The sequence below is a fragment of the Lactuca sativa genome, chromosome 8, assembly GCF_002870075.4.
Source record: "Lactuca sativa cultivar Salinas chromosome 8, Lsat_Salinas_v11, whole genome shotgun sequence".
Taxonomy (NCBI): Eukaryota; Viridiplantae; Streptophyta; class Magnoliopsida; order Asterales; family Asteraceae; genus Lactuca; species Lactuca sativa.
This window is the reverse complement of record NC_056630.2, coordinates 154,724,559-154,796,647: the sequence shown is the minus strand read 5'-3', so window position 1 is coordinate 154,796,647 and position 72,089 is coordinate 154,724,559. Positions and strand designations below refer to the sequence as shown.

The window sequence follows — 72,089 nt, the reverse complement described above, 5'->3', positions numbered from 1 at the left end:
TCCTCAAGAAAAGCATCAAAAGCATCGAGATTTGGAAAATACATAATACGATAATAAAAAATTAAAACAGAAAACGAGTAACTTTATATGAGATTAATATCACACAAAGGATCGATAACACTAGCAAATAAAATTAACTATTTGAACCGTTCCTCGGCAACGGCGCCAAAAACTTGATGTGTGTAAAACGAACTAGTTTTAATCCTAACAAACTCAAATTTAAACAAACACACGCAGGCAGTGTACCTATCGATAGTAGTTTAGTTCAAGCAAGTAGGGTATCGAACACAGGGAATGGTAACAACTAAAATTAATACTAATATTATCTAAATAAAACAATTAATAAAAGAGGGGGGGTTCTCTAGTTATTCAAGACTAGAAACTTAATCAAGCACTTTAAAACTCAAACAAAGACAATTAACAACTAAGAAGAATAAGAAAGGAGAACTAGATTCAATGATAAAAGAGACTTCTGTTTAGATTCGATTCACTTATTCCTATGGTTGATTTCGTGGCAAGTGCAATGAATTAATACATCAATGGTTACCGATTCCTAATATGATTGGGTTCATGTTCATTATTACCAATCCTTTAGTAGACAAGTTGATTCAAACAGTGATCAAGTGATTAAATTAACAAGTTTCCTAGTGTTCAGTTCGTATCAAGCGGGACTTATAATAATAGTTAATCAAATTTGTTCAATTCAATCAACTCATGTATAGATGTTCATCACACATGCTCACACATTGATTTACATATTTTATAGTTAACCCTAGTTTCATATTCACTATTCCTAGGCATACAATCTTATATTCATAAAACTATATGAATCAAGTAATCAAGAATATATTCATGCAACTCAATCACTTATTTGTTAACTAAAAATATTTATCATTGATATGTGCATATTTAGTTATAAAATTCATGCATTATCTTAATACTTTATGTTGATTTTATCTCATTTAATGAACAAAATGTGCTTAATTAGTTTATAATTTCATTTTTCAGCAACAAAGACATGCTCGAAAGGAAAATGAAGCGGAACTAGCGATTGGAAGCTTGGATCTTGGATTTTGAAGAAAGAAGGATGTTGCTGGACAGCTTGACCCCTCGTCAATGTTTTGGCCATATCTCATGAACCATAACTCCGATTGACGAGATTCAAAATGTTCTAAAATGTAGACACAATTTTGGACGACTTTCGTGTTTTGAGAAAATGCTGATTCGAAACGTACTCGGCGAGTAGGGTCGATTACTCGGCGAGTTGTATCGAACTTTCGCGATTATGGACGCGCTGACTTGCCGTACACGGGTTTTAAGTGATGTACTCGGCGAGTAGGTCACTAGACTCGCCAAGTAGCCTCTGTTTTGTGAAAATCTATATAAAGAGACTTTCAGATCGATACCCTAGCATGGAGAGAAACCCTAGGAGGCTGAGAAACGATTGGAAGTGCTGCTAGGTCGTGAGGAACTGAAGAATCAACCCTACATTCAATTGTGAAGAGAATCAAGACAATTTTGGTTTATTCTTAGTAACTTTTTGATTTGAATCATGTTTACATACTTTGATTTCGTTTTTGAGTTTATTTTTACTGCAATCATGAGCTAAAAACTTATTCTTCTGTTAGGGTAGACAATTTTGTGAACATGGATTGATTATTTGAGTAGGATTAGTTTTAATTGGTAATTATGTTTTGTTAAGCTTGTTAAAGAACCTTATGTGTTGACAATAACTATTCTTCTGTTAATAAATCAGTAATTAAGTTGTATGAACATCTCTTAGTTATTAATTTCATATGATTTATTGTGACCACATAGTTGTATGTCTAGGAATAATGAACGTGAAACTAGAATTAACTAGAAGATAGGTAAGTTAATGTGTAAGCTTGTTGGATAAACATCGACAAGAGGTTAATTGAAGGGCCAATTTAGTTAACCACTACAAGTCTTACTTAACCCGAATCAATAACTAGGAAATCCGTTAATTTAGACAACTGGTCACTGCTTGAGTTAATTTGTTTCCTAAGGATTAGTAATATCGAACGTGAAACTAATCATCTTAGTCGGTAGCCAATGAAGAATTAATCTGATACATTAAAATCATCCATGGGAACAATGAGTCATACCTAAACAGAAGTCCTCTTTACTATTGAATTTAGTTGGTAATTAATTGTTTTAGTTGCTAGTTAGTTAATTTGTGTGTTGGTTATTCTAATTAAGTTTCTAGTCTTGTAAAACTAGAGAAAACCCCCTTTTGTTATTTGTTTTATTTAGATAATATTAACATTTATTTTAATTGTTTACCGTTCCCTGTGTTCGATACCCTACTTGCTTGAACTATATTACTAATCGATAGGTACACTGCATTTCGTGTGTTTATTTTGTGTCTAAGTTAGTAGGATTAAAACTAGTTCGTTTCACACACATCAAGTTTTTGGCGCCATTGCCGGGGAACGGTTCAAATAGTTAATTTTATTTGCTAATTGTTATCATATATTTTTATTTTTTATATAGTTTAATTTTTATTTATTATGTATTTTCCAAATCTCGATACTTTTGATGCTTTTCTTGAGGAAGTAGTACATGAAATTGAGCAAGAAGATGAGGAGTGTGGATCAGATCATGATTTGAAGAAATTTGATAGATGGTTAGATAACATCTTCCCCGGCAACGGCGCCAAAAACTTGATGTGTGTGAAACGAACTAGTTTTAATCCTACTAACTTAGACACAAAATAAACACACGAAATGCAGTGTACCTATCGATTAGTAATATAGTTCAAGCAAGTAGGGTATCGAACACAGGGAACGGTAAACAATTAAAATAAATGCTAATATTATCTAAATAAAACAAATAACAAAAAGGGGGTTTTCTCTAGTTTTACAAGACTAGAAACTTAATTAGAATAACCAACACACAAATTAACTAACTAGCAACTAAAACAATTAATTACCAACTAAATTCAATAGTAAAGAGGACTTTTGTTTAGGTATGACTCATTTGTTCCCATGGATGATTTTAATGTATCAGATTAATTCTTCATTGGCTACCGACTAAGATGATTAGTTTCACGTTCGATATTACTAATCCTTAGGAAACAAATTAACTCAAGCAGTGGCCAGTTGTCTAAATTAACGGATTTCCTAGTTATTGATTCGGGTTAAATAAGACTTGTAATAGTTAATCAAATTAGTGATTCAATTAACCTCTTGTTGATGGTCATCAAACAAGCTCACGCATTAACTTACCTATCTTCTAGTTAATTCTAGTTTCACATTCATTATTCCTAGACATACAACTATGTGGTCACAATAAATCATATGAAATTAATAACTAAGAGATGTTCATACAACTTAATTATTGATTTATTAACAGAAGAATAGTTATTGTCAACAAATAAGGTTCTTTAACAAGCTTAACAAAACCAATTAAAATTAATCCTACTCAAATAATCAATCCATGTTCACAAAATTGTCTACCCTAACAGAAGAATAAGTTTTTAGCTCATGATTGCAGTAAACATAAACTCAAAAACAAAATCAAAGTATGTAAACATGATTCAAATCAAAAAGTTACTAAGAATAAACCAAAATTGTCTTGATTCTCTTCACAATTGAATGTAGGGTTGATTCTTCAGTTCCTCACGACCTATCAGCACTTCCAATCGTTTCTCAGCCTCCTAGGGTTTCTCTCCATGCTAGGGTATCGATCTGAAAGTCCGTTTATATAGATTTTCACAATACAAAGGCTACTCGGCGAGTCCAGTGACCTACTCGCCGAGTACATCACTTAAAACCCGTGTACGGCAAGTCAGCGCGTCCATAATCGCGAAAGTTCGATACAACTCGCCGAGTAATCGACCCTACTCGCTGAGTACGTTTCGAATCAGCATTTTCTCAAAACACGAAAGTCGTCCGAAATTGTGTCTACTTTTCAGAACATTTTGAATCTCATCAATCGGAGTTACGGTTCATGAGATATTGCCAAAACACCGACGAGGGGTCAAGTTGTCCAGCAACATCCTTCTTTCTTCAAAATCCAAGATCCAAGCTTCCAATCGCTAGTTCCGCTTCATTTTCCTTTCAAGCATGTCTTTGTTGCTGAAAAATGAAATTATAAACTAATTAAGCACCTTTTGTTCATTAAATGAGATAAAATCAACATAAAGTATTAAGATAATGCATGAATTTTATAACTAAATATGCACATATCAATCATCAATACATAAGGATCTTTAATAAGCTTAACAAGATGAATAACCAAATTAAAATCAACTCAACCACTCAATCAAACCATGTTAATAAGATAATCTCATCTAAACAGAAGTAAAAAGGTTTTAGCTCATATCTAATGCAAGTAATAACCTAAAATCAAATCTAATAATTCAAACATGGTTCAAAACAAAGATTAAGAAAAGAAGAATGATTATTTGCCTTTGATTCTCTTCTAAATTATTTCTTAGGTTTCAATCTCGAAAACTGAAGCTTCAAGAACCCTTTCGGTCTTTAATAATCGCACCTAGCCTCCAGCAAAAGTTAGGGTTCAAATGAGAAGCGTTTCTATATATAAATTCTGAAAACAGCGCCAACTCTACGAGTTTTCACCAAAAACTCGTCGAGTTTTTTTTATAATCCGCGTATACATCGTGTACGGTAGGGCATCTTCGAATCTGGAACATTCTGACCAACTCGTCGAGTTTATGCCCAACTCGTCGAGTTTACTGGGAATCAACATTTTCTCAAAACATGAAAGTCGTCCGAAATTGTGTCTAGTTTTCAGAACATTTTGAATCTCGTCAATCGAAGTTACGTATCATGAGATATGGCCAAAACACCGACGAGGGGTCAAGCTGTCCAGCAACATCCTTCTTTCTTCAAAATCCAAGATCCAAGCTTCCAATCACTCAATCCTTTTCCTTTTTCACCCGAGCATGTCTTTTATTGCTGAAATTGAAATATTAAGCTAATTAAGTACCTTTTTGTAACGAACAAAAATTTCAACCAATTTAAAATTTTCGAAAACAACCCGATTCCATTAAAGTTATTACAAAAAGGTTTTCAATACAATTTATTTTAAGTATTCCCAAAATCTCATCACAACATAGACACGAGGAGCGGTACGATCACGCCTTCGCCTTGCCACGGTCTCCTGAAGAACCTGAAAAACATTAAACCACAACTGTAAGCCCGAAAGCTTAGTGAGATATCCCCAAAACACCAACCACATATACCATACACGCATAACATGCCATACCATATCCGATCACAGAACAGCCATGCACTTCGGGTCTACTGTATGACTGGTCCGCCGCACCGGCCAACAGTCCACCTGGTCCACCCTTTGAGTCTAGCCATAAACCTCGAGTCTGCAGTGTGATTGGTCCGTCCTCACCGGGCCTTCAATCCACCTGGTCCACTCTCTGAGTCTACAGTATGACTGGTCCGCCCGCACCGGGCCTTCAGTCGGCCTGGTCCACTCTCTGAGCCTCGGCACGTCTAGTCCGCCCTCTTGGGGCCTACAGCCTATCCGGAGCGCTCGTTGGGCCTTCGGGACAACCGGTCCGCCCTGGGTATCTTGGCCTACAACACAAAGCAGGACCCGCCTCAACCCATCTCCAGTCCAAACAACCATGTGCACATAAACATACAAACGTATAACTATTCACAGTCAACAAGCCGATCAAACAGATCACATAACATATCATCATCCTAACCAGGATACCGACCTAACCGGTCACTAGCATAGCATCACCCTACATCTCAGAATACCGATCTCAATCAGGTCTCTAACACATACCATCCTAGCTACCAGGATGCAACATATCAAAGCAATAACATAACAACAAATACCCGGATCTCAATCCGATAAAGGGCCGGCCTTGGTGCCTTAGACCCTGTTGATATAGTGAGGATAACTCACCTCGAAACTGCCGACTGAACGGATAACCCAAGCTGCTCCGATCACTGACACGATCTCCACCACTGGACAACCACCAAGGCACTGAACTCAAAACAATAACCAACAATTACCAAAATGCCCCTGGAAACCACTGGTCAACCCTTGGACAAAGTCAAAGTCAACCCCTGACTGACTCTACTCGCCGAGTCAACCCGATGACTCGCCGAGTCCCCAAGCTCAGAACTTCCCCAATCCGCGACTCAACTTGCCGAGTCACCCCGAGACTCGCCGAGTTCAACAACTCTGAGTCCACTCACATACAACTCACCGAGTCATCCCCTTGACCCACCGATTCACGGCTCAACCAGAAAAGATTTGGACTCTTCGACAAGACTCGCCGAGTCCAAGAACAGACTCGTCGAGTCTAAGGCTATCTTCAACCTACTCGCCGAGTTGTTCTTCCAACTCGTCGAGTTCCAGGCCATCTTCATCCAACTCGTCGAGTTGTTCTTCCAACTCGTCGAGTTCCAGCCTATCTTCAAGCAACTCGCCGAGTCCACCTATGTGACTCGCCGAGTACCACCAGGTCTGAATCCATACAGAGGCTTTCTAAGCCATGCAAATGGTCCAAACCAAAGATCTACCCTTCCTAAGTCCATCCATCACGTAAAGTGGCAAACTTTACGTGAATCCAAGGAGATCTAGGCCTTTTCACTCTAAGGATAGGGTTTGGGACAAAATAGCTCCTTCAATCACTCATAAACAGGGACTTTCATGCATTCCAACCTTTCTCCATTCCAGATCTGAGGTAGCAACCTCAGATCTAACCTCTAAACTCCAACACCTCAAAAGGTATGATCTCTAACACCCCCAAAATGATGAATCTAGATAATAACAGCTCAAACAATGAAATAATACCTCAAAAGGAAGCTCCAAGAGAAGATTAACCTGAATCCTTGCAAAACCCTTTGATCCAAGTCTCTTTTCCTTCAAGATCTCTTCAACAACCACCTCTCCAAGATCCAATTCACTCAACAATGGGGTTCCCTCACGAAATTAGGGTTTCTGGAACTCAAGGGATGATAAGGAGGCTGGGGAGGAAACATAATGTTCTTTATATAGGGCTCAACCTCTAGATTTAGGGTTTTCTCCACTCATCGCTTACTCGCCGAGTCCAATCCACCGACTCGCCGAGTCGGCCACTTGACACGCGACCAAGTCGCGACTCTACTCGACGAGTCCACCCATGGACTCGCCGAGTCGCTCTTTCCCATATTACTCTTTTAGCCCTTCAACTTTACTCTTGCTATTCCGGGATGTTACAATTCTCCCCCACTTACATTAGGCTTCGCCCTCGAAGCCTGCAACAACTCAACTCCTAGAAATACTCCTGCCATGCACCACCTGGCATTAACCCAACCAGGTTCCTCAAAACACAACCATAGAACCAGAAACTCGATTTCTCCTTCCTTACGATGTCCTGACCACCGTCCCGAGCCGGCCACCGGCTTTATTCTCTGATAACTCCACTTAACAATTGAGTATTACTCACGTTGTAACACTGCTCCAAATCACAACCATCACTCGACCCATATGAGCTAGAAAATAACCCTGCACCACCAGATTCCCGATCCGAGCCCAACTCTAATCATTATGCTGACAGAAAGACACATTCTTTAGGGCAACTCCCATGAGTTCTCCTCTTGCAATCACATACACATGTTGAACTAGCTGTAGCACCCTCAGGTTGGGAAAACCCGATACACTGATGATATCTCCAAACATCCCCCAGGATGAACCACTACTACGTACACAATTCCCTAATCAGAATCACACTGAGAGCCCAAGACTCTCTCCCTGCATCTCTTCCGAGCCTCTTGGCTTTACACCCGCGGAATTCCTTCCGCGACCTCAGCAGACATCCCAAACCGGATGTGTTTCCATTCCACTGCCGCAAACACGCTGCTCAATGACCATACTCGGATCACTCTAATCATAACTCTGCTCTGCCGCTTTCACTTCCGTGAACTTGCACTCCCTCTCGGAGTTACACACCTCTCTCTTTTCCTTTACCAAGGAATCCACTTGGCCGCCTTGTCACTCCGACAAGTGCCACGGTGCCCGCCCAACGCTACACCACCCCTTTATAGCGTAACCGTTATCTCTCCAACACACATACTCTAACTCTAATCGCAGGGACTCTCAAGCCCATGCACTATCTCAACTAATCAAGATCACTACCCGGGGTCAGACCTTCTAATGCAATCACACTGCAACATACACAATCCATATCCTCGAACCGATCCAGCAATATTTGCAGAGTCTTCAACATGACTGGACCGCCTCACCAGGCCTTCAGCCAATCTGGACCACTCTCAGAACCTTCAGCCAATCTGGACCGCTCTCAGTGCCTTCAGTTTGGCTGGACCATTCTCCGAGCCTTCGGCCTGACTGGTACGCCTACCGGCCTTCAGTCTATCCGAACCGCTCAACTAAGATCCATCATTCCGAGCTATCTCTCTGGGAAAATCCTCCCATGCATACTGTTCTAGCCCTCTAGGGGTTCCGAACTCTATCTCCAACATACATACTCGATCCCGGCCCGACCCCCAGGCCCTCCATAATCAAATGCCCTAGGTCTGTATCCCGCCCCGCATGCCCGACACTTGCTCCTACCAGCCTACACTCTGGACTGGCAGAATATTGTTGAATCCCAACAGCTAAGCACCCTCAAATACTCATCGATCTCCCGGAGAATTTTCCAATTCTCCCCCACTTGTAGCACTGACTAACAACCACCAGTCGCCATCACCGACCTCCCAGAACAACTCTGCACAAAACCAACACTTACACGCGGACTGATTCACACAAGCATAAACAACCTTAACAAGATCCCACATCAACACTGATTAACCCGCCAGAAAGAAATTCAACCTGCATCTAACCACTCCTCAGAAAACAGATGCTACCCGGCCTTCAAACCAATGCCAGGTTCCCACTAATAACCCTCATGGATGATAACCGACGAAATTCCCAATACAATAACCCATAACCAAACCACAACCCTCAAAAATGACGAATACCGCATCGAAAACCACACAAAGATACCATCACATAAACAATACACCACAATAATCACAAGATAACAAGACATCAAGGAAGAAACATACCCGCAGCTGCATCCGACACTGCTCTGACCTCCTCTGCTGAAAGCTGGAAAGCACGACCCTGAGCCCTTGGGGGCTCCGCTCCACCCTGACCTCCACCTGTGATCCTCAAAGTGGTCGGTGCTGGAGCCTGCACCGGTCCTGCAACAAGCTATAAACAGTTGACCCTCAAATGTCCAACCTGATGACAATGATAACAAATCCTCAAATCCCGAACCGGCGCTGACTGACGACAATCCCTCGCATAGTGCCCCTCATTTCCGCACTTACGGCATGCACCACCGGACCTACAAACTCCGGTGTGACCCCTCCCACACTTCCCACACGTGTGGCTGCTCAGATCTCCCACTCTAGCATCAACGGTCTTGGACCGTTTCAGCGCCGGCTGCGACTGCACCGGAGCCTGCCTCAGCTCATGCAACTGCAACTCAATCTCTAACTCACACCGCCTGGCGGCCTCCTGCAACTCCAACAGGGTCTCACACCTCTGCGTAGACACAAACTGTCTGATGTCCCTCTTGAGCATGCTTAGATATCGAGACATCTGAGCCTGCTCTGAAGCGAACTCTGGGCAGAACATCGCCCTCTCAGTGAACATCCTGGTGATCTCAGTCACCGGCTCCGAATCCTGCTTCAGCTCAAGGAACTCCTGAGCCAATCTCTCCCTCTCAACTCGCAGAACATAGCGAGTGTTGAACATCTCCCTGAACTGATACCATGAAACCGCAGCCCTCTGCGCATCTGAATATGACCCCGTGGTCAATCTCCACCAATCCTTCGCCCCGAGCCTCAACAGGTCCAGAGCACACCTCACCCTCTGCTCAGCAGGGCATGAACACGTGAAGAAACACCCATCCACGTCCAATAACCACCTCATAGCAACAATCGGGTCCTGAACTCCATCGAAGGTGGGAGGCTTCGTATTATCGAAGTCTCGATACTGAAAGCCCCGACCAGCTCCTCCCCCTGCCGCTGCTACAGCTGTTGTAGCCACCGCGGCAGCCGTCTCTGTGAGAGTTGCATAGCGCTCATCAAAATACTCAACCATGGCGGTCTTGATCGACCCAAACAGCTCCGACAACTCATCCCGGAACAACTCAGCAATCTCATCACGCAGGATCTCACGAATCCTCGCGTCCAACTCGCACGTGCTCATCTGACCAATAACCTCGGGCGGTACCGACCCGCCCGGAACTCCCTCTCCCGCTCCCGATCCTGATCTGGATCCACTACCAGCATGCCTCGGAATCTCCATACTGAAAAACACCACACAAAATCTCAGACTCTTCCCACTATCCTGGGAACCAACTCTCTCAACCCAATCCTAGAGGTCATGGTTTCCCTGATACGCGTATGGGTCCTGTGCTTTCAGTAGTACGGGCCCATACTACCTTCCACACCTACCCATATTTGTATGAAGTACTTCCACAACACCCTAGCGAAAACATGCATAGCAACGCTCAACCCTCACAACTAGAGGAACACTGGAAATCTCTCACAAGGAAACCCTAGGCTATAGGCATCACAAATCAGGCAACATTATTATGAAATCCTGAAGATCCCTAGCCTAGCACTAGCATGCTCTTCTAACAAAGCTCAAAAACAAATATCATGTATGGTATTTTGGGGTTACTTACTGGCTCCGGCTGATCGTACCTCCGCGTCCTCCTTTACTCATTTTGAAAACCATTTTAAATACTCTTTTGAAAACTCTCCTCGATTTGAGACTGGAGTCACACGAGTGTTCCTCCAATTCACTCAAACCAAGGCTCTGATACCAACTTGTAACGACCAAAAATTTCAACCAATTTAAAATTTTCGAAAACAACCCGATTCCATTAAAGTTATTACAAAAAGGTTTTCAATACAATTTATTTTAAGTATTCCTAGAATCTCATCACAACATAGACACAAGGAGCGGTACGATCATGCCTTCGCCTTACCACGGTCTCCTGAAGAACCTAAAAAACATTAAACCACAACTGTAAGCCCGAAAGCTTAGTGAGATATCCCCAAAATACCAACCACATATACCATACACGCATAACATGCCATAACATATCCGATCACAGAACAGCCATGCACTTCAGGTCTACCGTGTGACTGGTCCGCCGCACCGGCCAACAGTCCACCTGGTCCACCCTCTGAGTCTAGCCATAAACCTCGAGTCTGCAGTGTGATTGGTCCGCCCTCACCGGACCTTCAATCCACCTGGTCCACTCTCTGAGTCTACAGTATGACTGGTCCGCCTGCACCGGGCCTTCAGTCGGCCTGGTCCACTCTCCGAGCCTCTGCACGTCTGGTCCGCCCTCTTGGGGCCTACAGCCTATCCGGACCGCTTGCTGGGCCTTCGGGACAACCGGTCCGCCTTGGGTATCTTGGCCTACAGCACAAAGCAGGACCCGCCTCAATCCATCTCCAGTCCAAACAGCCATGTGCACATAAACATACAAACGTATAACTATTCACAGTCAACAAGTCGATCAAACAGATCACATAACATATCATCATCCTAACCAGGATACCGACCTAACCGGTCACTTGCATAGCATCACCCTACATCTCAGAATACCGATCTCAATCAGGTCTCTAACACATACCATCCTAGCTACCAGGATGCAACATATCAAAGCAATAACATAACAACAAATACCCGGATCTCAATCCGATAAAGGGCCGGCCTTGGTGCCTTAGACCCTGTTGATATAGTGAGGATAACTCACCTCGAAACTGCCGACTGAACGGATAACCCAAGCTACTCCGATCACTGACACGATCTCCACCACTGGACAACCACCAAGGCACTGAACTCAAAACAATAACCAACAATTACCAAAATGCCCCTGGAAACCACTGGTCAACCCTTGGACAAAGTCAAAGTCAACCCCTGACTGACTCTACTCGCCGAGTCAACCCGATGACTCGCCGAGTCCCCAAGCTCAGAACTTCCCCAATCCGCGACTCAACTTGCCGAGTCACCCCGAGACTCGCCGAGTTCAACAACTCTGAGTCCACTCACATACAACTCACCGAGTCATCCCCTTGACCCACCGATTCACGGCTCAACCAGAAAAGATTTGGACTCTTCGACAAGACTCGCCGAGTCCAAGAATACACTCGTCGAGTCTAAGGCTATCTTCAACCTACTCGCCGAGTTGTTCTTCCAACTCGTCGAGTTCCAGGCCATCTTCATCCAACTCGCCGAGTTGTTCTTCCAACTCGTCGAGTTCCAGCCTATCTTCAAGCAACTCGCCGAGTCCACCTATGTGACTCGCCGAGTACCACCGGGTCTGAATCCATACAGAGGCTTTCCAAGCCATGCAAATGGTCCAAACCATAGATCTGCCCTTCCTAAGGCCATCCATCACGTAAAGTGGCAAACTTTACGTGAATCCAAGGAGATCTAGGCCTTTTCACTCTAGGGCTAGGGTTTGGGACAAAATAGCTCCTTCAATCACTCATAAACAGGGACTTTCATGCATTCCAACCTTTCTCCATTCCAGATTTGAGGTAGCAACCTCAGATCTAACCTCTAAACTCCAACACCTCAAAAGGTATGATCTCTAACACCCCCAAAATGATGAATCTAGATAATAACAGCTCAAACAATGAAATAATACCTCAAAAGGAAGCTCCAAGAGAAGATTAACCTGAATCCTTGCAAAACCCTTTGATCCAAGTCTCTTTTCCTTCAAGATCTCTTCAACAACCACCTCTCCAAGATCCAATTCACTCAACAATGGGGTTCCCTCACGAAATTAGGGTTTCTGGAACTCAAGGGATGATAAGGAGGCTGGGGAGGAAACATAATGTTCTTTATATAGGGCTCAACCTCTAGATTTAGGGTTTTCTCCACTCATCGCTTACTCGCCGAGTCCAATCCACCGACTCGCCGAGTCGGCCACTTGACACGCGACCAAGTCGCGACTCTACTCGACGAGTCCACCCATGGACTCGCCGAGTCGCTCTTTCCCATATTACTCTTTTAGCCCTTCAACTTTACTCTTGCTATTCCGGGATGTTACAATTCTCCCCCACTTACATTAGGCTTCGCCCTCGAAGCCTGCAACAACTCAACTCCTAGAAATACTCCTGCCATGCACCACCTGGCATTAACCCAACCAGGTTCCTCAAAACACAACCATAGAACCAGAAACTCGATTTCTCCTTCCTTACGATGTCCTGACCACCGTCCCGAGCCGGCCACCGGCTTTATTCTCTGATAACTCCACTTAACAATTGAGTATTACTCACGATGTAACACTGCTCCAAATCACAACCATCACTCGACCCATATGAGCTAGAAAATAACCCTGCACCACCAGATTCCCGATCCGAGCCCAACTCTAATCATTATGCTGACAGAAAGACACATTCTTTAGGGCAACTCCCATGAGTTCTCCTCTTGCAATCACATACACATGTTGAACTAGCTGTAGCACCCTCAGGTTGGGAAAACCCGATACACTGATGATATCTCCAAACATCCCCCAGGATGAACCACTACTACGTACACAATTCCCTAATCAGAATCACACTGAGAGCCCAAGACTCTCTCCCTGCATCTCTTCCGAGCCTCTTGGCTTTACACCCGCGGAATTCCTTCCGCGACCTCAGCAGACATCCCAAACCGGATGTGTTTCCATTCCACTGCCGCAAACACGCTGCTCAATGACCATACTCGGATCACTCTAATCATAACTCTGCTCTGCCGCTTTCACTTCCGTGAACTTGCACTCCCTCTCGGAGTTACACACCTCTCTCTTTTCCTTTACCAAGGAATCCACTTGGCCGCCTTGTCACTCCGACAAGTGCCACGGTGCCCGCCCAACGCTACACCACCCCTTTATAGCGTAACCGTTATCTCTCCAACACACATACTCTAACTCTAATCGCAGGGACTCTCAAGCCCATGCACTATCTCAACTAATCAAGATCACTACCCGGGGTCAGACCTTCTAATGCAATCACACTGCAACATACACAATCCATATCCTCGAACCGATCCAGCAATATCTGCAGAGTCTTCAACATGACTGGACCGCCTCACCAGGCCTTCAGCCAATCTGGACCACTCTCAGAACCTTCAGCCAATCTGGACCGCTCTCAGTGCCTTCAGTTTGGCTGGACCATTCTCCGAGCCTTCGGCCTGACTGGTACGCCTACCGGCCTTCAGTCTATCCGAACCGCTCAACTAAGATCCATCATTCCGAGCTATCTCTCTGGGAAAATCCTCCCATGCATACTGTTCTAGCCCTCTAGGGGTTCCGAACTCTATCTCCAACATACATACTCGATCCCGGCCCGACCCCCAGGCCCTCCATAATCAAATGCCCTAGGTCTGTATCCCGCCCCGCATGCCCGACACTTGCTCCTACCAGCCTACACTCTGGACTGGCAGAATATTGTTGAATCCCAACAGCTAAGCACCCTCAAATACTCATCGATCTCCCGGAGAATTTTCCAATTCTCCCCCACTTGTAGCACTGACTAACAACCACCAGTCGCCATCACCGACCTCCCAGAGCAACTCTGCACAAAACCAACACTTACACGCGGACTGATTCACACAAGCATAAACAACCTTAACAAGATCCCACATCAACACTGATTAACCCGCCAGAAAGAAATTCAACCTGCATCTAACCACTCCTCAGAAAACAGATGCTACCCGGCCTTCAAACCAATGCCAGGTTCCCACTAATAACCCTCATGGATGATAACCGACGAAATTCCCAATACAATAACCCATAACCAAACCACAACCCTCAAAAATGACGAATACCGCATCGAAAACCACACAAAGATACCATCACATAAACAATACACCACAATAATCACAAGATAACAAGACATCAAGGAAGAAACATACCCGCAGCTGCATCCGACACTGCTCTGACCTCCTCTGCTGAAAGCTGGAAAGCACGACCCTGAGCCCTTGGGGGCTCCGCTCCACCCTGACCTCCACCTGTGATCCTCAAAGTGGTCGGTGCTGGAGCCTGCACCGGTCCTGCAACAAGCTATAAACAGTTGACCCTCAAATGTCCAACCTGATGACAATGATAACAAATCCTCAAATCCCGAACCGGCGCTGACTGACGACAATCCCTCGCATAGTGCCCCTCATTTCCACACTTACGGCATGCACCACCGGACCTACAAACTCCGGTGTGACCCCTCCCACACTTCCCACACGTGTGGCTGCTCAGATCTCCCACTCTAGCATCAACGGTCTTGGACCGTTTCAGCGCCGGCTGCGACTGCACCGGAGCCTGCCTCAGCTCATGCAACTGCAACTCAATCTCTAACTCACACCGCCTGGCGGCCTCCTGCAACTCCAACAGGGTCTCACACCTCTGCGTAGACACAAACTGTCTGATGTCCCTCTTGAGCATGCTTAGATATCGAGACATCTGAGCCTGCTCTGAAGCGAACTCTGGGCAGAACATCGCCCTCTCAGTGAACATCCTGGTGATCTCAGTCACCGGCTCCGAATCCTGCTTCAGCTCAAGGAACTCCTGAGCCAATCTCTCCCTCTCAACTCGCAGAACATAGCGAGTGTTGAACATCTCCCTGAACTGATACCATGAAACCGCAGCCCTCTGCGCATCTGAATATGACCCCGTGGTCAATCTCCACCAATCCTTCGCCCCGAGCCTCAACAGGTCCAGAGCACACCTCACCCTCTGCTCAGCAGGGCATGAACACGTGAAGAAACACCCATCCACGTCCAATAACCACCTCATAGCAACAATCGGGTCCTGAACTCCATCGAAGGTGGGAGGCTTCGTATTATCGAAGTCTCGATACTGAAAGCCCCGACCAGCTCCTCCCCCTGCCGCTGCTACAGCTGTTGTAGCCACCGCGGCAGCCGTCTCTGTGAGAGTTGCATAGCGCTCATCAAAATACTCAACCATGGCGGTCTTGATCGACCCAAACAGCTCCGACAACTCATCCCGGAACAACTCAGCAATCTCATCACGCAGGATCTCACGAATCCTCGCGTCCAACTCGCACGTGCTCATCTGACCAATAACCTCGGGCGGTACCGACCCGCCCGGAACTCCCTCTCCCGCTCCCGATCCTGATCTGGATCCACTACCAGCATGCCTCGGAATCTCCATACTGAAAAACACCACACAAAATCTCAGACTCTTCCCACTATCCTGGGAACCAACTCTCTCAACCCAATCCTAGAGGTCATGGTTTCCCTGATACGCGTATGGGTCCTGTGCTTTCAGTAGTACGGGCCCATACTACCTTCCACACCTACCCATATTTGTATGAAGTACTTCCACAACACCCTAGCGAAAACATGCATAGCAACGCTCAACCCTCACAACTAGAGGAACACTGGAAATCTCTCACAAGGAAACCCTAGGCTATAGGCATCACAAATCAGGCAACATTATTATGAAATCCTGAAGATCCCTAGCCTAGCACTAGCATGCTCTTCTAACAAAGCTCAAAAACAAATATCATGTATGGTATTTTGGGGTTACTTACTGGCTCCGGCTGATCGTACCTCCGCGTCCTCCTTTACTCATTTTGAAAACCATTTTAAATACTCTTTTGAAAACTCTCCTCGATTTGAGACTGGAGTCACACGAGTGTTCCTCCAATTCACTCAAACCAAGGCTCTGATACCAACTTGTAACGACCAAAAATTTCAACCAATTTAAAATTTTCGAAAACAACCCGATTCCATTAAAGTTATTACAAAAAGGTTTTCAATACAATTTATTTTAAGTATTCCTAGAATCTCATCACAACATAGACACAAGGAGCGGTACGATCATGCCTTCGCCTTACCACGGTCTCCTGAAGAACCTAAAAAACATTAAACCACAACTGTAAGCCCGAAAGCTTAGTGAGATATCCCCAAAATACCAACCACATATACCATACACGCATAACATGCCATAACATATCCGATCACAGAACAGCCATGCACTTCAGGTCTACCGTGTGACTGGTCCGCCGCACCGGCCAACAGTCCACCTGGTCCACCCTCTGAGTCTAGCCATAAACCTCGAGTCTGCAGTGTGATTGGTCCGCCCTCACCGGACCTTCAATCCACCTGGTCCACTCTCTGAGTCTACAGTATGACTGGTCCGCCTGCACCGGGCCTTCAGTCGGCCTGGTCCACTCTCCGAGCCTCTGCACGTCTGGTCCGCCCTCTTGGGGCCTACAGCCTATCCGGACCGCTTGCTGGGCCTTCGGGACAACCGGTCCGCCTTGGGTATCTTGGCCTACAGCACAAAGCAGGACCCGCCTCAATCCATCTCCAGTCCAAACAGCCATGTGCACATAAACATACAAACGTATAACTATTCACAGTCAACAAGTCGATCAAACAGATCACATAACATATCATCATCCTAACCAGGATACCGACCTAACCGGTCACTTGCATAGCATCACCCTACATCTCAGAATACCGATCTCAATCAGGTCTCTAACACATACCATCCTAGCTACCAGGATGCAACATATCAAAGCAATAACATAACAACAAATACCCGGATCTCAATCCGATAAAGGGCCGGCCTTGGTGCCTTAGACCCTGTTGATATAGTGAGGATAACTCACCTCGAAACTGCCGACTGAACGGATAACCCAAGCTACTCCGATCACTGACACGATCTCCACCACTGGACAACCACCAAGGCACTGAACTCAAAACAATAACCAACAATTACCAAAATGCCCCTGGAAACCACTGGTCAACCCTTGGACAAAGTCAAAGTCAACCCCTGACTGACTCTACTCGCCGAGTCAACCCGATGACTCGCCGAGTCCCCAAGCTCAGAACTTCCCCAATCCGCGACTCAACTTGCCGAGTCACCCCGAGACTCGCCGAGTTCAACAACTCTGAGTCCACTCACATACAACTCACCGAGTCATCCCCTTGACCCACCGATTCACGGCTCAACCAGAAAAGATTTGGACTCTTCGACAAGACTCGCCGAGTCCAAGAATACACTCGTCGAGTCTAAGGCTATCTTCAACCTACTCGCCGAGTTGTTCTTCCAACTCGTCGAGTTCCAGGCCATCTTCATCCAACTCGCCGAGTTGTTCTTCCAACTCGTCGAGTTCCAGCCTATCTTCAAGCAACTCGCCGAGTCCACCTATGTGACTCGCCGAGTACCACCGGGTCTGAATCCATACAGAGGCTTTCCAAGCCATGCAAATGGTCCAAACCATAGATCTGCCCTTCCTAAGGCCATCCATCACGTAAAGTGGCAAACTTTACGTGAATCCAAGGAGATCTAGGCCTTTTCACTCTAGGGCTAGGGTTTGGGACAAAATAGCTCCTTCAATCACTCATAAACAGGGACTTTCATGCATTCCAACCTTTCTCCATTCCAGATTTGAGGTAGCAACCTCAGATCTAACCTCTAAACTCCAACACCTCAAAAGGTATGATCTCTAACACCCCCAAAATGATGAATCTAGATAATAACAGCTCAAACAATGAAATAATACCTCAAAAGGAAGCTCCAAGAGAAGATTAACCCGAATCCTTGCAAAGCCCTTTGATCCAAGTCTCTTTTCCTTCAAGATCTCTTCAACAACCACCTCTCCAAGCTCCAATTCACTCAACAATGGGGTTTCCTCACGAAATTAGGGTTTCTGGAACTCAAGGGATGATAAGGAGGCTGGGGAGGAAACATAATGTTCTTTATATAGGGCTCAACCTCCGGATTTAGGGTTTTCTCCACTCAGCGCCTACTCGCCGAGTCCAATCCACTAACTCGCCGAGTCGGCCACTTGACACGCGACCAAGTCGCGACTCTACTCGCCGAGTCCACCCATGGACTCGCCGAGTCGCTCTTTCCCATATTACTCTTTTAGCCCTTCAACTTTACTCTTGCTATTCCAGGATGTTACACTTTTGTTCTTTAAATGAGATAAAATCAACATAAAGTATTAAGATAATGCATAGATTTTATAACTAGATATGCCCATATCAGACATAATGCAGAATATCACAATACACAGATAAGCACATAAGACAGCTCAGATCACACAAATATACCACTCTTGGTAAGTATAGTGAGAAGACTCACCTCGTAAGCTAGCAAGTAAAAGTCTCATACTCGGGAATCTCGAACTAGCCTCCGCTTAACACATTGCATACGTATCTCTAATCAATACTCCACTCATACTCAAATACATCAAAGGTTGTTCTCTCATTCTCTCTAACTCTTGGAATGGGTAAAAGACCATTTTACCCCTCCATTGTCTCTATTACTTATGTTAACCAAACCCTAAAGTCAACAAAAGTCAAACTCGAGTCAACAGTCCCAATTTGACCTTACTCGTCGAGTCCAGTCGTTCCTTAGAGGTATTCGTGAGGGTCCAGCTTGCCGAGTAACAATATAGCCATCTCATCGGCACAAACCCTAACCGACTCGTCAAGTCGACTCCTCGACTCGGCGAGTCCATTCCAACTCTTTTCTCATTCAGACGATTTCAAGGCAGAAAACCTTCCCAAACTCTAGATCTACACTCTCAAGGCTCACTTATCACGTAAAGTTACAGACTTTACGTCCATGCATGGCATTTAGGGCTTGAAATGCCAAAACACACCTTAAAAAGGGTTTTTCACTCAATATTATTATTATTACTGAATAAAGCAGGGACTTTTGGACTCTAGGGACCTCACATGGTGCAGATATGAAGTTCAAACCTCAACATGAACTCAAAACACTTTAGGTCCTCATATTAGATAGAAAAAGCCCTAAACTCCCAAAATCATGAGATCGACTCAACAGAATGAGAAAAGGTGCAAGCTTTATACCTTTCCTAGAAGCTCTGAGGTGAAATAGCCACAGATCTACCAGCTCCTTCTCGTCTCTTGGCTTGGAATCCTTCTATTCTCTTCACAAGATGCACCAAACACTCAAGGTTAGCTCAAAACACACACACACACACACACACACACACTCTCTCTCTCTCTCTCTCTCTAAGCTCACAAGCCAATTAGGGTTTACTCTCAGGGAAGTATAGCCGCACATGAGGCTATAAGTTCCCTTAAATAGGCCCCAAACTCAGGGATTTAGGGTTTCTCATCAGAACGTCAACTCTGCGAGTCGGCTCTCGGACTCATGGAATAGGTCATTAATCCCACATGGCGCATCACGACTCTACTCGACGAGTTGTAGCACCGACTCGTCAAGTAGCTCAATGGTCCTCAAAATAAATGAATAAATCAATAAACAATATACCTGGAAGTCCGGATGTTACAATTCTCCCCCACTAGAATCAGACTTTGCCCTCGAAGTCATGATCTGGAAATAACTCTAGATACTGCTCTCGCATCTCGGACTTTGGCTCCAAAGTCAACTCAAACCCTCTCTGATGTTGCCACTGAACCTGAACCAAGGGTATCTCTTTGTTCCTCAAAACCTTCACCTTTTGATACATGATTGCAGTCGGTCTCTCAATGTAATTCAGACTCGCATCCACCTAAATGTCCTCTAATGGCACCATTATCGTCTCATCGGCTACACACTTCCTCAGTTGACACACATGGAAGGTGTTATGAATCTGACTTAACTCTGCATGTAGCTCCAAATGGTACGCTACCTTACCTACTCTGGTGGTCACCCAAAAAGGATCGGTGTATCGGGGCCCCAACTTGCCCCTCTTCCTGAATCGGATCACCCCTTTCCACGGGGATACCATAAGGAGGACAAATCTCCAACCTGAAACTCAAGCTCGGATCATCGCATGTCTATGTAACTCTTCTGGTGACTCTGGGCCTTCAGTAACCTCTGTCTGACCTGTTGAATCTGCTCAGTTGTATTGATCACTATCTCAGTGTTACCCATCACTCGATGCCCCACCTCCCCCAACAGATAGGAGTCTAGCACCTCCTCCCATAAAGAAGCTCAAAAGGAGGCATACCAATACTGGAATGGTGGTTGTTGTTATAAGAAAACTCAACCAATGGCAGATATGTGTCCCAACTTCCACCGAAGTCCAATACACATGCTCGAAGCATGTCCTCGAGCGTCTAAATCGTCCGCTCACTCTGCCCATCTGTCTGCGGGTGGTAGGCTGTATTGAAGTGCAATTGCATACCCAACTCCTCATGAAACTTCTTGCAGAACCTGGAAGTAAAACGCATGTCCCGGTCTGACACTATCGATGTCGGCACTCCATGTTGAACTACCACCTCTCTTACATATATCTCGGCCAGTCTCTCTGCAGAAGAACTCTCACTAATAGCAAGGAAGTGAGCGCTCTTCGTCAACCGGTCCACAATCACCCAAATCGCGTCGACACCTCGTGCGGTCCTTGATAATTTGGTGATAAAATCCATACAAACCTATTCCCACTTCCATTAGAGAACCTCCAGAGGCTGCAACTTGCCATGAGGATGTTGGTGCTCGGCCTTAACCCGACGACAAGTCAAACACCTCTTGACTACCCAAGCCACGTCCCTCTTCATACAGGGCCACCAATAATCTCTCTTCAGGTCCAAGTACATCTTAGTGGCTCCTGGATGGATCGAGAATCTCGATCTATGCGCCTCCTCCATCAGAATACAGCGAGCTCCGCTAGTATAAGACACCCAAATCCACCCTCGGAAAGTCATAAGCCCACGACTATCCATCACAAACTCAGAAACCTGCCCAATCACCCGCTCCCTCTTGTGGTTCTCTGGTCTCACGACCTCCACCTGGGCCTCTCGAATGGTATCTAAGACTGGAGTCATCACTATCATTCTCACACACATATCTCGGATCGAAGCACTCTCTGCTCCACGGCTCAGGGCGTCGACTACCACATTAGCCTTGCTCGGATGGTACAAGATCTCATAGTCATAGTCCCTCACCACATCCAACCACCTCCCTGTCTCATATTTAAGTTGTGTTGATCCATGAGGTACTTTAGGCTCTTGTGTTCCGTGTATATGGTGCACCAAACCCTGTACAAATAGTTGCGCCAGATCTTGAGGGCGAACACCGCCACCCCCAGCTCTAGATTGTGAGTGGGATATCTGGTCTCATGAGGCTTCGACTGTCTCGATGCGTACGCTATCACGTGCCCCCTCTGCATCAGCACTACACCCATCCCTGAAATAGACGCATCACAATAGACTACGAAGTCCTCCACTTCCTCTGGGAGGGCTAGCACCGGAGCTTCGCACAATCTCTGGCGAAGAGTCTCGAATGATGCTTGCTGCTCAGGCCCCCAAACAAAGGTAACGCCCTTTCGGGTCAATCTGGTGAGAGGAACCGCAATCTTGGAGAAATATTTGATCAATCTCCGATAGTAGCTGACCAATCCCATAAAACTCATGATCTCAGATGGGGATCTCGGCACCTCCCACCTCATAAGCGCCTCAATCTTGTCTGGATCGACCAAGATCCCATTCTGATTAACGAGATGTCCCAGGAACTGGACCTCTCGTAACCAGAAATTACACTCGGATAATTTGGCATACAGCCTCTCCGACCTTAAAACCCCAAGAACCTCTCGCAGATGCTCCTCATGTTGTTCTCTGGATCTCGAATATACTAAGATATCGTCGATGAACACGATCACCGACCGGTACAACATAGGTTTGCACACCCGATTTATGAGATCCATGAATGTCATCGGTGTGTTGGTGAGCCCGAAAGGCATCACCACAAACTCGTAATGCCCATAACGAGTTCTAAAGGTTGTCGAGTTAACCCCTAACTTGCTGAGTAACAGCATAGCCAACTCATCGGCACAAACCCTAACTGACTCGTCGAGTCGGCTCCTCGACTTGGCGATTCCATTCAGACTCTTTTCTCATTCAAACGATTTCAAGGCAGAAAACCTTCCCAAACTCTAGATCTACACTCTTAAGGCTCACTTATCACGTAAAGTCATAGACTTTACGTCCATGCATGGCACTTAGGGATTGAAATGCCAAAACAAACCTTAAAAGGGTTTTTTCACTCAATATTATTATTATTACTGAATAAAGCAGGGACTTTTGGACTCTATGGACCTCACATGGTCCAAATATGAAGTTCAAACCTCTACATGAACTCAAAACATTCTAGGTCCTCATATTATATAGAAAGAGCCCTAAACTCCCAAAATGATGAGATCTACTCAATAGGATGAGAAAGGTGCAAGCTTTATACCTTTCCCAGAAGCTCTAAGGTGAAATAGCCACAAATCTAGCAACTCCTTCTCGTCTCTTGGCTTTGAATCCTTCTCTTCTCTCAAAAGATGCACCAAACACTCAAGGTTAGCTCAAAACTCTCTCTCTAAGCTCACAGGCCAATTAGGGTTTACTCTCAGGTAAGTATAGCCGCACATGAGGCTACAAGTGCCCTTAAATAGGCCCCAAACCCGGGGATTTAGGGTTTCTCATCACAGCGTCTACTCGGCGATTCGGATCTCGGACTCGTCGAGTAGGTCATTAATCCCACGTGGCGCATTGCGACTCTACTCAACGAGTTGTAGCACCGACTCATCGAGTAGCTCAATGTTCCTCAAAATAAATGAATAAATAAATAAACAATATACCTGGAAGTCCGGATGCTACAACCTCATTGGAAAGTTGAATGCCGGACACTTCGACTCACAACTAAAATCCTAATAAATTACACACTATCTATGTTATCATCTAAATAGTGTTTGTATATTAACTTGTGTCTTACCATAATGCCAAATGAAAAACTTCATTAATAATTCATAAGCTTTAATGAGACCCGCCTTGGATCTAGATGGAAAAACTCATGGTGCAACTTCTTATAATTCCTTCTATCATCCCTAAAGGATCACAAGACAATCACAAGAAAAAAAATCATCACATTGTCTCCTCCCTCATTGATCTCTCTCTCACATACACTCACTCACTCATTCATTCTCTCTCTAGTTTTGGAAAGATCTCGCGAGTATGTACATAATATAATTGATATATTAGTCTTTATGTTGCTTTTTCCTCACACAAAAGCATATGGGTATGATTTATTGATAAAAACATAATGGGGTATCAAACTATCAATTAGGGATGTGCATTTAGAGCGAGCACCCAAACCGAAACTGAAACCCAAACCAGACCGACTCGAATTAGGACATAATAAGTTAGTAGGTCGGTTCTCGGGTATCTATTTTAGCCTAATTCGATTCTCAGGTTACCCGAATAAAGGTTTAATCGGACCAAAAGGACCGACCTGGAAATTGAATTGTCACTTGATCGATTCCTCTTAACTCTTAGTGTATTGTCGTACCCACCGACCAAGAAAGTCAATTGTGGACACATTGATGAAATTTTGAAAAATGATGACGTCGTGAAAGAGTTGGAAAAGGCAATAAACAATGGAGGTGAAAAGGAAAACAACCAATCAATATTCCCGAATAGTTAACTTGTATTTGGTCATTGTTATTTAGGAAAAACTTAAGACTCATATTTTAAACTGGATGCTTAACGTTTGAATATGAATTATAGATTTTGGAATATGAATTATCAATGTTTAATATATTTTTTTTATTGAACTAGATATAGAAATTTCCTTATTTTGGTTATTCGGGTCATTTTGGTTCAAAAGCATAGTGTACATGTTATTTCGGTCCTTTCGGGTTAATAACCAAACCGAAATCTGCATTATCCGAACCGATCCGATCATGTATAAGTATAATCGGTTCAGTTTCGGTTCCAACTTTTCATCTAATTCGGGTTTCAGATTATTCAGGTCTGATCCGATTCGGGTTGGCCTGAAACACATCACTAATGAACTAAAATTTTTAAAAAGTAACAGTTTTTTTTTGTTTTTAAATGACCACTGTAACCAGAAAATCTACTATTTCATGTATAATGGTCTTTTAAAAATAAAAAAAGAGATTACATAAAATAGTTATTATAATAATTTTATACAATTTTAGAAGTAATAACAATTGAGTTATTTCGGATGCCCTAACTTGCTAAACAATTTTAGAAGAAATTCGAAAGCAGCATGTTTTGATTGTTATTGTCGATTCAAAAACTCCATTGAAGCGGGAAATACGCCCTCCGTTTGAGCTCCACCCTCAGCTCCAAACCAAGGGATTATGGGACCGAAGACCAAACAAACGATGAAGAAGATACTGAAGAACCCCACTCCCGCCGTTGAAGATGTCATAACCAAATCCAAGAAGAGAACACGAAAGGTCTCCCAATCGAAACCGCAACCAGCGTTTACCATCGGCGACATAGAAGATTTTCAATTTAGGGAAGACGAAGTTAAAGAAATTAGGGCATCCTTGTTAAAATGGTACGACGCTAACCGGAGAGACCTTCCATGGCGGAGGATCAACGACTCCGATGATGACGACAGAGATAGAAAAGCATACGCTGTGTGGGTTTCGGAAATCATGCTTCAACAAACAAGAGTTCAAACTGTTGTAAACTATTTCAATCGGTGGATGGAGAAATGGCCGACTGTTCATCACCTAGCTCAAGCTTCCATCGAGGTTTACCTTCTCAACTTCTCAATTTCATCTTCAGTTGTATTATGATTTTCTTTGGTTAAGTAGGGCTAATATAATATTTTTCTACAGGAAGTTAATGAGATGTGGGCAGGATTAGGTTATTACAGACGAGCAAGGTTCTTATTGGAGGTCGTTTTCAAATCCTTGAAATTGCCATTGATTTATTATTCTTGTATTTTATGAAAAGCCATCGAAATTCTTATGTGATAGGGAGCAAAAACGATTGTTGAAGAAGGAGGCCAGTTTCCAAAATCATTGAAAGATCTTCTTAAGGTTCCAGGAATAGGTGAATACACAGCTGGTGCTATTGCCTCTATAGCCTTTAAAGAGGTGACTACTTTTTACCATTTAATCTTAATGTTTAACAAATGTATTCGCTTTTTCTTTTGATATTTAATAAAAAAAATACAGGCACTAAGAAATATTTGTAATGTAGGCAGTGCCTGTGGTTGATGGAAATGTTGTTCGGGTGATTGCTAGATTAAGAACAATATCCGCAAACCCTAAAGACAAAGAAACTGTCAAAACCATATGGTGAGTTTTTATAACCGGGCTAATGTTAGCCCATGTGTACCTGATTTACAGTGTGGGTCAGCTTAGGGGTTGTTGGAAAAATAACTGTCTTACAGACAAAATTTAGTTGAAGTTTGTTTTTTTATTTACAGGAGATTAGCGGGGCAACTAGTTGATGAGGATAGGCCGGGAGATTTCAATCAAGGTCTTATGGAACTTGGTGCTACATTATGTAAACCCTTAAACCCTAATTGTTCTACTTGCCCGATATCCGCTCAATGTGGTGCGCTTTTGGTGTCCAAACAAAACCCATCGATTGTTGTTACTGATTATCCAACTAAAGTAGCAAAAGTGAAACAAAGGCTTGATTTTTCTGCCATTAGTGTTGTTGAAATATTGGGAAGTGAAGAAGGTAGAATGAATAGTAAATTTCTGCTTGTGAAGAGACCGGAAGGTGGTTTACTTGCTGGACTATGGGAGTTTCCATCGGTCTCTTTGAATGGGGAAGAAGCTGATGTGGATGCAAGGAGAGAAGCCATTGATGATTTCTTGAAGAATTCGTTTGGTTTAAATCTTGATATTGTTTCACGAGAAGAAGTAGGTGAATATGTTCACATTTTCACGCACATCCGCCTCAAGATGTATATCGAGCTCTTGGTTCTACGTTCACAAGGTATCAATATCCATTGTTGGTTATGGGGTGGTATCTTTTAAAAAATGTATGAGGATTTTTAATTCCATTGTTACCTGATTTACATCTCTTATGATGGTTTTGGTTAATGTTTGTGTACAGAATTGCGTAGAAAGGAGAAAGCAGATATGTCATATAAATATGTGGATATGAAAACACTTGGAAGCATGGGGTTAACGACTGGAGTGAGAAAGGTATGAAAGGATTAAGTGGTTTTGATTTTGTGGTTTACTTTATGTGGTGTTTGATGAGGCTCGATTGATTTTGTGCAATGCAGGCTTACAACATGGTCCAGAAGTTTAAACAGAGTAGATCAAGTCTCTTGAAAACAGTTTCTAGTTGAAGATAGTTTGATGTTCTAATGTAGTATCTATTAATCTATTATGTACATTATCAGCCAATGAATCGGTAGCTGTTTTTGGTAATCAACTTGCTTGCTTGTGGTACATCAGATTTGGACATGTTTTCTTGCAATAATCAAGCCCATTAAATTTTGAGTCCATGCCATGGTACATGAAGTACTTGAGAATTATACATGTTTTCTTGCGAATAATAATAATGAGAAATTGTAAACATTATGATCTTTGAATATTAAACCAAAAAATAAAGGAAGCTATAAATACATCAATCTTTTCAAGTTTTCATATTAAAAGGGTGTACAAGAATGAAGATAAATCGTAGCATTCACAGAATAAGATAATAGGGAAAGACTGATATGTTTATAGTTTCCTTTATTTTTTATTTTTTATTCAAAGATTAAAATATTTACAGTGTCTCATTATTTATGATTTCAATTTTCAATGTTCAATTTCTAATAGTGATTTTTCTATTCCAAATTGTGTTTTAAGTAGTACAAAAAACTAATAATGGAGTATTTTGGTGGGAGGTTTTTTAAGTTTATATTAATTACTAAATATTTTATAAAAATTATCAAAGTTTAAGTTCTAAATAAAACTGAAGATGAATAAAATGGACTGGGGCCGCTGCTATGCTTAACCTCTTCAACAACACAAATCACAATGAACATGAAAAAACAAAAAGAGTTGGATTTGAATAAAATAATTATACACTCGAACAAAATCAAAATCCAAGAAGAGTACGAGTATTTGAAGGTTTTGTCAAAAATAAATTTTCAGTAAAAATAAGGAGACCCACAACACTTTTTGACCATTTGAGCTCCTGAAAAAAAAAAGATTTACTAATACAAAAGAAAAAGAAAAGGTTAAAAAGAATATGCAGAACACAATAATCATTCATGTAGAATGAGACATTTATCCCTTGGTAATATGACACTAATATACAGCAGCAACATAGGAGCGCTCTCTCTGTCTCTCGCATTGAATTTTGAATGCTAGGGGAAGTGGAGGGAGATGTATATAATATCAACATTCTGTGAGGTGCACAGATCTTTTCCCACAAAAATATATTTTTTCTTAGAGCATCATCATATCATATGGCTTAAAAGAGCTCCTCTGAATTAAACTTGTTCCAAGCCTCCTATTAAATATTAATCAAACTCGAAAATTATCACACCACCCAATGCACTTACTAAAACATTCATTATATTTATGTGTTGCAATTTAGTATATTATTTGTTCTTTTAAAAGTTTTTCATTGATGTAAAAAAAAACCGATGTTGTGAAAAAGGAAGAGGGATACGTAATGTGATGTACCTTAAGTAGGTCAAAGACCTTTTCAGCAACATATTTCTGTTGGACATTAGCTCCTTTTTGTTGCACCTTATCAGGATGAATACACAGAGTTGCCTTTCTATATGCCTTTTTAACATTCGCACCAGTTATCAAATCCGTCAATGATACAGGCTGCCAACCGCAACCAGGCCATAAAACCTAACACCACCAATTTCAATTATTAATTTTATTTTTATTCATGGCATCATAACATAACATGAATAATGAGGAGATATACAACATACATATTGTAATGTTGATAGCAATGCACGCAGATTTCCTTCTTTTCCCGCAGCCCAACGCTTGATTTCAATATCCAGGCTATCAGAAATCCTCTGAGACAAAACCAAATATAATAAATACATCAGAAAAAGAATATTATTTATTAAGCAAGCATGTTGAATTGAGATGATCGTATGATATTAATAGTTATACTCACGTCTTTTTCTTCCTGTTCCCTTTGAGATTGGAGATCACGCTGATTTTTTTCTGCCAGTGCTTTAGCCTATTTATTATGCATCAAAATAATCAGAATTAAAATTCATAAATGGATTTTTTAACTTGTGAAAAATGAGTCCAAAATCACATACTGCGCGCTCCTGAGTGCGTTGCTGTCTTTCCAGCCTGGCTCTTCGTCTGTCCTCAGTTTCCCCTTCAACATCTTGGAACATTCCGGATCCAGAAGATGAAGGGGCAGCTTTTAAAACAAAATAAATAAAAGTGATTAGCAAACAGAAGGGTCTGTTTTATACATCATTTTAATTATGATTAACAAACTTTTGTTTACAAACATAAAAAATTAAAACATACTAAAAGCTCAATCAGTTATAATAATAAATATTTGGATATTTTACAAAAATAAAATTGTAAGTTTATTAAAATAATATAAAACTTATGCCACTAAAAACTACATAAATTAAAATAAGTTATATTACAAATTTTCAGATTAAAAAAAAAAAACAAGAAACGGAAATTAACAAAATGGAAGAAATCACATTCCTTCTGCAATGGTGCATTCCATTCCATCAGGTAAAACATGTTTTTTTTTTTGTTTTTCATTTATATGGAATGAACCATTCCATTCATTCCCTGATTCCATCATACAAAAAACTACCCAAGAGAGTAAGTTATGTTACATAAAAATTAATCTAAGAGTCTGTTTGGTTTGATGGAATGGAATGACAAAGGACTGAAATGGACAAGGTAATGGAATGAGTCATTACATTCCATTCCATTATCATGTTTGGTTAACCTGTAGCCCTCTACAAATGCAATGAATTTTAATAATAAATGTAACTACAAAGGTAGAGTGTCACAACCCTTTTATATTTAATAGAATATATAATGACTAAGATAAATTTTAAGAGTGTTATCTGTCTAAATTAAATTATAATTTTATTTTCTAGAAGCAAGTAGGGAATAGTTTTTTTGTTTATCTATATATTATTTAATTATAAGCATAAAATTTATCATCTACAAAGATAAACAAAAAAACTATTCCCTACTTGCTTCTAGAAAATAAAATTATAATTTAATTTAGACAGATAACACTCTTAAAATTTATCTTAGTCATTATATATTCTATTAAATATAAAAGGGTTGTATCAAGTATCAACAATATGGAAGGAATCAGATTCCTTCAAGAATGGACTTATGGACTATTGTATTGCATCAGGCAAAATGACTAATTCCATTCCTCCCCCAATTCCATCATACCAAACACTGGCTAAATAATAGTATGTATAGTATACCTCCAAATATTGAGCTAAGATCATCAACAATATTGGTGGTGGAAGAAGCTTTCTTCATATTAGAATTGGAAGATACTCCGCTACTGGAATTCCAAGTCCGTGGGGCCCCTTCCTGCCCTCTTCTGTTCTGTGATAATGGATCAGGTACAGAATCCTGCATTTCCCACAAGGTTTAGGTTTAGGTTTAACAATAAAAACTTCAAAAATTACATACAAAATCATGATTACACTATTTACTACTCACAGAAGAAGCTGTCCTTGGTCTTGGAGCACTGTTGGGTCGGGAACCCCCACTGAAAAATGAATCAAGATCATTCTCATTCTTTTGTTGGTTCACCCGGGCAGCAGCAGCTGCCCGATCTCGGGCATCAACAGCAGCTCTCTGTCTAGCTTCAGCAGCAACCCTTTCAACAGCAGCCCGTTCTGCCCTACGCCTTGCATCTGCTTCAGCCCTTGCAACAGAAGCCTTCTCAGCAGCAGCCTTTTCAGCAGCTTCAGCTGAAGCCCTCTCTCTAGCTTCAGCAGCTGCCCGTTCTGCCCTTCCCTTTGCATCGATAGCTGCCCGCTCACGCGCCTCAGCTTGTGCTCTTTGAACAGCAGCCCTTTCAGATTTCAAACGAGCTTCAGCAGCTGCCCTGTCACGTGCCTCGTTTGCTGCTCTTTCACGGGCTTCCCTTGTTGCCCTTTCCACAGCTTGTCTAGCCTTTTCCCTTTCAATCTCCCTCATTCTTTCTTTCTCAAGTCTACTTTTCTCTCTCTCTTGTTCTTCCCTCTTTGATGAATCTTCTTCAGTAGACATCTCATCTCTTTGTACTTTTACAGTTACAGATTCTTTGTTTCTAGAAGCTTTCGCATGTTCTCTTTCCCTTACTTCCTTTGCATGCCTAAATTTAGCTTCGGCTCTGTCCATGGCATCTTTCATTGCAGCAGCAGCTGAGTTTGAATCCATCTCTTCACCATTAACATGGTCCACACCGTTATCCTGTGTTCCACCTCCACCCATGGCAAAGTTCTCAAACTCATCTAATGGAGATGCTTGGAATGGGTTATGACTTTGAGGGTATTTACCAGAATACCCTCGTTCGGATTTAGAAGTATGCCTTGGTATTGGAGGAGGAGGTCTTGAAGGTGGTGGTGCTTTTGTAGGTTGTGTGAATAGAGGTATCTCTGATACAGTAAGCCATATATCATCAGCTGGCTGTTCTTGTTCTTGTTCATGTTCTTGAAAACTTGTCTCAGTATATGAAGGTGGAGAAGTAGTTTGATCAACAGATCGATGAGAAGTTTTGGAGACAGGTGGCATGTCAAAGACAGTTTCTTGAGATTCTTGAAAATCTTCTACGGGTGCTTTCTCTGATTGGGTCTCGGGAAATCTAAAAGAAGATTTCTCTGTTGGGTCTTTACGAATTGAACTTCTTAGTCCTTCTTTAGAAGGGCTCTGATCTTTTGCCTTGTTATTTGTCTCAGTTGGGAGTGCAGGTGCAGGCTTACCAAATCCATGAAGGGGGTCAATGTCATCAAAATCAAACACACCCCTACTTACTCCGGCATTTGTGCTCCCGGATTTATTCATCTTGTGAATTGTTTCCAGTGGATCGATAAAAACACTTGGGGGTGATGTGACAGGTGTTGATGCAGATTCTAGAACCACAAATGGATCATCCGTTGCTTTAGAAGTTACCTTTGTGCTGCCAGTTGATGCTGGCACTGACTCTGAATTTGACCTGTGAGAAGAGTATGATATTCTGCATTAGACTTTTCATCTCATTCTATCTTAACACATTTTGAAAGTCAGAAGCATAAAGAGTTAAGGGAACAGGAACAAGAAAGCAAGAGCTTCTGCATCTATTTATAAGCTCATTATAATCCCAGATTACAGCAGGAAATTGTAGAAAAAAAATACCAGAGAAGTAAAATGTAGCATATTCAGCTTTAAAAACACCAAAAGTAGGTGAATCCTTGAACAGCTATGTATTCCCGCGACTTATTGGAGTTTGCATATCACGAGATTCCTTTATCATTCACTATATTTAGCATGCAATTCATCTAGTGATACCAGTTGTGTAATCTGTAGGATAGCAGTTTGTTTGGGGGAACATAAAGGCAAGCAATTATGATTCCACTTAACTTATGACTAATGATTTCTGCTTTTTTATAGTTAATGCACACTCCTGAAATGAATTTTCTTAGGAACAAATTATAGTTTTCACTTTGGATGGTTGATCCATATGAAAACCTAGCTATGATGCTGAATACTAAATAGAGTTATACGATTTCAAAACCAAGATCAGATAAATTCCATAAATAAGGGAATCAAACAACTAAAACGCAGTTGAAACACAGCACAGTACCTGCTACTGGATGAAGGACCACCGCTTCCAAAGCCAGGAAGCAAATCATCGAAACCTCTTGAACTCTTACTAGCCTTCTGCTTTGGTGGCTCAACCTTCTCCGCTCGACCAAGATTTCCTAGTAGATCATCAAAATGATCACTCTGTTGACTCCGTTTAGGCGGTGATGAAGTCATCGAGGCAAAAATATTTTCCTCGTATCTCGCTGAAGCAGAATGCATCGATTTGCTCTTCATTCCGGGCAATCCATCGAAAATGTCGTCATCGTAGACCGGTTTATCGTAAACCGGCAAATTGGAAGACGTAGATTTGTTTTTAGCTTCGTTATTATTCGTGGACGACGAATTCTTGAAAATCGAATCGTAATCGATATCTGACATGGCCGGTGTTGATCTAGTGTTGTTGGTGAATTTCGGCGGACCGCCAAAAACGTCGTTAAAAATTGGATTCTCATCAGCAACAAACGGCGACGGTGACGGAGACGACGATGGTGGAGGTCGGCTCCTGAAATCTCCACCGTCCGATTTCATCGGAGCGGATTTTCCTTGGGGCCTAAACCCGAAATCTCTAGCTAACATACCAAAATCATCCATCTGATTTACCAGATCTGACAACAAAGAGGTGGATCTCAAATAATTGAGATGATTATCGATGGTGAAGTTCAAGATGTCAAAAAAGCTACTGAAACACAGCACAGATGCCGAATAGAGAGCAAACCAATCGGAGATGGAGTAGCGTTAGGGTTGGGACGACGGAGGTAGAGGAGGATGTGACGGTTGACGGCCGTTGATTTCACGATGTGTTACTTTCTGTTCCTTTTCGTCGTTCCTCCGTCTCTTGGGTCTTGACTGTCTGTTACTGGGTTTTAATTTGAGTTTTATTCGTCGTCTGATGAGCCGAGGGCATTTTGGTATTTAACGTTTTTCTATTTCAGTTTTAGTAATTGTCTAATGACTAATGAGCCGAAGGGTACACACCGTTTTAGCCCCTAGTTCGATGTCTAGTCAAAACTTAAAACTAGATGGATATGTTTTGCAAAGTAAAACAAAAATCCGTTGTGGTTTACACCTTTCGGTATGTTGTGTTCATTTGTTAGTAGTAGTGATACTTTATTAGGCCAAAACCAAGTCACAAGGTCTTTTGTGTATGATGTATCTTAAGAGGAGGTGGGAAGTGCCAAACTCCCCATTGGAAACAACAATAGCAATAGATCTCATGAATCTCATTATAAGGCTAAACGATATGGAGTTTGGAAGGTTACGCGTGGGGCTGAGGTGGCAAGGTCACCTACGTGAACACCGTCCCAGATGCGCGTAGGTGCCTTGTGGCGTGGTGCGTATCACGGACGAAGACATCCAATCAAAGGGAGAGAGAGTATAACGTATCTTTTTTTGACCGCTTGCATCTTAAACAAAAAAAAAATTAATTTAAATAACATCTTTTACATATATATATATATATATATATATATATATATATTACACTTTCACACTTACACTTCCAAATAAAAAAAAATACTTCTACTTTCTTTCATTTTTCTTCAAAAAAATAGATCCCAACCAAAATACTCCACCCACCCCAAACACTCCTAATGATTATCAAACTTATATGCAATTGTTGAATTCTCCAATCCAACAACAACCTTTATTCACTAACCTTCCCTACAACCCACAAATCTTCCAACAACAACGACCACAACAACAATTCACTCAACCTCGATTCATTCCCTAATTTCAAGGTTTCCAACAACAAGCTTCTCCACAATTCCAAACTCAATCGTCTCAAGTCTCATTATCTCAATCCCAAACCATGAACCTCGACAACGACGATGTACTGGTCCAAGAAACACCACAATCATCCTGAAGAAGACAACCAAAAAGAAAAGGGAAAAAGAAAGCAACGACTTGGAACGAAGAAGAGGAAGAAGCTTTAGCAACAGCCTGAATTTTCATATCCTGTGATTCAAGAAGAGGCAACGCGCAAACTGGAGAAAGTTTTTGGAATCGTGTTTTGGACCACTTTCACGTGCTACTTGGAAGGAAAGCGGATCGCTCCTACGACGCGGTCAACGGGAAATGGCGTAATCTTCACGCGTTTTTTTTATAAAGTTTAATGACATATTTGAAAATTTAAAAAATATGCATAAAAGTGGTTCCAACGATTTCAACATTTTATCAACCGCGTGCTACCAATTCAAAGTGACCAACAACAGTAAACCATTTGGTCACCAAAAAGCATGAGAAGTTTGCCGTAAAGGTCCAAAATGGGTCCTTAATCTGGAGACATCGCATTCGGACTCGACCACCGACTCCAACAAAAGAGCAAGAACTTATGAATCGGAGACGGGTTTTGGGTTAGACCTCAATGATGACGTCGATGTTGCCGAGGGAGACGGTCCACCTGAAGTCCAACTCCGTCGACCACCGAGAAGGGACAAAGCAAAACGGGCGGCGTCTTCAAGCGGGAAAGCAACCGCAACTAGCGACGATGGGCTTGTGGAATCAATAGATAAAACTTTAAGTTTTCTAGGAAAAAAATACGAATCCACGAAGGAAGCTCGTCGCCAAAAAATCGCTCTTACCGATCTTCAAATCATAAACTCGAAGCCCCTACCGGATCTCGACCCCGAAAATCTCGCGACATTTATCAAAATCCAACAACGTGTCCGTGCTAAGTATGCAGATTAGGTTCTAATATTTATGTTTTAGTTGTTGTGTGTTTCTTTTAAGTAAATTAAGATAAATAAGTAATTTATGATTTTTTTTTGTCGTTTAAGTATTTTAGGAAAAATAAGTAATTTAGGATTTTTTTATTGTTGTTTTTTAAATATTTTAGGATTTAAGTTTGTGTGTTTAAAAATTAATGCAATGTTTTTTTAATTTAATGTTTTTAATGTGTGTTTTATTTGAATTATTTTTTAATTTAATTTAATATTATTCAAAAATATAAAAAATAAAAAAAAATGTTGTGGAGTGGTAACCATTTCTAAGAGTTAGTGGGTTGATATTAGGTTAGTAGTGAAGGTGATGTGGCGCTGGCGTGGCTTCACTTTTTGAGTAGGCTGGTGGTAACCATACCCCTTAGTCTAATGGGTAGAAGAAAGTAAATGTCGATAGTAGTGTCACAAATATGGCCTTCAACAAATGCCAAACGAAAGTCTGTAAATGGGGAAAGACAAGAAAACATGAAGAGTGAAGTAAAGTTTAAGTGAGCAAACAAAAAGATACACAGATAAATCATAATCAACACAAAAAAACTTCGAAAACCTCAAAAAAAAAAGACAAAGTAAGGCCATAAGTATATATATTCTGTAAAAATATATGAATATAATTGAAGACACTTATACAAGGAGAAGCGTATTTCATCATAAAAATCAGGAAAAAAAACTAATGAGAATAATAATAATGCTAGTCTACTCATCTACTTTGATGTTTGCCTCCAAACCCTCAAATTCGAGGTTATGTCTTTGAAAAAAGCAAGCACCTTCTTGTCTAGTCTTATGTTATCCTCACACTTCCTCATAAGTTGTCATCTCCTCCTCGTACCTTAGTCATCATTCTCTCAGTTTTTCCGATATTCATACTACTCCTAACGAATTTCTTATGGTAGTATCTCATCCAACAAAGTTCTACCACAAGTCCATAAGTCGTCATCTCCTCCTCGTACCTTAGTCATCTTTGAAGCTATTGCTCTTTTTTTTATTTATTATTATTTGTCTTACATAGTTTCTTTAAAAATAACAAGGTCTTTTGTTTGGTTTTATTAGCGTGTTTTCTTTTTGTATTAACTTAGAGGTTTATATATCATTTTCCAAATGTTTTATGAATGTTGATTTCCACTTGAATTTCAATCAAAAATAGATAAAAATGATTTTTTTTATTATTATTTATTACTTTGACTTCATAAACAAGAAAGGAATAATATGCTCTTTTCATGTTAATGGGAAAATATAGAAATACTAGATAATAGTAGATAATGTTAAGTTTTATTAGCATCAACAAACATGAAGAATGTAGCGGAATAATCTAGAGATTTACATAAGTGTACATGCACCCTAAGATCTAGGTTTTACTAGTTTTAACAATGTACTTTAAAAATTAACAAAACAAAGACATACTAACTTCTTGGTTTCTTACTTGAGATCTAGTGAATGTTAGTTGATGTAATGGATGAAAGGCCCAAAGTAGAATCCATCTACTGTAGTCATACGCACAAACTCCATAAGCAAAAAAGGAAGAACCCCAGATTAGGGTTTAGTCGAAATTCTCTAACCCTAAGGGAAAGGTTAGAAATTTCATATGAGGAGAGAGAGAGAGAGAGTATGGAAGAAATTTTCAGGGAAAACCACCTCTAGGGTTTGACCCCTTAGCAATCTATTTATAGGTTATAGATAGAATCCTATAAGGATTCAAACTTTAGGGTTAATCCTTATATGAATCAAACATGTCATATCCTTATCCAAGGATATACCAAAACTGTCTATACGAGGCTCTCTGTAACATCCCAAAGTTCATGAGCAAAAATTTCATTTTTAATTAAGTAATTATAAAACCGTTAGTATAAAAACATCCATCGTGTCATCCCATATCAAAACCAAAAATGTCAATAATCAAAACATGTCATAATAAAACATCATCAAAGTATAACTCCCAAAGATCTCATGTGCGGAAATCTAGGTGTTGGCCTCCCCTTCGGTCTATTTCAACCGAATATTGGGTCTATTTCACCCCTACCACTACCACATAATATCGTAACAAATAAACAAATAAAACATAACAGATAGTGGCATAGCAGACAATTATCACAAAGACAATCATCTCTACTACAAACAACTACTAATGGGCCGACATTGGTGCCTTCGACCCACTCATACAGGAAGGTAACTCACCTGAATGTTGAATCTCACAATACGAAATCTCTAACGGCTGCTCCAACGACTCCCCGAGCTATCAATACAAAATAACATTTAGTCAAAACCCAATAATCCTTCTTAGGGTAAAATGACCATTTTACCCCCGATTTAATTTGTCCATGTCTAAAGCCCAAAACCATAACATGAAAGGCCCAATACTAGGTAGTCTTTACAAGCCCACTAATGGCCCACCATTGGCCCAATTTTAGACTTCCCAAGCCCACTAATGGCCCATCATTGGCCCAATTTTATAAATTAGGCCCAATCCCTCTAATAGGCCTTACCCTAGACCCAAAATAGGACATAATCCAATAGAGCCCAAAATGATGATCCACTAAGGCCCATAAAAGTAAAGTCCAAGAAAATGGCCCAAAGAGGCCCACTGCCGGATCAAACGCAGGGCATTCCCTTGTGGAACGTTGGGCGTTCTTTATTGGTACAAATCGCGGGTTCTGGTCGGAACATGGGGCGTTCCTAGACCTTACGCAGCGCGTTCGCGACCATAGTCCAAAAAGACGCCATTAAGCACTTAATGCTTAAGCCATACCACCCAAAACGTAGATCCAAGCCATTTAGGACCTCTAGAATTATAAAGTCACGGACTTGATGACTTTGCATGCCCCCAAAAGTTCCAATCTCAAGAAATAGCAATAGACTTTCATGAAAATTTCCTTAACTCATGCATGTGTGGATTTCATCCCCAAAGATGACAACTTTCTGGTTTTAGGTCCAAAGTAACACTAAGAGTAGCAACTCTAATTTCCAAAAACGACATGGACTCAAGGGACTCTACCATTGGGACCAAAAAGGTCCATAAACCCATACTTCAATAGATCTAAGCAAATTAGCACCAAGTTCAAAGCTTTATACCTTATATGAAGGCCTAATGTTGACAAGGTTTTCGATCTGTAAGCCTTTGCTCCTTTGATAATGCTTCAACAATGGTCACCTTTCTTCAAAACACTAAAATGCACTCCAAAATGGTCTTTTAAGCTCAAAACACACAAACAAGGGTTTAGGGTTTCGTGGGATCTGCTTAAGGGTGGGAGGGTGGCTGAACTTAGGGCATAATGTTCTTTATATAGGGGTTAACCCCGAAATTCAGGGGTTTGGGGACAGCATGCGTACGCTGTGCGTTCCCTTTGGAATGCAGCGCGTACGCGCATGGTATCCACGTCCATCACTTGTGAGTACGCAACGCATACATAGAGTGGTACGCCCCGCGTACGCATTCATAAGCCCAACATAAGGCCCAATGGTCCAAGCCCAATCCAAATTAATTCATTAAACCAATATATATTGTAACAACCATAAAAAAAATCATGCCAGATTTATACTTTTTAAAACATTTCACAATACATGGTTATTACAAAACTTGTTTTCAAACTAGTATATTGTCAGAGTATCCCAGAATCAAATCACGAAATCATAAAATGTGAGGAGCGGTACGATCACACCTTCGCCTTCTCGCGATCATAAGAAGTACTTGAAACAATAATCGATAAATGTAAGCTAGGGTTTTCTAGTTTTATCCCTTTGGTTGGTTTTGGACCTCCTCTTGTGAGTTCAGCAACTCCAAAGGATGGAAATGACAGATCTGAGGTCCCTTGGTCCTTTTGCATCATAAAAATGGAGTATTGGTGGGTGTTTTGACCTCATGTATGGGTTAAGAACTTTATAAAGGTCTTAATGAGGGTGTTGGGAGCATATGAGGCATGCAAAAGCATAAAGTTGCCAAATTTATGCCCTAGGTCGTCTTAATAAGCGTAGAACTGACTTTTGGACATAAGAGAATCGGGTATTAAGCACTTAATGGATAAAGTGCTTAAACTGTTAAGTATGTTGGGCGTAAGGATGAAAGTGAGTCCAAACTCGGACCCGGAAAACCCGAAACCAGTTAACGAGATTTCGTAGAACCGAAAACCGGACCGGTATATAGGAACCGGGTACGGTTCCGGGTAAAGTGGGTCTAGAACCGAAAAACCTGGAAACATCAAAGTTGGTAGGTTGGAACCGGATAAAGTGGATTTAGAACCGGAAATCCTGGAAAAACCGGAATTCTTTTGTAATTACTTACTACTTAGTGGGTTGAACTTTGAAAATTTTCATATTGATATCCCGACTTTGGGGGACTATAACTCATTGAATATGAAACCAGAATTAACAAAATTATAGTGTAAAATCATGTTCAAACTCTAAAATACACTATCGAAAAAAACACATGTCAATTCGAATTTAAACGAATGATATATGCATGTGTTAACATTTTCCCATAATACACAGTACAAAAACAAATAGCTGGAAAGTTGAAAATTTTTAGTTTTCATATACCGACTTCGGAGGGCTGTAAATCATTGAATGTTAAACCAAAAATGACAAAATTATAGTCTAAACTCATGCACAAACTATAAAATACAAGTTGGAAAAAACCACATGTCAATCCGACTTCAAACGAATTAGATATGCATGTTTTAAAACTTTCACCAAATACAAAAAAAACTGAATAACTAAAATTTTTCAGTTTTGATATCTCGACTTTGGGAGACTGTAAGTCAATGAATATAAAACTAAAAATAGAAAATCTATAGTCTAAAATCATGTACAAACTGTAAACTACATGTTGGAAAAAACCACATGTCAATCGGAGTTGAAACGAATGAGATATACATCTTTTAAACGTTTCACAAAAACCGATTCCGGTCCTAAAAGTGGTTCCGGTTCCAAACACCGGTTCCGGTTTTTAGACCCGGTTTACCCGGACCCGATGGACCCAAACCTGGATTACCCGGAACCTGGATAAATCCATTTTTTAAACCCGGAACCAGAACTGGTTCTATATATTCCGGTTCTAATGGTTCCGGTTCCGATCCAATTCCGATTCCGGTTCTGGTCCGGTTTTCCGGTTCTAAATCTCATCCCTAGTTGGGCGTAACATAGCGTACGTTTTACGTAAGCCCCAAAGACACAGTATGTTGCGCGTACAGGGTGGTACTCTAAGCGTACGCACCACAGATGGACATGGACTTTTTTTTTAGACTTGAGTTGTTGGGCCTCAATTGGTTATTGGGTATGGGCATATTTTGGGATGGTGGGCCACTTCATCTTTTTTGGGCCATAGATGTTATGATTGGGCCTTATTGGGTCATGAGGCCCATTAATGATTTTTTTGGACATGGACTTTGGGCCCATTAACAAAGGAAGAATATTTGGGCCTTTATGGAAGGACTTGGGGTTTGGGTTTCCCTTTGATCAAGTGAAGTCCTAACATTGGTTAATATTATTATTCAGTGCAGGTGGTTGCGGTCACTTAGGAGAGCAACTTTCTGATTCTTCGGACAGAGGTGAGTCTTCTCACCATATCAATGGGTCTAAGGCACCAAGGCTGACCCATTTTATAAGATGCGGATTGTAGATTGAATATGTGATATGATAGTATGACATTTTCATGGAAGACCACGTGGGGGTTCCCATGACATTTGGTATAAGACCTTGGAGGGTTTCCATGGCATCCTAGTATATCTGCTTGTATAGTTTGCATTGTGTCTTATTGGTAAGAAGACCTTGTGGGGGTTCCCAAGGCATGAAGACCATGTGGGGGTTCCCATGGCAGATAAGACCATGTGGGGGTTCCCATGGCATTAGGTGTAAGACCCAGGAGTGTTTCCAGGGCTTCCTTATATGTTGTATGCATGGCTTATGTGATATGTGTAGCTTATAGCTAATTTGTATGTGTTATGTGGTTTGTGTGTGGGATATGTTTTGGGGGACTCACTAAGCATTAGCTTACAGTTTGTGGATTTGTTTCAGGTACATCTGAGCCCAAGGGCAAGGGCAAGGCTTAATGGCGCGACGTGCACTCTCTCACCGACATTTTATGGGACACTCTGATGTTTTTTTAAATAAAGTTGTAATGAATGTGGATTTGAAAACAATTTTTTTGGGATTTCATGGTTTGTGGAAATGGTTTGATTAAATAAAATTGAAAATTTTCTTTTGAATTTGGGTCGTTACACAAATCTTCATAGGACCGAAATCATTCAAGATCTAATACACACATGGACCAAAATCACCCTCAAGGAGTAACATCAAGACCGAAACACATGTTAAGGGACCACTAGGACCGAAATCACCCTTCATTGGGTGATACCAAACTGAAATGAAGGTGATTTCTGTCATACATTGGCCGAAATCACCAAAATATGGTCAAAGGGTGCCACTTGATTGGTACAATTATCTTCCTAATTTAACAATTACACATACCAATGTAAATGTCACTTCATTACCTCTTAGCCTCCTATATAACCACGAATAAGGACTCCTGCAACATCTTCACAGTTAACATATTTCACATATTCTCTCAAGATCAAGTTCTCAACATCTTCCAATCTTCATAAACTTTTCCATATTCATCATCAAACTTCCCTAGAAAGCTACACCTTAAGTTGATTCTTAATAAGCATTTGTAAGTTTCCTTGTTTAATCTAGTGTTTTTAATAACACTTTCATGTTAGTTCAACTAATTTACACACAATATCGTGTGTTAAAAACTCATAGGAAAATACCCCTCTCAAGTGTTTCTGACTTAAAGATCATCACCTTTAATTCGTTATCAAACCGCAAACACACATAAGGTGAGTTCATACCCCTACATTTTTCAAGACTTTTTCTATGTTTTATGTAACGACCAAAAATTTCAACCAATTTAAAACATTTTATTTCATTCAAAACCCATTACGTTCATACATCTTATTTTCAAAATAGTTTAAACATCAGAGTATCCCCCATAACCATATCACATAAATCAAAAAACATGAGGAGAGGTACGATCATGCCTTCGCCTTGCCACGATCTCCTGAAGCACCTGAAACAATAAACCACAACTGTAAGCCCGAAATCTTAGTGAGTTCCCCCCCCCCCCCCCCAAAGTACCCATACACACATAAACATACGCATACAGCAAAGAACAACATACTACGGGTCCAATCAACCTTCCGATTGGAATACCCCTGGCCCTCAACCATCGGGTTGGAATGCCTACATACTACGAGCCCAATCATCCTACCGGGATGGGATACTCTCGGCCCACAACCATCGGGTTGGTATGCCCATACACCTATACATACAACAATAAATACTATGGGTCCAATCATCCCTCAGGATGGAATAACCCATGCCCTTGAACCATCGGGTTGGAATGCCAACATACTATGAGTCCAATCATCCTACTAAGATGGAATACTCCTGGCCCACAACCATCGGGTTGGAATGCCCCACCTCCTATACATACGGTAACTACTACTACTACTACTATGGGTCCAATCATCCCTCAGGATGGAATACCCCAGGCCCCTCAACCATCGGGTTGGAATGTCGACATGTTATGAGTCCAATCATCCTATCTAGATGGAATACTCTTGGCCCACAACCACCGGGTTAGAATGCCAACCTATACTAGCAAACATGCACACATAACATGCAACCACATAATACTCTACAGAACCAACATACTAGGGCCCTATCATCCTACAGGGATGGAATGCCCTTTGCTACTGCTCAACATACATAACTCGCAGGTAACCACCTACCAGCGTACATAAGGCAAGACCAACTACCAGTCTATACTCATAACTGCTACCCAACTACCAGGGTGCTGATCCAACAGAACTAGTCATCTCTTAACTATCCATTCCTCTAAGTTACTAAGCTAACAAGACATATCCTCATATCATCATCCTATATACTAAGATACTAGCAAGCATATCATCACACAACACAATAAGCTCTAAACAAAAATTCAAAGGACCGGCCTTGGTGCCTTAGACCCTTGAGTACAGTGAGGAAAACTCACCTTGCAACTGCCGAAATCCTGCAAATCTCTGACTGCAGACTCACCGGAAATCCCAATTATCACATGCAAATCATCACATTAGAATCCATCATGACTTTCTAGGCCAAGGGCCCACAACACTCATTAAATCCATTATCCTCTTATTGGGCCAAGACCCAAAACCAAATCCTCATGCAAAGCCCATTATTGGCCCATTTTACTAAATTGGGCCCACCTTTCCAAACTGGCCTAGATCCAAGGTTCATAATAATTATTTGGTCCAATTTACTCCATCCATATTGTTCAGTCACGGCCCAAGCCCAGCTAGCCCATAAACAGCCCAATTACTCAAGGCCTAAAATTGAAAACCCAACAGAGGGCGTATGTTGGGCGTACTCCTCTGGTTCGCGGGGCGTACGCTCGTCTGTACCAGAAATCCTTCCAAGTGCTTAATGGATTAAGCACTTAAGCCCATATGCTAGATCCAGTGACAAAAAGGGCCTAGGACTCATAAAGTCTCAATCTTTATCCTTTTGGACATCCATAAAGCTCTTAACTCAAGGTCTTAACCCATTAAGACCTTCCTACTTCTTACATGGGACAACCAAAGCCATTAGGACCTCATTTTTCTTACTCAAGACCTACTCAAGACCTCTCTAATGGTCTGAAAGGATAGCTCATCTTAACGAAAACACATCATGCATCATAATGGGGGGTTTTTGGGACAAGAATGGTGTCAAAACTTCACCATACTTAGATATACACAAAATAGATGTCAAGCATGAAGCTTTATACCTTTAGGAGCTCTTGAACCACCAGAAAACTTCAGATCTACACGATGGCCTTCTTCCTCTACTCACTAGATGCAACACCTTCTTCTCAAATCACTCCAAATTCACTTCAAAAGCTCACACACTCAAGAAGTTGGCTAGGGTTGGGGAAAACGGCTCTAAACAGTGGAGGCTAGGGTTTGGGAGGGTTATGAGCTCTTAAAGTTGTTTAAATAGCCTCCACACCCGAAATATTAGGGTTTCAGGATGATAGACGTACGTTGGGCGTAAATCCAATACATTGGGCGTACGTCGAGGGACCCCGCGTTCATTTACTCCATTACGCTGGGCGTACCCACGCGTGTCCCAAACGCATGCATGGCCTTTCCTTGACAACTTTTTCCATTAAGTGCCATAAGTGTCAATATCTTCAAAGTGTCATAACTCCTTTACTCTAAGTCCGTTTCCGACGAACTTTATATCCACGAAAAGGTGGCGAGAAGCCCCACGCTTCTAGCAACACACCCCGAACCGAAACCTTCTCGAATAAAACCCATTGCCCATAAAAGACCGAAACGCCCTTACTTCTGATCTCAGGGATCCATAAATAATTACTCTTAGAACGGGGCGTTACATTTTAGGGGGGGGGGGGGATACAAGTAACACACAAGAAAATTTACATTAAAACGCAAACATTCAAATAAGTTTAATTACTATTTTTATGAAAAGTGACAAATACGTGAAATGGATTTACTACCAACCTCGTATACTTTTACATACAAAGTTTTGATAAAAACGTAAGGATATGAAAAACGAGTACAAAATACACTACATTATTCTTATATATATATATATATATATATATATATATATATATATATATATATATATATATATATATATAAGCATATTGCCCATTTCTTGAAAATTAAGATGTATACATGTTACAAGATCATGTACAATTGGATTAAGCATAATGAAAACATCTGCACATGCTCCTTTAAGTGTAACTAATGGTAATACCTTCTCCTTATACCTATACGTTGAAAACCCTAATTTCATCTACATACCATCAGTCATCGTTTCTCCCAAATATCTTCTATCTCTCTAACTGCTCACTTCAATCTCTAAAGTCTCTCTAATTGCTCTCTTCTGTGTCTCTATATATCATCTTTTATCTCAGTCGATTAATAGGCATTTCTTGTGGAAGAACCCTTCACTATCTCTTCTCTTGAACTCTCTGATAAGAACCCTAATCCATATCTCTCCTATTCCATTTATGGTTCATGTATCCACATTTGCCACCTCCGACAGTATCTTCTGCAATCCTTACCTCGAAACGGTGTTCCCTTCTCCTCTTTACCCACCACCATTACACCACCAATGAACCACCGCCCCTATGAAAACCCTAGAGACCACCATCTCGAATACCACTTAACCCTCTCTGAAAACCATAGACACGACATTTACTATCGTCTCCTCTAACAGCTCCCAAAAAAAGTATGAACTCATTAGCATACCAACATACCTTGATGATGTCGTGTTTCACTGCTCTGCTACAACCACAACCACTGTTCACCACTGACAGATGAACGTTACCACCATACTCTTACACCGTCATCGACCATCTCCTATTTCGTCTCCCTCTCTAAAATTGTCCACCATCGCTTCCAACTTTATATGTCGTAACCTAATCTACCCATCGGAATCCCTAGTGTCACTCAACATTCTCGGTTAAAACCTTAGAAGTTGGGTTACCACCATCATCAAGGTATGTTGGTATGCTAATGAGTTCATAATTTTTTAGTGTCGTAACTATTTCTGACCAATAAAGGTTATAAAAGATAATATTTAGGATTTGTATTAAAATATTCGTCTTAGAAATGTTATGAGTTGTGTCTTATTCATGTTTTGATTCAAATTTTTGGTTATAGCTATCAGACTTTTACCAGTTCACAAGATCAAATTTTGATACTTTTACAACAAACTGATTTTTTTTTTCAGGTTACTGCCATCGAATTCACATACCAAGGTTCATACGTTTTTTAATTTTTCTATAGGTTAAAACAATATCTCTTCATCCCTTGACTCTTTTTTTACTTTACCAATTGCATGTCTTCGACAATTAGTTGATTCAGTGAGATGATGAGGAAAACAAATAACTAGATAAAATGTGACTTCTTAACTCTATCATCCTCTCTATTTCTTGCATTTATAAAATCTAGTTAAACTTTCTCTCTCTCTCTCTCTCTCTCTCTCTCTCTCCTGATTCCTCTTTTTTTGTTGTTTAGAGAATTGTAATGAGAGGTTCACCAAGTGGTCTCCGTGGGGAGGCTGTAATGGGTTATGATTTTTAGGGGTGGAGGATAGTGGTTGGTGGTGATTATGATGGGTTATGATGGTGGTGGTATAAGGTTGTTTTAGTGGTGGGTATGATGGCAACAACCATGGCATCATCACTCTTCCTAAACAAGCCATAATTCCCTGTTAAGAGAAGAAATAGATCAGGTATGTGTTTCCTTTTTCTTTTCCTCTGTTCATTGTACATAAAAATTAGGTGTGTGTATACCGGATCTGTTTACTATGTGTTTGTGTTTAACAACTAAATTTCAAAAAGAAGGAACTAAAAGCTTAATTTTGTGGCATGGCTTTGGAGGAAAACAAAGTTTTCTACAATGTTATAGTTAGTGTGTGTGTGTGTGTGTATGTGTGTAGGTATAGCAGGGGGAAGGGGGCATCTATGTGAGAGATCTGATCTCTTGGGGGAAGGGAAGGGGGGATGATTAAGTACAATATACAATCATAATTGTAAAAGTATTGGCTTCATCTATCACGTTACATTTTTGCTAATTACTTCTTAAGAAATTAATTTGGGAAATTCTTTTTTTGATCTTTTTGATTTGAAATTTGTTGTCAATGTGGTTACATGTCTAACTTTTGTTTTTATTGTGATATATAACAGTTGGACAGATCTTTCCTGGTCTTCCAGGAGTTGCAATTTTCACTCCTAATACTCTCTTCATTTTGATCTCGACGGGAATTTAATAGCAGGTTTAATTTTTCTTATTATTTGTTTATTTACTATTTTATATTCACAAATTTCCTAATCTTCAACTGATTATGTTTGAATTACATATGAATGGAATGGAGACAAAGGGGGAAAGGACAAGACAAATTCAAAGCCCACCAGGTTTCACTTTTAGGTAAACAATTATATTTTTTTGCTTTCTGTAGAATCATATTTGCAATACAGGGATGTACATTTTTGGTACTCGAGTTTAATTATATTTTTTCGGTTTTGGAAACCCCTAAAGGAATCGGGTTACATATCAGCCCTTTTTTTTTGGAGTTTGCCCTTTAATTGGTTTTTTATAAATAGTTTCTATCATATAATGTTTAACTCAAAATAAGTTCAATTCCAGAACTTGAAGCTTCGTGGGGAGTGTTTGCATAGAGCACAACAACATGATGTGACGAAAGTTTGTCTTAAGGAATCAACACAAGGTTTAGCATAATATGGTGTTAGAGGGTAATATTGGGAAAATATTGGTTTCTTAGTTTGCAGTAAGTCAGTCACCTATTAATGGATTACATGCACACGAGGATTTTGCTTATGATATCCATAGGTTGAGTGGAAAGTTCATTTTTTATACCAATTATACCCTCAACATCTTTATATAGCAATATACTTTTCATACAAGGATTTAATGATATTTTTAAGTAATTTTATAAAGTTTATTTATATTTATATATTTACATTTATTGTAAATATATATAATTGAAGCAACAAGACCCAAATACCCCTAAGAGAAAAAATGATCAAAGGTGGTGAAACTTTATCTCAGGTACACTTTGCACAATGAAAAAAAAGCAACCCTTCAAAGTCTAAGGCTCACATGTTTGTTAATTATTTACTAAAAAGAGATAATTAGATCTTATAATATTAATCTATTGGTTTAAATACATTCTTTTGGGTTGCAACAAATGAATGATGCATACATCAAATCTCCAATGTCCTTTTTGAACACGCTAATCTATACTATAATGGTTAGTCTGTTGACATAATTAATAGACAAAATTGGAAGTGTAATTTCCCCTGATTCGGGTGGCAAGAAGCAATAACATATATATTATTATTTGTTTATTTTAACATTTTCATTCATTTTGTTTCTATTAAATCATTACAATAATGTACATTATAAATTTTGCTCAATTAAAACGATGTCATCTAAATACAAAATAGTTTTGAGCACTACATTGACTTGAAATAAGCTACATATATGAGCTTTTTTTTAAATTATTGGTTGTATCATCATGCAAGTTAATGTTGCGAGACGACTACACCTCTGAATTGGATAGAATTTTCAATTTATTACATTGATAAAAGAAATGGGATTAAGAGGTGTGTTGTTGCTAACTAGCTACTTTCAAATTGTTGGAGATTAGTTGATAATTTATACAAATTAAACATTTTTAGATATTATATTTTTAATATGGCAAAACATTTTTTATATGCAACATATTTACTATTTTGAATTTAAACTTATTTATAACTTTTTTTTTAAATAGATATAATTTGAAAACAGAAACATGTTGTGCAAATGGAGAAATCTTAGTAGGAATCTCCTGGATGCAATTTAATTATATTTTAAATGTGCAGAGATTTATGTTATTGATTTTAGCTCATCTCCATCAAATGAGAACATCAAACTACCACATTTGATGGAAGTTGTCTACTCAAAGGATAATATTACGTGATTATACATTATAGCGTTGTTCACTTCAAAAATGGTCCATTACAGTGTTCACTTCAAAAATAGGTGTTTATTAATGGTTTAAATTGATAATAGATCTTTGATAATTGGTTAATAATTTTTTTTTAATTGTATTTTTATATAAGCCGGTCAAGATTTGTTTAGTTCATTGTTTTACGATTCTTATTGTCCTTGCGTTTATATATATATATATATATATATATATATATATATATATATATATATATATATATATATATATATATATATATATATATATATAATGGTCGTTCTAAAGAAAAATTTAATTGTTTTAAAGTTAGTCTTTTATTCAAAAGTGTTTGAATCTTTGTTTTCGGGAGACAAAATTGCAAAAATGGTCCCTGTGGTTGGCAAATTTATGTATTTTTGGTCCAAAACGAAATGTTGGTGCACCAGTGGTCCAATTTTGAATACCTTATGTGATTTTGGTCCCTACGTTTGATATTTTTGTGTGGTTTTGGTCCATACCCAACTTAAAAAGACGGATATGCCCTTATATTTCTTTTATTAATTTCTTATTATTAAAAGAAAAAAAATAACACCTACCCCACCCCTCTTACTCACCTTTACCCCTCTCTCTCTCTCTCTCTATCTCTCTCTCTCTCTCTCTCTCTCTCTCTCTCTCTCTCTCTCCAAAGAGCATGGCTGTTGGGTACTTCCCTTTCAATTGTTTCCCTTAAAAACCCAAACCACCATACGCCCCTCCCATTTGCTTCCTTCTAGCATTTAATCGATCACCGACACAGAGAACCCTTCATTTGTTCTTTTTTATCTTCATCAATTGTATAGCTCCACCATCGATTTCCTGAGAAAAAACGGATGTTGCTTCAACCCTAATCACATTCCAAGATTCGTAGGTATCCACATTGACGCCACCTTGATACAACCAGCGACCGGGGAGTCTGTCTCCAACAAAGATGGTAGCGGTGATTTTGGGAGTGGTGGAGTATCTTATGATGTGATGTGATGTAACGGGTAGGCGAGGCAGAGGTTTTGTCTTTTGATGCGGAGGAGAGAGATGGAGGAAGAATAGGGGAGAGAATGAGGTTTTAGATGAGAAATACGCTGAAGAATTCAATCTACAAAACCCTTTTCGTTTTCTTTAAATGGGTTCATTGCCTACTATGCCCTCAATTTGTTGGGTTTCAAAATGAAAAATAAATTATGTTGGTTATAAAATCAAAATCACAGGAATGCAATGATTGTATTTTGCTAGATTTCAAAATCAATTTTGATTTCTTCAATAAATATGTGTTTTATTGGTTTTAAAATTGAAATCCCACAACTCAACATTCAGTTTAATTGATTATTGTTTGCTTTTTTGTTCTCACTGATTGAATTAGGGACGACTTCAACATCCAATTTCTTTTGTTTCACCTAAATGCCGACAAAAGAGGATAAAAGATTATCGGTTAGTTCTTGTCGGAGTTGCAACTTCTCGAAAAACAAGACTTGCATCCTTCATCTATAGCCTTCTGTATAGAGATGTGGAAGGAGAGATGGATCCACCACCAACGGAGTCTAGTTAATCAACGTGTGTCAAATTCCAACCAGTGGCGAAGCCAGGATCAAAATAAAGGGGTATCCCAATTTTATTTTTAGGGTAACCCAAAAAAAATTCTGGTGTACTTGGGCTTCCCCGGTTCAATTTCAATTTTAAACCCAAACCTTAATTAAATCCTTAGCTAACCTCAAGTCTTGTTATATAAACATGAAGTTGAAGTATATTTTTATACTTGAATCGATGTGGGATTCAAAGTAAATATCAAATGAAGTATGATGATAACATGCTTATATAATAGACAAAAATTGTTGAGTTTACATATGTTTGGCGATGTGGGATAGAATAGCTGGGAAAATAAACTAGGAATATGCAAGGAGCAAAAATTGAACCTGAGAGCTTTACTTTAATAAAGCAACGCATTAACCAGTAGCTCTACTATTTGTTTGTGTTTATAATTGAAGGGACACACACACACACACACACACACACACATATATATATATATATATATATATATATATATATATATATATTATACTGAAAAAAAAAATGAAGAATTCGTAAACAAAAATTACACTACTGAAAAAAATTTGAGGGGTATTATGGGCTACCCCGGGATCCCCTTGGATCCGCCTATGATTCCAACGAAGTCTTTCAACACCGGTGGTGGTGGTGTTGATTGGTTTTTGTGGGTGTTGTGTTGGAGGAGAAGAAGAAGCAATTGAATTAACTGATAAAGGGGTTGACTTGTTATCAACTTTGACCAGTTTAAGCTTGAGCAAAAAAGGGTTTTCTGGGGATTTACCAGATCTACAAGATTTTCCAAACAGTTTGATCATTTTGTATCTAAATAACAACTCGTTTTCTGGTCGAATCCTAGTCAAATACAGTCAACTCAACCACCTTCAAGAACTCGATCTTTTTATTGTGTGTGTTTCTTTTGTTAAGAGAGAAATTACAAAAGAAATATAAATTAAATTAATTTATGTATTTCTGGAATTAAAGAAAATGAAAAATATAAATTGTAAGGGCATAATTGTCTTTTTAAGTGTGTAGGGACCAAAAACAATAAAAAGATCCAAAATTAGACCAGTGGTGCACCAAGACATCGTTTTGGACCAAAACTATAGAAATTTGCCAAGCACATGTACCATTTTTGCAATTTTGTCTTTTCGGGATAAATGTACCTTATTCCAAGGACTTAACAATTCAAATTTGTTTTAAACTCACCTATTGTACCTTATGCTGATAATTTCTCATGCAAATATTTTGAGATAACGTTGAACATAACATAGTTCTTATTTGGATGTTTGATCAATCATGTGTTTCAACAGTAAACTATTTGCACAAAAGAATAATCGCCTCTAGAAACTAAATTTTAAAAGGGGATCAATCATGTGTTTCAACAGTAAACTATTGAGTACAAATTATATAAAGTGCATATATAATTTTTTTACGTCATTTTCTATATTATCCTGGAAAAAGGGGATAATTACATGTACAAACGTTTTTCAGTACAAAAACATGTACTCTAGTTGAATAAATTTGTGAGACATTGTCTTCATCATACCTACCGAGGTATACACGAAAGTCCTGATTCTTAACCAGAATCTCCCATAAGAGAGCGTCATACTTGTGTATAGATCTTTACAGGAATGATGATCCCACACCCTAACTGTTAGCTACAGTTAGACCAGCAGGTTATGAGTGACAAATGTCATAAACATTTCGACGCTTGAAGAACGTCGTGGCAGGCAACTTCATCTTTAGCACGATTATGAAAATTCACATGGGGAAATGACTATACGATTATTTTACACGAAAATACATTTCTTCAAACGATTTTATATACGAATAAAACTACATATTATTATTTTAAGTATGGAAATCACTGGTATATTTCGGTCTTGGAACATTTAAGACTACATTTCATATCTATGGAAAATATCGGATTTTCTAGAACAAACATCATCATTTTACAAGTAAACGGATTACAACTCATTTTATGTAAAATATCGGATTTTCTAGAAACAAATACGATCACTTTACACAGAAAGTCTTACAATTATTCATACAAACTCTTATGAACTCACCAACTTAATTGTTGACATTTTTTTCAAAACAACTTGTATTCTCAGAAAATTTGTAAAACAGGTAACCACCAGCTTTTGAGGAAGGGACGTTAAGGCGTCAAACAAATCTTTTGTCATCATATTGTAATTGATTTTTGAAACATGTAACACTTACAATGATGTAACTCTTTTAATTATATATATGATGGTCATGTTTGTTTCGGTCACTATTATGCATGTTGTTATGATACAATACATGAACGTCACCCACCCCCGGACGTTTCCTCTATCCTGGTTTAGGGATGTGACACACTGCACCTTTACTAGCTCTACTTCCTTGTTTCTTAGAGCCTTCGTCTTCCTGTCGAGAATGGCTACATGCCTCTCGATGTAGTTCAGGCGGTCATCCACCTGTATGTCCTCCAAAGGAACCACTGCGGTATCGTCGGCTATGCACTTCTTTAGCTGCGAAACATGAAAAGTGTTATGGATCTGTCTAAGCTTCTCCGAGAGGTCCAAACGATATGCTACTTTTCCCACTCGGGCCATCACCCTGAAAGGTACGATATACCCGGGGCCCAGTTTGCCCCGTTTTTTGAAGCGGATGACACCTTTCCAAGGTGATACCTTCAGAAGGACCATATCCCCGACCTGAAACTCCAGGTCCGATCGACGTCTGTCGGCGTAGCTCTTCTGCCGACTTTGGGTCATTAGGATTCTACACCGGACCTGCTAGATCTTCTCTGTCGTCTTGAATACCACTTCGGTACTCCCCATGACCCTCTGACTAGCCTCACCCCAACATATCGGGGTCCTGCACTTCCTCCCGTACAACATCTCGAAGGGAGGACGGTTGATGTTGGCATTGTAGCTATTATTATAAGAAAACTCTGCCAAGGGAAGGTAGTTATCCCATATACCACCAAAGTCTAGAACGTACGCCCGCAACATATCCTCCAAGGTCTGGATAGTTTGCTCGCTTTGACCATCCGTCTGTGGGTGAAAGGGTGTGCTGAAGTGCAGACGAGTACCCAACTCTTCATGGATTTCTTCCAGAATCTGGAAGTGAACCGTACATCCCTGTTTGAAATCAACGAAACTGGCACCCCATGCCGAGCTACTACTTCCCTGATGTAAATGTCTGCCAACTTCTCGGTCGAAATACTCTTCTGAGTCGGTATGAAATTGGCGCTCTTGGTCAATCGATCCACGATGACCCATATCGCGTCAACTTTGTGCGCCTTAATCTTAATTTTAGAAAAATTATTTTTCTTTTAAAAATCTCTCAAACCCTCGATTTGAGTCTAGACGCCCCTGAAGGTGTGTATGAATCCTTCAACCCAAGGCTCTGATATCACCTTGTAACATCCCAAAATTCATAGCCAAAAATTTCATTTTAAAATATGTAATTATAAAAACCAGCAGTCTAAAACATCAATAGTGTCGATCTATATTAAAACTAATATGTCAATTAACCAAAACATCATAGAAAATATTATCAGAGTACAACTCCCAAAGATCTCATATGCGGAAAATCATAGTGTGATGCGTTGCGATCATGCCGACTCATTTCCTTTTGAAGAAGAAGTACCTGAAACCAAAACTGAAAACCGTAAGCACGAAGCTTAGTGAGTTCCCCCATCATACCATATACCATACAACAAATACATTGCCAAGCATATCTGGATGCCGGCCTCCCCTTCGGTCTATTTCAACCGGATACTGTCGAGTATATATGGGTGATGGCCTCCCCTTCATTCTATTTCAAAGGGATACTGCCAAGCATATATGGGTGCTGGCCTCCCCTTCGGTCTATTTCAACCGGATACTGCCCAGCATATATGGGTGTTGGCCTCCCTTTCGGTCTATTTCAACCAGATACTGGGTCTATTTCACCCCTACCACTACCACATAATACTGTAGCAAATAAACACATAAAACATAACAGATAGTGGCATACCAGATAATTATCACAAAGACAATCATCTCTACTACAAACAACTACTAGTGGGTTGGCATTAGTGCCTTCGACCCACTCATACAGGAAGGTAACTCACCTCACACTGCTGAAGTCCATTGCAAGAAATCCTTAGCTGCTATCCTAGTAACTCCTCGAGCTATCAATACCAAAACATCACCCAATTAGCAATTGGTCCCAAACCATGATCCATAATCCATACTCTGGGTGAAATGACCGTTTCACCCCTGGCCCAACAAGATTCACAACCAAGGACCAAAACTATCAAATCCATAAAACCCATCAATGGCCCAATTTTCCAAATCGGGCCCAAACCCTTACAAGGACCTTTCCGTAAAGCCCATTTACTTTTCTGAACTAATGATTTTCCGATGGCCCGAAGGTCCAAGCCCATTGGGCCCAATCAAGGCCTAACTACATTGGGCCCATTAAGGCCCAATTCATCATCCAAGGCTCATTAAGGCAAGCCCAGCAAGACAAGCCCAACCAGAAGTCCATTACTCTAAAATCCTTGGTCCATTTTGAACCCAAACCAAAGGATAAATCCAATACCAAGCTAGCCAACAATTAAAGAGCCCAAACTCGCACAGGTGATTCTCACGTCGTGAGCACCTTATGCTCACGTCGTGAGGTGGTGACTTTGGCCTAGAAACTTCCTCGAACACGCTCCCACATCGCGAGGCTTCATTCCTCATGTCGTGAGTCCATATCTGACCAAAAATGAGCATTAAGTTCCTAATCCATTAAGCTTTAACATGGGACAGTCTAGAGGGTCTTCCTTGACCCCAATGACCATAAAAATCGAAGCTTTTCAGTCACATATGTCCAATACATGACTTAACACCAACTTAGGTCAAAATGAAGGAAAAGGGGCCAAGACTCAAACTTGGAGTCCAAAACCATGACCAAATTCCAAATCTAGAACTTATAGGACTTAAGGTACCAACATAATCCATAAAGTTTCCAACTTTATGGATTCCATGCATGCTAACCAACATTACAACCCATAAAATGCATGGAAACTTAGATCTAGCAAGCAAGGAAAGGAAAGGTATAAGCTTGATGACTTACAAAGGTCCAAAAGCACCTCAACTAACTGATGATGAAGCCAAGATGCTAACTGTAACATCCCAAAATTCAAGACTAAAAATTTCTTTTAATAAAACATTACTTTAAGCAAATTCATCATTCCAAAACATAAACAGAGTATTAGTTTCCAAAATACGTGCTCGTTATCAGAGTAAACATTCCCAGGCTGTCTAAGCTATGGTGTGTGTGCCATGCGATCACCCCGAGCTCTTCCTTCCGCCACCGGAAGTACCTGAAACCAAAACTGAAAACCATAAGCACGAAGCTTAGTGAGTTCCCCACCCTACCACATACCATACAATCACATATCAAACACACTGTCGGGCAATTTTGGGGTGCCTGACCTACCCGGTACGGCCATTCTGGGGTGCCGACCTACCCGTGTCAAGCCGTTCTGGGGTGCTGACTACCCATGTCAAGCCGTTCTGGGGGTGCTAACTACCCATGTCAAGCCGTTCTGGGGTGCTGACTACCCATCGGTCCTAACAACCGATCCTCAGGGACTATTTCACCCTACTGCTACTATCACATATATCATAACATAACATATTATCAGACATATCTGGGGTGTCCGATCTACCCTTCGGTCCTAACGACCGAACTTGGGGACTATTCCCCTCCTCCTACCACTATCACATATAACATAACTTGCCAGCATATAAACATATCATCACATACTGTCAGACGTTTTTGGGGCGTCTGACTACCCTCCGGTCCTAACAACCGAACTCTACTGATGAGTCATGGAACCCCATCCATGCTCCTACTAATAGTGAGATACAGGCCCAACCCACCCTCACTCCTTCCCTAACTTGGTCCTCGCCCCTGCTCTGCTCCTACTGAGATGTGGAACACCATCCACACTCTGCTATGGGTGAGATACGGGACCTCACCCACACTCACCTCCCTACCAGGCACATACAAGTATCACACAGACAACAAGTATAAACTATCACATAAACCATCCCTGGGCACCCGCCCTCTACCATTGGACCTCGTCCCGAATATCATACTAGCATATTGTGCCTAGGGCTAACCCCCAGGTCTTCTACTCATAACTACATGGGCCGGCATTATGGCCGTAGACCCATTCATACAAAGGGAAACTCACCTGCACTGGCTGAACTCGCTGATGATCCCACTACCTGCTGCCCGACAACTCTCTGAACTCCTACTCCACTCGCTCCCCGAGCTACCAATATCAATGCAACACTGAGTCTAACTGACCCCCCCGAAAGACAACCAAGTCAACTCTGGTGAAAGTCAAAGTCCTGGTCAAAGTCAACCTCCCAGGTCAACCCTACTCGCCGAGTCACCCTATTGACTCGCCGAGTTCATAAGTTCAGAGTCCTTTTATTCGCGACTCGACTCGCCGAGTCTACCGATTACCGAGTCCTGACCTGACCAACTCATCGAGTCTCCATTCGACTCACTGATTTGAGTCTCAACACGAAGGGTTTGGGGTTTCGCGACCTGACTCGCCGAGTCCAAGAACAGACTCGCCGAGTCCAAGACAACCTTCAATAGACTCGCCGAGTTGTTCATCCAACTCGCCGAGTTCCTGCCCAACATCATCTGACTCGACGAGCTGTTCATCCCACTCGTCGAGTTTCTCCAAATCTTCATGCTACTCGTCGAGTCCACTCAAAGGACTCACCGAGTCCATTCAGGTCTCCCAACATGCAGAGGACTTTTGAGTCATGCAGGGACTCCAAACCATAGATCCTTACTTCCAAAGCTCAATCCCCACGTAAAGTTGCAAACGTTACGTATAACTAAAGAGATCTAGGCTCAAAACATACTAGGGTTTGGTTTAAGGACAAAAGGGCTTCACCAACTACTCATCTCTTGATGCTTTATGACATATTGGACCATCCCAACACTAGATCTGAAGTGGCAACAACATATCTAAGCCCCTAACTCGAATTAGGTCTCAATCAACCATAAACCCCCCAAATCTCATAACAAAATAGATTTAGATGCAAAGAAGGGAAAATGGTAGCTTAATACCTCCAAGATGAACACAAACTGAAGTAGATCTCGGATATACACCTCTCCTTTGAAGCAACCTTCTTGATCTTCAAGTTCCTTTCCAAAATTCCTTCCTCCAAAGCTATATCTCTCAAATGATGGAAGCTCACACGAAATCTAGGGTTTACAGGTTCTCTAGGATGATATGGAGGCTGAGGGAGGGACATAACACCCTTTATATAGGATACAACTCCCGGAATTAGGTTTTTCCTCGCACATACCAGACTCGCCGAGTCTCCTTGGCCGACTCGCCGAGTCGGTCACTTACTCCTCGACCCGGATCCCGCTCGGACTCGCCGAGTTCCTCTTTGGACTCGCCGAGTCGCCCCCAAAAATTAGGGTTTCTTTCCTTTCTTGGCCTTCCAGATTTTAGGTGTTACACTAACAAAGGCACAACCAATGATCTTCTTCCTCAAAGGGCTTCAAAGCTTCAAAATCTCTTGAATAACACCAAGAATGACCAAAGACTTCAATGGGGGCTGAGATTAGGGTTTCTACAGATCTTGGGAGTGAAAGAGGCTGAGGAGAAGCAACCCTAATCATCTCAAACCATTAAATACCCAAAGATAAGGGTTTTGGAGCATCAGGCACTTCTCACGTCGTGAGCCTTAAATGAGCATGGTCAACAAGTCAACGATCACTCACCCGAACCACTCCAACTTCAAACTACCATAACTTCTTCGTTTCAACTATGTTTTCGACGTTCTTTATATCCACATAAAGGTCTCGAAAAGCTCTACCTTTCTATCAACTCCTCCTTGCCATATAACTTTCAGAACAAAAATCTAATTCCACAAAAGGCCTGAACTGCTACTTTACCGATATACCCTTGGTCTCCAAAAACATCAACCAAACTCTCAGATCATCTAAGCTACCTTACCCACACTCAAATGAGTCTAAACCTTTCTTTCCTAAGACCTAAAGCCTTCTGGAACATCTATTTGAGTCTCGGTCACGAATATGAATCGGCTTAAAACAGGATGTTACAGTAAGCCTAAAAAGATTGAGTTGTTTGATAAAGCTGTTACTTATATGTTTTGTTGGGTTTACAACGTAAATAAGCAGTTGAGACCTGATTAGGTTGGATAATAAAGTTTAGTTGTTCTAAAAAACATACCAAACAACATGAGTTAATGATCTATTAAATTCCAATGTACTAACCCAACATGATAAAGGAATGAGGATGACTCATTTCATTACCGTGTCCATTCCATTATTTCGTCAATTTCATTTCATTGACATTATATTATATCATATCAAACAAACACTAAGACTAATTAACAAAATTTCGTCTCCATTCAATGGTATAGATTTGATATATTGCTTGTATATAGAAAATCAATGCCAAGTTATAATCATAAATGTTGATATACAAATGCTCAATGTGTATAGTTACATTAAATTCACAAAGTTCTATGTGTTGATCAATTTATAATTTCATATACTAGAAGGCGCATCGATGATCATTCGATTACGGATGGTTATATTTCTACTAGATGGAACAAATATCTTCCTAGAAAAGTAAATGTTTTATTGGCGATGTAGGTTAAACATGATACTTATTCGTATTAATTTGGATGTGAAATGTATCAACATTCCTATCGCTGTTTGTGGAGTTTGCAACACGAATATGGAAGATGTGGTTCATGTCTTTATTACCCGTGAAGTAGCAACGAAGTTGTCGGGGCTTGTAGGTGGATGGTGTAATATTAGTGTCTTTGGGTTTTCTATGCTGGAAGAAGTGATGCAGTGTATTGACTCGATTCCGGGTTTCATCAACGAAATGTATGGCTTTGGAAGATATAATAATGACGATGTGGTGGATCATTGGACCTTTTGGGATAGCATTATGTTTAGTGATCCTACGGTTACAAGGAATTCATCAATCAATAGTTGGTTGATTATTCATATAATTGATTTGTGTCTCATAATAGGAAGATAAGTATTAGACTTTGTGGTTGCAAGACCTTATTTTAGCAATTCCTTTATAATTATGTTAGCCATTTGCTAACTTTTTCTAATAAAATTCCAACCGTTCATTTGTCACACGAATTAAGATAAACTTGTATTTCACAACATAATTGCTTGTTAGCCTCACAACATAACTTCTATGCTTGATAAAAAAGACAAATGTCTCATTGTTTCAACTTTCAAGAAACTCCTTACTTAAAAAATCGTTTGTTATAATATTTTTGTCTTTGTTTCTTTCGTAACCCATATAAATGTAAAATTTGAACATTTGTCTAATCTTGAGACCCACTCAACACATTCTATATCCAACTAAGCTAATATAACCATAATATTTTAACATATATACACATTGACATACTCAAAGAGATACATGTTACATAACCTAAACATAAATCTATATGAAAAAAGAGAAAAACAAAATGAGTAATGCAACAAATTATATATTATAATAACGAAGCAGTTAGTTCAAGACTTAAGAGACATGTTCTTTTTAGTCTTCCGTTAACAACCTCAACTCTAAACTTAAGGCAATTGTGACAATAATTCCAAGAAATACTCCATAAGTAACGTTCCATTCACTTCCCGCATGCGCCAAATAGATGCCATAGAAAACGTTGAATATTGCAAATAATATCAAAAGTCGTCCTACATTATGGTGATACCAATTCCAATATTTCCTCACCTTTGAATCTTTACTTGGTCTTATTAAAATAGCAATAACCTACAAAATAAATATAAATATTTGACTTACTATTTTGTAAGTTGGACTCAATAATACCAAACTTGGACAAACTTTCTACAACGATTTTACATTATGAGCATGAGAAAAATATTTTCAAGAGGTCTCACCTTTCTAGGCGAGACAAAAAAAATTATAATGTATATCTCATTCACCAATTTAGAGTCGAATATCGAATACAATACAATGACAGTATGCTTCTGCCCAATGTAACAAACATTTTATGTCCTACGGCTCCATTTGTTAAAAAGGACAGTTTGAACGCTTAGGCCCTGTTTGATATGCATCTGACCGAGTCAGGTCAGACATTTTTGGCTGACTCGATCAGACGAAAGGTGTTTGATAGACAAAATTTTGACGTCTGACTCGGAAAGCAAGGTTTGACTGAGAAAGAAGTTGGGAGATGGCTGACCCAGAAAGAAAGTGAGGGTTTCCAATAGTACTCTTGGCTTGGATAAAAATTCATAGCTAATGAAGGTTACGAGATTAGAACTTAGGTGTCATTTACCAGCAAGCTAAATGGGTTTTTGTGTTTTATTCCTAAAATAATATATTTAATGTCTATTATGCTGGAAGTTTATTATTATTATTATTATTATTATTATTATCAATGTCTATTATTATTATTATTATTATTATTATTATTGTTGTTGTTGTTGTTGTTGTTGTTGTTATTATTATTATTATTATCTTCATATTGCATAGAAACGTGTAGAACATCGGGGTAAAATGGTCATTTTGCACTAGTCAGCACATTCAGTCAGATTTTCAATCAAACAACATGATTTCTTACTCAGTTAGAATTTCTTACTGAGACAGACCTTTCTCAGTCAGCACTTTCTCAATCAGCAACTATCAAATGGGGCCTTAGTTTTATGTCCAGCGGAAGGTCTTTTTATTTTGTTTTAATTGATTGTGTATGTATAAAGGATTTAAATGCCCTTTTTATACTTATTATCGAAAATAACCCTAGGAATTTTGTAGTTTAGTAATGTCATGTCATTATAACAAACAAAGTATAGAAAAAAAAAATGCACAAACCTGTAAACAACCAAGTGTAATAATGATTAGGCCAATGGCTTTGTGTTTGGCAACGTTGATATCGATACGATCATTTAAAATAAGTCCTGTAATTATGCCTGAAAATCCAATAACAAACCCTGATAATTGGATGCTTGAATGTGCATAAAGCCATAATCGATCTACATGCCTCAAGTAACGAGCAATCATAACACCAATGGGGAGTAATACACCCCATCCAACCGCATTCAAAATCCCATGAATTCTTTTCAAATCAGAATATGGATAACTAACTTCACTACCTTCACCTGTAGATATTCAAAATGATGATCAAAAGTCATAGCATTTAATTATTATAATATCAAGGATTTTTGTTTTTTTTTTTTAATGGAAAAGATGATATTATTTAAAAATGTGACATGAGTCTTATACTATTGTAACATTATATAACTTCAAAAAGAAGTCTTTTAAAAAATAAAAGTTATTAAAAACTCATACTTAAAATAGCATTAAAGGAATGTTAGGTTGAAAGTGGAGCAGGACCAAATGAAATCGGATCCTTTTGAGTCATCGATCAACAAGTCCACATAAAAAAACCGATATAAAACGAGTGGTCCTAAAATATTAATTTATTTTTAAGGACACTAGTAAACTTTTAGTTTTTTTTTTTAATAATTGGTGTATTTTAAGTTTTTTTTTTTTAAATAATTTAGAAATATTAAAACCAAGGATAATGGTTAATATTTTTAAACTTATAAAATATTAGTGCCTAACACAACCTATTCTTTAAAAATTGGTGATGCAATGTTCCATGATACATAACGCAATAAGAATTTTATGATTTCTTTAGAAATGTTTCAATATTATGTACGCATAAAAAGTAAGGATTAGATTAATAAAAAGATGAGAAACATTTGCAAGAAAAATTATTTTTAAACTAAAACAATTTCAATTGATTGAGTTAGTGATAAAGACTTTTGGGACACCGTTTACTAATCATATATAAACACTTCTATGTTTGCCAAACTTTTCATGTTCAAACTAAAAGAAAATTGATTGATTGAAATTAGTGACAAAGACTATGGGGGACGACATTATATTGCTTAAAACACATTAACACATTATGGTTCACAAAATATAAAATATCAAAAAATAAATTTTGTGTGTTTTTGTGTTTGTGTGTGTTTATTGATAATAAGAAAATAATAAATCATGTGGAGTGATATAAATATTTTATAATATGATTATTAAAGATAAAGAAGTGATGGTTGATAAGAAACTTTACCAACAAAGAGAAAACTATTTGTTTAAGACTAAAAAATTTGAACTGACATATAACCAAATAAAGATTTTAATACTCATAGAAGAAATAAATATTTGGTAGAAATAAATTTAATACAAAATGAGATAAAAGAGGGAACCCATTTGAACACCCTCAAATCATAGGGGGGCTAATGTTCTATTCAACGATCTACAAGTCGTGTTATTATTATTAGTTAAATAAATGGTCCATGTGGTTTACAAAAGAAACCACAAATGATTTTTATATGTTACAATCGTGGTCCTTAAGGATTGAAAGTTTTACACCATAAGTCCTTGTGACCAACAATGTTAAAAAAATACTATTAAATGTTTTTCAAATTTAAATTTAGGATTTAATTTTAGTAATAAAAATCCGACTTAAAGGAACTTGATTAATGATGATCCTCTTTGGTCAATTGTCTCATTATTTCTTTTGGATAACTTCATTATCCAGCAAAACTGCTCATTTTAGCCCCCACCATAGTCATACCATGTGTTAGTTACAACTTACAACACGACCTTTTGTGTTTGGATTACATATAGATTTTGATTTTGATAAAATATCAACTTTAATGTATAAATTCTTAACAAATTTAATTGTTAAATAAATATATATACAACTAAAAAAACTATCGTTACATGACATGATAAAAGCATCAAACTTCCTTGCATAAGTTCATATACGATTAAGTTTAAATAATGTTGTGTTTACTGTTTAATTGTTTATGTAAACTCATCTAATTTGTGTTTCTGAAATCGCAGCTATATGAATCATGATTATTGAGAAAATAGAAATGGTTTTTTCATAGATCGCTAACCTGAGGCGTAATTGAAGCCGACGGCGATCTGATTCCGATGAGCAGTCAACCGGAAGCTCGACAGAGTAGGAGCCTGGTTATTACGGCTGCCGACGGCGAACACCAGCCGCGGGCTTGGTAAATCTGTGTTCAATTGAAACGCTAGATACATCTGAGACGAAAACGAAATGATCGAAGATGTGTTCGGCAGAAATTGTAGGTTTCCTTGATCCGCTAACACTTGGCTTGGCGTTTTTCCACCGAGGTAATACCTTCTCATAGCGGCGGAACTGTCGCCGGACACCCAACCGACGATGGCGCTGGAGCCAATCATTCCGCCGTTGGGCGAAAACCCCATCGCTACGTAAGAGTTCGTGTTGGGTGCAGACAAAACGAAGCTCCATAAACTTGGCCCAGCTTGTGAGTACTGTAACAAGTGATTATTAAATTTGCTAATTCCAGAATATAAATAGTTAAATACAGATTTTAAATCATAAATTGCATTTTAGTGATTATTTATCTGGAAATATATTTAATATAACAACCTTAAATTTAAACCAACTTTTTTTACTTTTATATTTCTTATCAACTTTTTATGAAAATAATAATAATAATATGCAATTTAGTGATTCTTTGTGATGTCATGCAACCTTATAAAAAAAAAATATAGCTACTTTTTTGTTCAGATGATATCATTATTTTTTAAAGAATTTAGTAACCATAACTGAAAGTATGCAATGACTATTTTCAACAAAAGTGGGAGAAATATAAAAGTTTGTTGGCTTTTACACAAAATTTAAACTAAAGTTTTGTATATTATGCTAAATTGTCGTAGTGGTTTAAGTGAGTCTAACTAAAAATGATTTTTCTTAATAAAAAAACAAGAACCTACCCATTTATATGATCAAAAACTCCATAAATATTATGGTTAATGATTAAAGCTTCATTAATGCAATTAATGAAAACCATTCAAGAACATATTTACTTGAAATGATAATGAAATGTAGCCATAGAAAACACACACCACATATGCCATGGATATCAAAGATATGATATGTGTTGTTTATAAATTATGAAGAATATGTTGATTAAACATACACACATAGATATGCATAATTTTTTGGGCTTTTATAAAATAAAAAGATATATTAATGACATGAGTATGATGATATGACTTACTCGAAGCATGAAGCCTTCAGAAGACCAAACACTTGAGCAACTAAGAGAAGATACATCAAACAAGATTTGAGCATTGAGATTCGCAATACTTGAAGTTGTGCATGAGTCTTGAATGATTTGTGATTGAATTACATGTAAAGAAGCTAAAATCAATAAAAATTGAAGGTGTGAGGGTAGTGTCATGATGAGTGTTTTCTTCTTCATCATATATGTATATATGTCTCCTATCATGTACCTATATAAAGGGTATGAGGAAAGGGCAAAATGGTAAAATAGGTGGTGATGTATTTTCCACAAGCAATAGATGGAGATTGACTTGGTTCAACCTTTTGTGTATATAGTCCTCTTGCATTCAACCGTCAATAATCAATAATATAAATTTATAATCGAACATTGGAGCACAATAATCGGTTTGCAATATGTGACAAATTTGAGTGGGATTTTAATTTGATAATATTTATAGCAAAAAACATTTTGATTTTGAATAATGGGTAAAAGATTACTATAACTAAAAGGGATTTGACATCTCTTGGTAGGATAAAGATAGACAATGAGCAACGTTTTCCTTTTTGGTTTTTCCTAGTTGGTAACCCATTAAATCATCTCTTGTTAATTGCCTTTTTAGATATTAAATCGAAAATTAAATATTGTGCTTGTGGTTTATTTAGTTACAAAACTAATAAGATCTATTGCTAAACATTCACGTATTTTTGTTTAGTTTAAATCAGTTTGATTGATGCAAACACGTAGGTTTTGTGTTACATTACCAGTGTGGCAGTGTATGCAATTTTGAGTTTCTATTTATTTGGTTATACGAATATAAAAATTAATTTCTCAAAAATGAAAAGATAATGGGATATGAATTTATTTGTTTATTAACCATAGGTATTTATCCATATTCTTTCGGACCGGCTATATGTTACACATCAAAGTACATTTTTTATTTTTAATAAGAAATATACATATTTCAAATTCAGAGTTCGAACAAAATATTACAGACAAAATTAAAGATAAAATATATTTAAAGATTTCAAATATATATCCGAAACTAAAGAATAAATCCGAAATATCAAAAAAGTTTTTCGTTTTTACTTGAACTTAAAACAAAATAAAGAAACTGTGAAATCTATCTCTTCTAATAAATGAAACCTAAAAATGACATGTGTTAGTTTTTTAGAATGTCTCTTTAACACGTGTCATTTTTCTATGATTTCTATTATTTCTCTTTTTTGTAAAAAATCAAATTCAATTCAAATTTTGAAAATACAAAATCATATCCTAATAACATTATTATGTTTATCGTGCTTAACAAATTAACTCATAATTACTTACAATCGAAATATCTTGGTTTTTTTTATATTTATTATTTTTTATCTATATAGAAATTTCAAAGATACCGACCGTAGTTTTCACGGGTTATAACCTAGTATATTATAATTCAAATGTATAAAAATGTGTAGTTCAATTGAAAAACCGATGATAATACATTTTTTATTTATGGGATGAGAGTTCTTTTTTCTTTCTTTTTTTTTGAAAATGTTTTGTCCTAATAAGAAAATTTTCAAAATCTTATGTTTTCCAAATAAAAAGTAGCATATTTCACATTTGATTGTCATTTTGACAAATGGACAAAAATTGATGGTAATTTTTATTAGGGGTGTTCAAAACCGGATATCCGAAAATTCGAATATCCGAACTTCGGATATCCGAAAATTCGGATAGTTGATTTTTGATATCCGAATCCGTATCCGAAATTTCGGATATCCGAAATTTCGGAGACGGATTCGGATATTAAACCGGATATCCGAATTTCATTAATTTTAAATAAATATCCACATCTGAACATCAGATCCGTAAAATCACCGTAACTCTTAAAATTAATAATACCAACTATGTTAAATCTTGCGACATAGATGGATATCGATAGCAACAAATAAATATATGTAGCATTTACTTAATAGTTTTTTATTATAAGTCAACGAACCAGGATTATAACAAACAAATATATAACGATTGTAAATGGAAAGGTTTGCAATAAAAGTTTGGAAAGAATGGTCACGAAAAAGTTGAAAATGGTGGGGAACATTAGTCCATTAAGCATGTCAATGTTTCTAATTTCTCATTTTAAAATATTAAAAAATAAAGAAAAATTATTTTTTTCGGATATCGGATATTCGAAATATCCGAAACTTTATAAATTCATTATCCGTATCCGAATCCGAAAAATCGGATATCCGAAATTTTGGATAATTTCGGATGCGAATATTTTTGAACACCCCTAATTTTTATGGTTATCCTTTTTTGTGTAACTAAATATGCAAGCCTAATGATTACATATTGTATTTAAAAATTCATTCCGAAATATATTTTTTGATAGATAAGGCCGGAGGGTATAGGTGGGAAACTCCCCTCATTTTTTGTGGCCACAAGACCATTCCCTTCATTTTCCTTTCCTTCACCTAAACTCAAGGAATAGGTTGGAAACTTCCCTCACTATTTTTTTATTTTTTTTTTTAAAATATATTTCCCATAAATATTATATTCATTTTGTATGGAATTAAAAACCATGAATTTTGATATATTTTTTATAATTTTTAATAGGTATATAATTTAATAAGTATTAAAAAAGATTAAAAAAAAAGTTGACAAATAAGAATAGGAGAGAGAGTGAGGGAATTGGCTCCCTCACCACCTTTCTCTCAGTCAAGGGATGCAGCTGAGAGGGAAAGCTTCCCTCACCCGTACCGTTCAAGCCTAACCATACTATTTTTAAACATTATACAAATAAGGATTTAAACCCTAATCTCTCCTCCCTACATGAAAACTCTAGAGAACAATATTCGTATATACAAGAAAATCAAATTCATGTATGTAACATTTATTAAAAGCCTTTTATAAACTTGCAATAATAAAAAAAAAAAATACTAATTTCTAATAAGTTAAGTAATATGTTGATCATATTAACAAGTATATATATGAAAAGAATATTATGGTGAGTTTATTTCTCATCTTTTTTTTCTAATACAGTTGTTTCTTTACCGATGTTTGTTGGAAAATGGTGGAGGCGAGATATCTTGTTCTTTTGTTTATATGTTGACTAGTTATGTTGGTCTTTTCGGAATGGCTCAAATTTCGTCAAACAAAAACCTAGGAAAGCTAATTTGTTTGGCAAGATTATGTCAGTCTTTTCTCAGGTTGCTTATAGACATAGATCCTCAAAATCTGATCGGATTTGGTGACTTCATGGTGTAATTATTGTAATTTCTAAGATATAATCCAACTTGTTGGTAGCTTCTACTAAAGAAAATCCTTTTGCATCAAAAAACAAAAAATTTACCATTTGGGTTACATCCATCACTAATTTAAGTTTACCTAACAATTGTTCATCAATTAAAAGAAGGAATGTCTTAGAAAAAAAATCATTACCGAACAACTATTATAATAAAAAACGAAAAACGGTACATGTTAACAAAATCCACTTATAAATATCATTTGTAAGTTTTACCACTATGCTACAAATTTTTTGGTGTAATTAAGAAAACGTTAATTATTATATTTATGATTACTAATAATTATGGAGTATAAAATAAACATCATGGAGAGAATAAATTATACAATCCCCCGATGACCACATGTTGAGTAGTGTTGATTCCAAAATTATATATTTATAGAAATAGCTAAGAGTTTGAGTTCAATATAAGAGTTTTAATTCCAATATGAATTGTCATACTTGTAAGCTATGAGCTAAGAGTTTTAATTCCAATATGAATTGTCATACTTGTAAGCTATGAGCTCTCATGCCAACTATATAAAAGGTCGTTGTGCACCTGATTCATACAAGTATTAGAGTTTTTGTTCCATTGTGGGTTTGGTTTCTTTTATGTTGTTAGCTTTTGTGCTAGATACATAGAAAACCCTTGTGCACCTTATTTATACCACACACGACGTTCTTGAAATAGTGATGAGCACCGAGTAAAACTGTGTGAGTCAGCTCAAGGCTTTTCTGGAGACAACACTTGTGTGGAAGGAAACATACATCTTCAATATTAGCCGCAAGAGAGTTTGATTGGAACGTTTAGGTACGACGTCTACTCTATTATCAGCCCCCCTCTACTTATTTGTAAATTATGTAGTTGTATATAAATTTGATCTAAAAATACAAATTTAATAATTTTCATTTTCAAAAAGAGACTTATGGACTTTGTCTACGTGTATGTCCCTGGCCTGATGTTTACTTCTAAACAAATAGTTATCGAACACAAAAATTCAATCCGTTTCGTGAGTTGAACCCAACAAAAAAAATCCACTTTATTGGAAGTAGACGTAAACGAGAAGTTGTGACCTCAAGTCAATGGTAGATTAAGATCACATTTGTTATTCTGACCACATATCAATTTCTAAATTTCCATAAATCTTATAATTTCAAATCATTTATTTGTACTAAAAAAAAAATAAGTTTCTTGAAAATGATGTTAAACTAGGAATTTAAAGCACCTTGGCTTTACACGTACACAAAATATGTGGTCCTTAGTTTCATAAAGTCTAAAACTTTACAGAAATCACTATACTTCACAATTCACATAACCAAAAACTTTCCAATTTGGAAATTTGAATTATTTTATCTATAGTCGTTTTTTTAAAAAGCAAATCCACTTGAAATTCTATCTTACCATCTATACCATTTCTTTTTCTTTTTATAAAGATCGAGAATGTGTTTCCTAAAGAAAGATAATGTACTATAAACCCTAAACCCTAAAACATTTAGGAGTTTAAAAACAGTTTTTAAGATCTAGTGCACATGTTTTTTATTATTAATAATCTTAATATGTTATACAAATGTGGGTTTTAAGATCCATTGTCATCGGTTTTGACCCTTCTGTAAAAGAGGACATAAGCAGCATTTGACTTGACATCATCTTCATTAATGGCTGATATGTGGCTATCATCAAAGTTGTACCACCGGTTTTCATCAATAAGCTTCACAACATTAATGAAAAGAAATAATTAACTAATTAGTTGAAATTTATATAAAAAAAGAAAAAAAAATTACAAGATCATGAACTGACCTTAATATATGCAGTATAGTGACCACTTCCCATGCCACCATAGTGATTTGTCAACGCATAGAGTTCATACACTTGACGACTTGAGTTGTTTTTATTAGCAACGTATTTTGTCAAGTCAAAATCATGAATTGGAAAGTTGACAAATGTCTCCAGCTTATGCTTCATGGATCTGCTATACGAAAACCTTTTCAAATGGATCACAAGAACTTCCGGAAGCCTCCATAAATCCAACTTCTTACTTGCTTGCCTTCTCTCTTTGCATTGAGGACAATACCTTCATTCACCAAACGAAAACGAAATAAATCACAAGGCCATGCATTCATTCATTATTCAAGGGCTAAATAGTAATTTCTTACCACATGTCTTCAGGCACCAAAGGCTCCTCGCGTAAGAAAGCTTCCAAGCATGTGTACAAAGACAGAGGCTCGGTTCGTGTTTTCTTTGTGGGCCCGTATTTATAAACTTCGGGTAATTTTTCCAAGTAATGTGTTTGGTATTTTTTCAAAAGCTTTGGGGACCAATCAATGAAGAGGAGTATCGACATTGATGATGAGGGGAATCTCACGGTTCTTTCTTCCCCAACGGAAAGATCGATACACGCGTTGTTTCCGTCGACTAACTTTAGCGGAAGTTTTCGTGATTCCGATTCCGTCTTGGAATCGGAATCGTCATCGGGTTCGGAATTAGAGACCGGTTCGGTTCTTAGCATGGGAGAGAGCATTGTGTGGACGATTAATTGTATATCGCCTCTTGTGATTGTTGCATCACATGAAACGGGAAAAACAAGTGGGGTCCCGTATGCCTTCCATCCCGTTGTGCCCCGTGCATTTCCGGTTTCCCTTAAATAGATTATTAAAAAAAATATGATGAGAAAAATAAAATAAAATAAAAAAAGAGTTAAATGCTTTGTATTTTAATGACATGACTTACAGCTCTTGACGACGATGTATTAACTGGAGAAATTTAGTATTTTTCATGGACTTGGGGATCTTATAAGCACTAAGATGATCATCGTCTTTTATGGAGGATAATGACATGAGAGGATCCTCCAGAAACCGGTGAATCAAGTGATTCCGTATCTGTGAAAAACAAAAAAAAAAAAAAACCAATTTGATTTAATTTAAACAATTAAACATGATGAATGTAATATGTTATGAGTTATGTTTTGACCTCGACTAGAAAGACTTTTTCATTGTTTTTTAAAGCACAAGCAGTGGAAAGTGCTTGAATCAAGTCTCTGCAACGTCCCTGTTTGGGTACTGTTACAGTTACAGTGGTGGGCACTGCACTTCCGTCACAGCTGAATACTGTGACACTCATTGTTCGGGTGGTGGTTGATTGAAGTGGCAATGACAGATACATAAATGGGTCGAATGTAACCGAAATCTTCTCACATACAGGACAAACCAAAGTTGACTTATATTGACCCTGTTCAACAAACAAACAAACCCATCAAATTATATTATTCAAGAAGCGTTGAATGAAAATTGATGATGCTTACTTGGCAAACATCCACAATTATTGAATCATTTCGAGCAATGTGATTGGCCCAATATTCATCAGCAACTTCTTCATCAGGTCGACCATCTGCATCTCTGGATTTTATGTAAGGCTTGTGTTTCACACGGTTTAAATCTTCATGTAATCCATCAAGCAAAAATGCCAGAAGCTCCTGAGATGAAGTAAACATATAAAACATAAACAATATATTTCATTAAAGGCTAAATGCAAGAAATAGAAAACCTGAGAATCATGCTGATTGTATCCACTAAATTGTGGTGCAAAACGAGCAAGCTTTGCTTTGAATTGCCTTGGAGCAAATGGAGTCCTTCCTGGTGCCCATAACTTCCTAAGTAACTCACCAAATGCTAAAGCTAACTCACCCTACAAATTACAAAACCAATATTATATTAAATAGTTAATACAACTAAAAAAAACTACTCAAAAATAAAAATATTAAATAACAGTTTGTGTTAAAAGTAAAACTTACCACCATTCCTAAAGGGTTATGCCAGTTGATCTCTTGGTTATAATCTTCTCTAAAGTATCTAGCAAATTCTGGTGTATGAACAAGACACTGAATAGCACTATTCATAAAGCAAGTGTTTCCAAAATTTAGCAATCCAGTTAAGCCACCAGAAGAGCCACGTGTGCTGACACCAACACTGACAGGTGTCTGTGTCTGTGTCTTATCTTCTGATTCTTTGATTGCAGAAGACAAATTCTGAAGTTGTGACACTTCTGAATTGTTGTTTTTTGGAAGATTTTTGTTTGCTGAAAGAACTGGATAGTTAGTTTTGGAAGGCTCTATAAGTCCTGTTGACTCGTTTTTAGCAAACCCGTTTTCTTGAACATCATTTCTACATCCACCACCATTGTCAATGGCTTCCACCAAGATCTGTATTCAGAAATAATCAAATCAAGTAAAACATGTTATGTAATTAATGTCTGTAAAGATGTAACTCACGTCTTGATCCATTTGTATGTTGGCATCATCAAGGGTT

At 39.0% G+C, this 72,089-nt stretch overlaps 4 protein-coding genes across 5 annotated transcripts in view; 1 reads left to right on the top strand and 3 right to left on the bottom strand.

Moving 5' to 3' along the window:
* The first annotated feature begins 24,979 nt into the window (after positions 1-24,979).
* LOC111886675 (adenine DNA glycosylase) lies at positions 24,980-27,239 on the top strand. The gene is made up of 7 exons (XM_023882927.3): positions 24,980-25,517; positions 25,605-25,664; positions 25,746-25,865; positions 25,972-26,069; positions 26,201-26,721; positions 26,842-26,933; positions 27,017-27,239. The coding sequence occupies exons 1-7, from the start codon at positions 25,116-25,118 to the stop codon at positions 27,080-27,082; spliced, it is 1,359 nt and encodes a 452-aa protein (XP_023738695.1). The 5' UTR covers positions 24,980-25,115; the 3' UTR covers positions 27,083-27,239.
* Positions 27,240-27,765: 526 nt separating this feature from the next.
* On the bottom strand, positions 27,766-33,421 carry LOC111886652 (auxilin-related protein 2). The gene is made up of 8 exons (XM_023882908.3): positions 32,533-33,421; positions 30,426-31,905; positions 30,182-30,335; positions 29,021-29,127; positions 28,870-28,935; positions 28,676-28,765; positions 28,413-28,589; positions 27,766-28,236 (listed from the first exon to the last, which is right to left on the bottom strand). The coding sequence occupies exons 1-8, from the start codon at positions 33,123-33,125 to the stop codon at positions 28,198-28,200; spliced, it is 2,706 nt and encodes a 901-aa protein (XP_023738676.1). The 5' UTR covers positions 33,126-33,421; the 3' UTR covers positions 27,766-28,197.
* Positions 33,422-59,786: 26,365 nt separating this feature from the next.
* On the bottom strand, positions 59,787-64,749 carry LOC111886677 (cytochrome b561 and DOMON domain-containing protein At3g07570-like). The gene is made up of 4 exons (XM_052766043.1): positions 64,520-64,749; positions 63,362-63,767; positions 61,263-61,549; positions 59,787-60,203 (listed from the first exon to the last, which is right to left on the bottom strand). Exons 1-4 carry the CDS (start codon positions 64,724-64,726, stop codon positions 59,973-59,975), a joined length of 1,131 nt encoding a protein of 376 aa, XP_052622003.1. The 5' UTR covers positions 64,727-64,749; the 3' UTR covers positions 59,787-59,972.
* Positions 64,750-69,298: 4,549 nt separating this feature from the next.
* The window catches only part of LOC111886649 (ubiquitin carboxyl-terminal hydrolase 5), a 5,766-nt gene continuing 2,975 nt past the window's right edge, over positions 69,299-72,089 (bottom strand). For both annotated transcript variants that reach the window (XM_023882904.3, XM_042896957.2), the window contains 9 exons: positions 72,053-72,089; positions 71,576-71,983; positions 71,329-71,469; positions 71,087-71,257; positions 70,756-71,013; positions 70,516-70,664; positions 69,942-70,424; positions 69,586-69,859; positions 69,299-69,496 (listed from right to left, as the gene is read on the bottom strand). The exon at positions 72,053-72,089 is cut by the window's right edge and continues 59 nt beyond it. In XM_023882904.3, the coding sequence (XP_023738672.1) occupies positions 69,365-69,496; positions 69,586-69,859; positions 69,942-70,424; positions 70,516-70,664; positions 70,756-71,013; positions 71,087-71,257; positions 71,329-71,469; positions 71,576-71,983; positions 72,053-72,089 (2,053 nt within the window). In that variant the 3' untranslated portion in view covers positions 69,299-69,364. The remainder of the gene's footprint in view (positions 69,497-69,585; positions 69,860-69,941; positions 70,425-70,515; positions 70,665-70,755; positions 71,014-71,086; positions 71,258-71,328; positions 71,470-71,575; positions 71,984-72,052) is intronic.

Coding starts and splice junctions, on each gene's coding strand:
- LOC111886652 (XM_023882908.3), bottom strand. CDS start 33,125: ATGGATGATTTTGGTATGTTAGCTAGAGATTTCGGGTTTAGGCCCCAA. Junction 30,336..30,425: donor GACCAAGGACAGCTTCTTCT/GTGAGTAGTAAA, acceptor TGGGAAATGCAG/GATTCTGTACCTGATCCATT. Junction 28,590..28,675: donor TGCTATCAACATTACAATAT/GTATGTTGTATA, acceptor TGGTGGTGTTAG/GTTTTATGGCCTGGTTGCGG.
- LOC111886675 (XM_023882927.3), top strand. CDS start 25,116: ATGGGACCGAAGACCAAACAAACGATGAAGAAGATACTGAAGAACCCC. Junction 25,866..25,971: donor CCTCTATAGCCTTTAAAGAG/GTGACTACTTTT, acceptor TTTGTAATGTAG/GCAGTGCCTGTGGTTGATGG. Junction 26,070..26,200: donor GAAACTGTCAAAACCATATG/GTGAGTTTTTAT, acceptor TTTTATTTACAG/GAGATTAGCGGGGCAACTAG.
- LOC111886677 (XM_052766043.1), bottom strand. CDS start 64,726: ATGATGAAGAAGAAAACACTCATCATGACACTACCCTCACACCTTCAA. Junction 63,768..64,519: donor CTGAAGGCTTCATGCTTCGA/GTAAGTCATATC, acceptor CACTTGTTACAG/TACTCACAAGCTGGGCCAAG. Junction 61,550..63,361: donor CGGCTTCAATTACGCCTCAG/GTTAGCGATCTA, acceptor GAATATCTACAG/GTGAAGGTAGTGAAGTTAGT.